Here is a 65,058-nt window from a genome sequence, read left to right on the forward strand (position 1 = left end):
CGTCAACCACTGTCGAAAGACGCATATGCCCAGAGAACATCATCTGAAACACCGATTACTCCTGAAATTTAACCAAAAAGCAAGGACGAAAAAGTCTTATCCACCCCTTGATGAACAATAGTAACAGTGGAGTTCACCTTTCGTATATTAGTAAGGGAAAATCGTCCAAACAGTGTCTGAACTTTTCCAGACTATTAATTTTCATACCTATACTTTAAAAAACCTCGAAATGGTACCTGAAGTTTTGGCCCCCGACCCAATTTTCGTACCTAGCAACAGTAAAATCGTTAACAGAGTTAACTTTTGAAGGATATTTTTGTCCTTTCACTATTCATCTTCTTCCTGGTTCGTGTTCTTCCTCTCCAACGTCAAATCCTCCTCATCTTTCTTCCTATACTACGTTATTAACATCTGCAATTTTCATTTTTCATATAGAAAAAAGGGTTTTACCCTCTTAAACCCCATTTGACATTTATCTCCCACTCCCAGTGACCTACTCGCCGACCCCAAATCCAAAATGTTCCTCCTCCAGTGGCGTTGCGCCTCCGCCCTCTCCGCACCCCTCCAGCTCCGCCACTACACCCAATCTGCCGCAGCCGCTCTCGTCGACGACGATTCCAACCCGGAGTCCTTCCCCAGACCTGACCCGAAATACGACCAGACCATCCTTGCCGTCCCGCGCTTAGTCTCCGGCAAAAGCATCTCCGCGAAAGAGCAGAAGGCCGGCCGCGTCCCCGGCATCATCTTTGAGTAAGAGGACGGCCAGCATGGCGGCAACAAGCAGTTGATCTCCGTCCGCACCAACCAAATCCGCAAGCTCCTCAATCATCTCGGCTGCTTTTTCTTCCTCTCCCGCCTCTTCCACCTCGAGGTCCGCTCCGACTTCGATGCAAATGACGTCGCTGAGAAAGTCCACCTCTTCATCCAAAGATACCCACCATTCCAATTTCTTCCTGAGCTTCTTAGGCTCACTGTTGGTGCTCGGAGAAGAAACCCATTTGATATTAGGCCTCTCTTTCTTAATCTCACTCCCAGTCCACTCCATTACAGTCCTTTACCAATCTGATCTTATCTCTTTTTGTGCAGTAGTAGTGGTAAAGAAATTGGGTAGCTTTAGCCTTTACTATAATCTTCTTGCATAAACCCAAAATGCAGGAAATTGTGCAGATTTTCTGGGAATAGAGCAAAAGAGAAGGAAATTGGGTTTAAAATTGTTTGATTTTTGTTTCCAATTTATCGTTGTCTTGTGTCATATCATAAAGATATAGAGCCAAATTGATTTTCGTTGTTTCCAATTGTTGTTTCCAATTGGGAGGAGTTGTTGATGAACGTTGAATGAAGACGAGAGATATGGCAGAGAGAACAGAGAACAAAGAAAAGATGAGAGAGAGAAAGAGAGTCATTGTATTTTCACGGAATGAGGAGTTCAGTAAGGAGCTTAGTAAGAAGAAGAAGAGGGGTTTCGATTCGGGTTGTGGTGGTAGAAAGATGAGGAGGATTTGAGGTCGGAGAGGAAGAACACGAACCAGGAAGAAGATGAATAGTGAAAGGACAAAAATACCCTTCAAAAGTTAACTCTGTTAACGATTTTACTGTTGTTAGGTACGGAAATTGGGTCGGGGCCAAAACTTCAGGTACCATTTCGAGGTTTTTTAAAGTATAGGTATGAAAATTAATAGTCTGGAAAAGTTCAGACACTGTTTGGACGATTTTCCCTATTAGTAATGGGAAAATCGTCCGTACAGTATAGTGCCTGACTTTTTTCTCATTATAAACTTCAGTACCTGACGTTCAGAAAAAATCAAAACGGTATCTAAGATTTTGACTCCGACCGAAGATTGGTAAATGGAGCCGTTAGCTTCGTTATGGAAATTGACAGCTGAAGGATATTTTCGTCTTTTCATGTCTTAATCCATTATTCTTTTATCTAAACATTTTTTTCCTCTCTCCCTACTGTTCCTCTCTCTCGTCCCCATTCAAACCCAGAACTCTCTCTCGCTCTCGTCCCCTCTGGTCTATTCAAGTTTGGAGTCCTTGGACTAACCAGTCCGCTATCAGTTTCCTCTATTTCTCTTCCCTCAATCAATGAATCTGTATCAGCTATCTCTCCTATCTGTTTATTTCACACAAAAATCAAAATCCAAAGCATATTCTGATTCAAGAACACAGTGGCCCAACAAATCACAGTACCCAAATCTAGCCATTATACACTGAAACAATCAAAACCCAGAAAGCATAATCTTCAAAAGACAATAATTGCAAGCAAACTAAAACAGATTGGTCGGCGAGAAGCTTGGAAACTTGCCGGAAATCCCAAAATTATTCTCCCCTTCGATTCTCTCTCATGTCTTATCATCTGGACAAACCAACACTATGGATAGGTCGGCGAGGTCGAAAGGAAGCTTCTGACACCAGTGAGACGCTATGACCAGGCCGGAATAGGAAAACCCGCCGGCGAACCCGAGAAGTTTTCGGGCTTCTTCCTGCCTCCGTCGCCGGTCGTTCGGAGCAGGGACGACCGAGCTCCGGTTGGCGATGCCGAGAGGAGTCGAACGACGCCTGTCTGACGTCGGGTGCTGGCCGGAAAGTGGAGATACCATCGGTCTGAGCCCGTCGTTACAAAACGGTCGAGACGGAGGTCGGTCTGGGCTGTAATCTGGTGCTCCTCAAGCTGGTTCAACTTATATATACTCAAATCTAACGGCTGAGATCAAATGGTGATTAAAATGGACGCTCCAGATTAAACCGTCTCTAATTTCTATTTTTAATTATATTTTTGGGATATTACCAACTTCCAAAAATTATTAAAAATAGCTCGGGTGTACGAAAAAATCCTCCGAAAGTTCTACAATCTCGAAACGACATCTAGTTTAATCCTACGGGCTCGAATAATAAAATTTGACAAACCAAAAATTTAAATAATTTTTCAAAAATAATAGAATTTTTTTTATTATATGAAAAAAATTAAGAAAACAAAAACTAAAGGGTAAATTGGTCATTTAATGATCAAAATATGCCAGCCGTCAGTTTTTGTAACGGAGCTAACGGCACCAGATACCAATCTTCGGCCGGGGTCAAAACCTCAGGTACCGTTCTGATATTTTCTGAACATGAGGTATTGAAGTTTAGAATGGGGAAAAGGTCAGGTACTGTACTGACGATTTTCCCATTAGTAATTGCATCATACTGGAATTCATAATAAAGAGATAAACTCTGCAAGGATAGTTTCTATGCATGTCAGCAACCAATGGAATTCAAATTCATGTAGACTCAAAACATCTTGAAACAAATTTCGATTATCCAACACCCAATTCACTGAAGTTGTCTTCAAATACCCATTAATTTGAGAGAATGCTGGAGTTTGGCATCTCTTCCGAGACGAGAACAAATCACAGACACCTTAACTTCAAACACCTATTTGCAAGAACTAAAATCTGACTGGGAGAAACGGCGCCGTCTAGCAGCTCAGTCTTGGAGACGGGGATGTACTTCTGCCTGGGAAGTGGGAACTGGAATTTTTGAAATTGCCTGATCTTCATCTTAGGGGAATTTGTGGATGTGATGAGCAACGGAGACGACCACGAGTTCTCGAGCAGGTTTCCCTTTCTTGCAAGTCGCAGCCGCATAAGCCACCATCATCGAGCACGTAGATCGGTGACGTCGTCTGTTCAATTCTGACGAGGAGGGAGTGCAGGAGAGAGAGAGAGAGAGAGAGAGAGAGAGAGAGAGAGAGAGAGAGAGAGAGAGAGAGAGTGATTGGAGGGAGGAGAGAGATGAGAGACTCTCATGGCATCATGTAATTTCTTAATTAGGTTAAGGGCAAAGTTGTCATTTCTCTTTAATTTGAGTTAGTGGGAATAAAAATCTGTTGCTGAAGTAAGTGAGATAATCAACTAAAATATTGGTGCTTTTGAGTCAAGAACCCTTGGATTTACCCTCGCGTTGAACAGTTAACCAAGGGTATTTAAGTAATTGTAACCAGATGTAGCCTTGCTTAGCCAGAAGACCCTTTAAGAGCAAGTGCACCCGTAGTCAAGAAAAGGCAAAGTCGAGAAGTCAAGAATTCGACCAGTCAAGCTACTATTCACTGTCACTGGACACGGGTTTGCACCCGTTGTTTTTCTTGCCCGGTCAACACTGTTCACTTTTTCACTGTTCACAGTACTGTTCACGTAATTCACTGTTCACCGTGGGTTTCACTATTTAAATGTACTGTTCATAGAGTTTTTTTAATTTTACTTTTTTTTAAATATATTTAATGATAATAAAGAATATTTACGGATAATTAATGTCATAATTATGCAATTTACTTTTTTCAAAAATATTTACTGATAGTTGGCTTGTATTATGTTTTGGAAAGTTGGTGTCATTTTAGTTGCTTCAAAATGTCGCTTCACGCGCATCCATAGCTCGTTTTTTTTCTGATTTGTGCCCACAGCCGGACATTGGCTTACAACTTTCCAAGACTTGCACAATTGAACATCTTCCTCATCCGTCCATCTCCTTTTATCTTGGGTATCTTCACTTTGATCTCCCTCTTGTCCGGCCACTGGACGTGTGTTTCCCCTTTGTTCGGTCATAGTGGATAATTAAAAATATGGATGATGAGAGCTATATGAAGAGGAGGAATGTGTAACTATGAACTCTAGTATTTTGGGTGTGAGATGTTAGAAAAAATTGTAGGTATTTATAGAGAAATTTTTTGTATGATTTTTAGAATTTTTTACATATTTTTTTCTTACCGTTTTCTTACCGTTATGTCATATTAGATCATATTAATTCCTAGCCGTCAGATCCATTTTTGCTGTTGAATTGGTCGGCCCAGATCTCTTGACCGTTGGGTTCAAATTCCCAAAGCAGCCAACGGCTACTTGCCACGTGCCATGCTGCACAATTAATTGCGCTACGCGACAAAAAACGCAGCCCTCTTGTTGCTCCGTGCTCTTCACTTGCTCTCTCTGGCGCGTCTGTCTCTGTCTGGCCCATGTGACGTCAGCCACGTTCGAATGCGGGCCGAGGTGGCAGCAGCCCAAGCCCGGGCAAGCCAAAAGCCAAAGGGAAAGCCTTTTTCTTGCCCTTGGTCAAACAAAGCCAATTCATGCCCAGCCAAAACAGGCCCGGTGGAGGGAAAAAATGGTGCTTGCCCAATCAAAAGGGTAGAATGCTGAGGTGGTGCCCGGGCAAAAGAGCACCGGTGCACTTGCTCTAACTACCACTACTTTCTTGTTTCTGCGTCTCTCTCTTCTGAAATAAGCAATAAACAAAAAACAAAAAACAAAAAACAAAAGAGGAAATAATAGCTGTCCGTTCTAGTAAAGCTCTCTCGCACCCAAAACGAAGCCGACACATTGCTAACTCGTCATCTCATACTTCCATCTGAGACTAAAAGACCCACCTCGCCTTCTTTCTCTCTCTCAGAGGTTGCAACAGAAGCAAAGCAAAGTAGCAATGGCAATGGCCATATGGGTTCTTTTGGTTTCTCTTCTTGTTGTCTCTGTTTCTGCTGCTACTCAAAGTAAGTCTCTTTCAAATCAAAGTTTGTTTCTTTATGCATATTGTTTATAGGACAATGTGACCCTGCAAACTTCAGATTTGGAACTTGTATCTAAATGGGCAGTGAAGATTGGATCTGCTTAAAACAATTTGGGATTCTGTTTCCTTGTTTTGAATTTGTGTCTTTGATGCATTTTCCAAATGTGGCTACACTTTCCACATTTGCATTTGCACTCTTTTAGTGCATGAGTTATTGATTGAAGCTTTGTCTTGGCTTTAGATCTTTGTGGTTAAGATCAGAAATCAGCTTCAGTTACTTGATCTGTTTGGTTAAGATTTTTTAATCTCATTTGTCGTCATTCTAGTCATTCTTGGTTTGGGGACTGAGAATTTGGATCTTGGATTGGGCACCTGGATTTACAATGAGAATAAAAGATTGAAACTTGAAGATTTAGTAGAAGTGGTACTCAAACAGAAAATAATAGTGAAGGCCAAAACTTGTGCTCTGGGACAATGTAATAAATGAAGCACTCTTTATAGATGGTGTTTCTTCTGTACTATTTTGGTGAAGTTCTTTTGTTTTTTTTTTTGCTTCATTGGACTTATTTTGACTTATGAAGTGCAAATGGTGTTTTTCTTTTTGCTTCATTGTCTTTTGTGTTCGTAATGTGGATCAAATATAGGACTTGTATTAATGAGATTGATCGTGGATGAACATTGCAGTGAAAGTTACTAATAACCCTGCGGATGAGTTAGTGGCTGTTCTTAACGCTAACAGAACTGCACACAAATCATCTTCCCTCTATGACAACCCTGGATTGGCCTGCATTGCCTTGCAGTACATAAAAGCGTACGAAGGTGACTGCGGTGCTGTAGGAGGTCCAGATGCCAAGAAGCCAGCTGATTCCGAGTTTGTTGAAGCTTTTGCTCCAAACTGTGGTATCCAAGTCTCAACCCTCTCTCCAATTACCGGTCGTTTACTTGGCTGTGAGACTAAATATGTCCACGCTGCCGAAGCGTTTTCAAACATCTTGATTGAAAGCAGTAAGAGCTTGGACATTCTCTACAATAAGAACCACACTGAAGTCGGAGCTGCCGTGAGTGGCAGCGATGGCGGTTCTCCATATTTCTGGTGTGTGTTGTTCAGCGGCGGCAAAACTAACAGCAGCTTTGTTGCCGAGGGAGGTGTGGTTAAGATAACAAGACCTGGATGCTTTAGTGGTGCGGATGACGAGTGCAGTGGTGCTTATGATTGGTCTAGAAGCAGTCGTGTGTGGGCATTTTTCACCACAGCTCTGATTGCAATGGGGTTTGCCTTTGGATTATGATGATGTTGTATGAGAATCTGGATTGGTTTCCACTTAATTCGGGGCCTTTTTTTTCCGTTCTGTTGTATTAACAGGCACGGCCTTTGTAGTTTGTTCTGTGTTTCTCGCTTTCATTGTATGTAAGAGTGTAACTGCGAGATTAATGCCATTCATTTTCTTCAGCTATTCCTTTCTATTTAGGACCTACCAAGCTTCCCTCTTTTTTCAGTGTGCGGGTTTGTTCATAGAGAGAAAATTCCTATTGTCTTTTTTAGAGGTGAATGGATTGGTTTACATTTATAATGACCGAAGCAGCTGATTCTCCGTTCGGAAACAAAAACCCCAACACTTTGAATTCAACGAGAAACTGCCTACTCTTATTTATAGAAAGATATATGAACTTTGCCCTGTAAAAACCAGTGCCCAAGTTACATAGCAGAAAAACGTAATACTGCAAAAGGAGTTGAGTTAAGCCTCCCGGTTCCAAACAGAAGCTTTACACTTCAAAACTAACGCCAGAACCAGGAGGGTTATTATAATACCACTCGAAGAACCGCCAACTCTGTAAATCCAGTAAGGATCGAACCTGGTAAAGCTTCGGTCCAAGTAAAGCGACAAAGTGATGGCCAAGATCAACACCACGAGCAGCAGGGGCAGCCAAGCAGCAAAATTGATGGGCTCTTGCAAGTCCAGTTCTGAATCATCTACTGTTGTGCGGTCAATATAGAGAGGAGAAAGCACAGCTAGAAGTGCCAACCCGATGGCGACCAACCTCTCATATGAAGAAAATCGGCTCGTCCTCCTTGTAGCTCCAGGCTCCATTCAAGAGTGTCAGAATGCAGCACTTGAGAACCAAAATAACTAAGAACAGTGGACTGTCTTGAGACTATGACTAATGATAAGCTTATACTCTACGCTCTATCTTGTGCAAAGATGGTCCAAATTTAATGGTTGTCATAGAGAGCTTGAGCAAAAGGACACTGATTTTAGCTTTATCCTCCACAAGGAATCCACCTAGAAACTAACAGATAATGTTCCCTTCGAGACTAGGAGTCAGAGGCTTAATCAAGAAGTTTTGGGTGTCACTGGTCAGAGTGAGTGGGATAGAATATTCCCCATTAACGAAAATTAAAATTGATACTGCCTGTTCCTGCATAATTCTCTGGAATCAGATGCTATATAGCTCCTATGAATTTCAAGAGTCCAAATGGTTGAAAATACAAATAAAGTTGGATTAATCTAGAGGGAAAAGGACCCTAAAAGAAAGGTTAGGTTCTTAGGCACATTGAACACCATCGGTGCTTAGGCATCAAAAAAGTCCAATAAACGAAAACATCGGCTTGATTGCCTATACTATCAGCTTCATTAGACTAGTAATAGTAATGTGTAAATAAATTATAAACTTGGCATATCCAGTCATGCTTTAATGCTTGCATTTTCAAAATAGACAGCAGCAACTGAAAGCATCACTACTCTATAATATTGCAAGGCAAAAAATTCTTCAGTTCAGCCAAAATACAAAGAAAGAAAGGAATTGCCGTACGTTTAGTGTCATGTACTCGAATATTACAAGAAAGTATGGCAACCTAACTGACTCAGTCTCAGCTCTTTGTGTTGCTACCCTGAAGCCTTGTGATCCATTTCTTCTGCGGCGTAGTGAGGTGAGTAATTCCAGTAGCAGAAGAAGCACCGAGTTCTTGGGAAGCTGCCGGTGATGCTGGAAGCTCGGCCGGTAGCGCGGCGGCTGTGCTTGTAAAGGCATTTAGAACCAAGAATGCCAGAATGGGAGAGAGATCCAATGTGCCTCCGAGTGGCGGGATTAGCCCCCGAAATATGTTCAAGTAAGGGTCACATATTGTACTGCACCACATTCACATCATAATCATTTACTACTTTACTATATATCAATATGTAACGCAATGTTCTCTCGAGATAATCTGACATGTTATGTTGCTGAACTAGTAAGTAGGTTGAATCAATAGTTAAGAATACCTGAGAGGGCCTACAATGGCAGGAGGGGAGTTTGGGAACCAGGTCAACACAAGCCTGCAGACCAATAGAGTGTTGTATAAGTTCAAGAAGTTGGAGACCCCATTTGCAACGACAAGTCCGGCCACCGAGTCCCCAGGTAAAACCGCCGCGAAATTGTGAGTAGATAAACTCTTCAACTTCCTGTACCTCGTAGTCTGAACCTGAAAGTAATTAAACTTCAACTGTTAAGAAAAACCCCATTTCGGGTGAGAATTCAATCAATTCAGAGCGAACGCCGGCCTACCTGGTGGCAGAAACTCTGGAATTCGCCATGGAAGGAGATTAGTTTGTTGAGAAAAGGGTTCTGCGAAGCCAGTGAGTGGAGCAATTCGAGGCAGTTGTGGGTTGCGGAAGCGATGGAAGATTGAATATCGGGAAGAACAAAACTGGGCTTCTTGGAAGAAGATGAGGAGGGGGATGATGATCTGAGAAATGGTGCGAAATTGGTTGGGGAGAGTAGCATTGAGAAGTATGGAGTAAAATGTGGAGTGGGCGGCAATGATTTTGGGGACTCAGTGGCGGAGGCCAACTCGCTCTGAGCCATTTTCTGGAGTTGAGCTAAGAAGAAGAAGAAGAAGAAGAAGAAGCAGAACAAGTGTGGATCAGGAGACGGGTACTAGATTTGGATAATTTGTGTAAAATGTATCCCCGGCATTGTGCTACATACGACGACGTTCGCTCTCCACTCGTTTTTCCCTGGTTGTTACTCAATACAGTCGTACCAATTTTATGTAATTTATCATTTATGGAATTAAAACCTCAAATAGTACTAAATCATTCCTTTTTTTTTTTTTTTTAATGAAGTGATAGACATCTCATTAATCTCAAGTCAAAATAGGTCATTACATATCCTCCCACTGTAATTTATGAATAGAGTAGGTCCACTCATTAAACACTCCACGCTCACTTAAAAAAACGAGCCTATAAACTAAGCTAACACGAGTACACGACGACATAATAAATAGGCACACCAAAACACAAAAGTGCATAGCTTCTTAAAAACAGTATGGAATTATTAGAAAGTAAAATTAACTAACTAAGTGGCAGCCCCAAGGTCCAAAGGAAAGTCAGCCTTATGCCCAACATACTTTGCTTCTGTGCAAATTCGTCAAGAGTACTCTCAAACTACAACCGTTGTCGCCATAGAAGAGAAACTCCATCCCCCCATCTCGGCGTCGCCACCGGAGTCTTGTGCTGCTGCTCAACGTCAAAATAAGAACCTGGAGCATCCCCTCCTACGCCACTCAACGCCAAAACAATAACTCGACGGACCTAACTTCCTTGCTGCAGAAGCATCGAACAAGAGAACCAGTGACCGCTGTGAAAACCACGAAACCAAGCCATCTCGAGAACCAGGCCATAGGAAACCACCCGTTTGACGCCAGCAAACACGACAGCAGCACGACCAAGATCGGCACTGATGCTAGCCACCGCCGGACGAGTAGTGAATGGAAAACTAGAAGCCGACTAGGGTTTAACAAGAAGAGAGAGGCAGCTAAAAAAGTATAATGGGTCAGGGGACAGTGAAATCAATCCATATTTTAGTACTTCAATTTTTTTTTGGACTTTGTCAAGGGGAACCCAAAGGCTTCCTAGGCCCAAGATAAACCCCTTCGGCGCATGTGAAATGCTCCAACTGTGCATTGCAGCATAGTGCCTCGCCACTTTGACAGCTTTGGGGTTCGAACCTAGGTTGGAGAGCACACCCAACTAGGCAAGAACCACTAGGCCACTTGCAGTGGTTTAGTACTTCAAAATTTGAAACTATTAGTTTCATGCCTCAATTTCATATATTTTTTTTTTCATTTTCATTTTTCATTTTGATATATAACTCTAAATAAGATAAAGCAACATAGTAAAAAAAAAGGTTTTTCAAACTAAGCAATTCGAGAAGTTCGGGAATACCAAATATCATTGACTATGTGGATCATGGGTGAAGGACTGAAGGGGATGAGGGAGGGAGGAGAAAAGTCTTGTGAAGAAAAATTTATGAAACATATCATAATTCGCTTGATTGTTAGTAGCTTGGTTGTGTTCAAGAAAAATACAGGAAGAACAAGAGCACATTTGGGAACTTAAGCAAGACAATTACGCCACTCCATTTTGCAATTGTCAGAGCAATAAGTGAGGAGAGCGGAGAAATTGAACATTGAGATTAATATAGGATAAAGATTAAAATTCATGGTCTTTGGTCAAATTTGTCCTAATTAAACCCGTTAGTGAAGTTGGTAATATGATCCGACGTGTCAAACCATAATTTATTCAAGCCTCCCCTTTCATACCGCCAAATAATCTTTCAGAATTCAACGACCACCTCTACCTTCCTCACCCCCTCTTCTTCAATCTTCATCGATCCTCTCTTCTCTCTATCACAATCACAATCAGATCTCTCTAGTCTCTCTCTCAAAGATTTCTTTATTTTCCGATGATGAATACTATTCTGACCAGAGCCTCTCTCTCGCCGGACCCGAAGCTCCTGTTCAGCTACACCACCAACTCCAATGTCGACCGCTTCGCCTTCAACTTCAAGCCTCACCTCCCGATACGCCGTCGTCTCCCTCATCGCCGTCATCTCCGGCAGCAGTCGAACCCTAATTTCACTCTCTCCAGCTGCCTGCAGGCCGCCGCGGCCCCAAATCATATCGCCACGGCGGCGGCGCCGATTCAGGAGGAGGCGTCGGTGCTGCTCGACGTCTCCGGGATGATGTGCGGCGGCTGTGTTTCGCGAGTCAAGTCGGTGCTGTCTGCGGACGACCGAGTCCACTCGGTGGCGGTCAACATGTTGACCGAGACGGCAGCGATTAAGCTGAGGCCGGAGGTTGAAGGTGGAGCGGAGGCCGTGGCGGAGAGCTTGGCCGGAAGGTTGACGGAGTGCGGATTCGCGGCAAGGAGGAGGGCTTCCGGGATGGGAGTGACGGAGAGTGTGAGAAAGTGGAAGGAGATGGTGAAGAAGAAGGAGGAGATGCTGGTGAAGAGTAGCAACCGAGTCATTTTGGCTTGGACTCTGGTGGCCTTGTGCTGTGGATCACACGCTTCCCACATTTTGCATTCTCTGGGAATTCACATTGCTCATGGTAATGATTCCAAACCAGTAATAATGTAGAGTTTCATTTCGTATCTTTGGTGTTTTGCGCACGATTCTCTTTCTGTGTTAAGCAAACAACTAAATTTAAGTCTGCATTTGTTTTTTGTTCATTGGTTTAGGATCGTATATGGATGTGCTCCATAATTCGTATGTGAAGGGTGGTTTGGCTATGGCAGCTTTGTTGGGACCCGGACGAGGTTGCTTTTGCTTCGTTCACTTAATTCAAAGTTCTTTGATCAGAATCTTCTAAGTAGTGATGCTCTCTGTGAAATTACAAGTTTTATGCACTTGCCGAGCCTGACGTTGTGAAATTAATTCATTGTAGACTTGCTTTTTGATGGTTTGAGGGCTTTCAAAAAAGGATCACCCAATATGAATTCTCTTGTGGGATTTGGATCCCTGGCTGCTTTTACAATTAGTGCGGTTGGTCTCTCTCTTCTTAAAACTAGCATTCATTTTTCTTTTTTCAGTCCAATGCAAGATGGTACCAATTGGTTTTTATTTTAGATTTTGTTTAACTTTAAGCTTTTTACTCTTGTAGGTCTCTCTTCTTAACCCTGAACTTCAATGGGATGCAGCCTTCTTTGATGAGCCGGTGACTGATTTTGCTTTCAACCTCTGCATTGTTTTTCCTTTACAAATTTTTCAAACCTTGGTTGATCAGGAGAAAAACTCATGTAAAGCTCCTGTGTTTTAGTATGCAGGTCATGCTTCTTGGTTTTGTGCTCCTAGGACGTTCTCTTGAAGAAAGGGCAAGGATCAGGGCATCTAGTGATATGAACGAACTCTTGGTAAGTTAGAATGTAACTCATGTCTATAATTCAAATACATAAACTCAACATAATATATCATATATGGGATGCATAACCAACACATGTTTGATTGGAATATGCTTGGCAGTCACTGATAAACACTCAATCAAGACTTGTAATTGCATCCTCAGAAAATGATTCCTCCAGTGACACTGTACTTGGCTCCGATGCAATTTGCATTGAGGTCCCAACTGATGATGTTCGTGTGGGAGATTCTGTGTTGGTATTGCCAGGAGAAACTATACCCGTGGATGTAAGCATTTTAATCACTGCTCCAATCAGATTGTCATGGCCCATTAAGATTTGAGCAAAAACTAGAAAGATTCTGCTGAAATGGTGTGAATCATTGGATGTCTTAATAAGTATGCTGCTGTCTTTGTTTTAGACCATAGGCTTGTATTGGTGGCTTAGATATATAACCGTTATACTTTTATTTTTTCATGAATGTTTGCTGAATATAAACTGCTTCCACAGGGAAGAGTTCTGGCTGGAAGAAGTGTTGTGGATGAGTCCATGCTCACAGGAGAATCGCTTCCTGTATTTAAGGAAAAAGAACTTACCGTCTCAGCTGGAACAATAAATTGGGTATGATTGTTAAACTGGAGAGTGATATGTTTTCACATGTAGCACTTATTTTTGGTAGTTTCTCAAGTTTGAGAGCTTTCTCAGTCATGTATAACATTTAATGTTGGACAGAGTTCCCATAGTATCATGGTCAACAGGGAATATAGTGGTGAGATTAAGAGCTCCAGCTATTACTTCTTCCATATAGTTACCTTCAGTATATATATATATATATATATATATATTTTTTTTTTTTTTTTTTTCTTTACTTAAAAAAAAAAAGAAAAGAAAAGAAAAGAAAAGAAGACTTTATTCTGAAAAGAAGAAGACAATTTCATTTGATATATAGTTTCTGCATAGTTAAAACAGAAGGGAATTGTTTATATATTTCAGGATGGTCCTCTGAGGATTGAAGCAACTTCAACTGGCTCCAATTCAATGATTTCCAAGATTGTTCGCATGGTTAGTGAACTACTTTTACTCATGACACAGACAACTGTTTTGAGCAACCTTGCGTTTGTGCAGAAACACTAATTTATTAAGGATATGTATTTTTTTGTGCAAGGAAAATCTCTTTCTTTTGTTTATTTTTCCATGGGAAGGGGGTTGCAATGCAGGGAAGTTTTCTGTTTGAGATCTTAATCAGTCAGCACCTTTTACTCATTAGACAGTGCATGCATTTCATATTTGTCAGGTTGAGGATGCTCAAGGCCATGAAGCACCAATACAAAGGCTTGCTGATTCAATAGCTGGACCTTTTGTATACACTATAATGACTCTCTCAGCTACAACATTTGCTTTTTGGTATGTGGTGATGTTTCTTTCACATAATACATGTTTATAAAAATGTCATTATAGACTGAAATGAACCTGAAGTTTTAGATAGTTGTAATTGGTTATAAATCTAATCAACGTAAAGGGCAATGTGTGCTTTCTTTTTACTTAAGAAAATGCTTTGTGGTTCTTTTCAACTAGGCATGCTTATGCTTTGAATTCATTTCAGGTACTACATTGGAACTCATATTTTTCCTGATGTTTTGCTCAATGATATTGCTGGGCCAGATGGAGATTCATTGCTGTTGAGCTTGAAACTAGCTGTGGATGTCTTGGTGAGTATGGTGAACGAATGAATATAAAGATACCCCCAATCATTATTAATCTGTGACTGATTGACTGTATTTAGGGGAACTGGTTTGTGTTGTTAAACATTATTCACAAGAGTTTTAATTTAGGGATGAATTATTTTTATGTAATGATGTAAATACTAGAAATAGTTCTTCATTATAAGGCATGCATATCAAACTATTACAAAAGGAAAAGTATAATAAAATTAGATCTCGTATTGAAATCTCATATAAGGCATACATGTCAAAACATGAAGTATTCGTGTTCTATTGCAGGTAGTTTCTTGCCCTTGTGCACTGGGTCTTGCAACACCCACAGCAATCCTAGTTGGCACTTCTCTTGGTACACCATCTACCATCTTCATTTATATTCACTTTGGTTATGTATATCTGTGAGAAACTTGTGCTGGGTATTGGATATATAATTGTCATACTTCTGTCAACCTTACTTAATATTGTTAATTTGGTGTTTGCGAGATTCAATCACATATTCAAGCATGCTTAGTAATATTCTTTCTAGTTATAACACTAAGGTATTTCTGGAAAGTTCTAATATTACTTCTGTTGCACTGAAAAATGAGCAGGAGCAAGGCAAGGACTCCTTGTGAGAGGAGCAGATGTATTGGAACGCTTGGCCAGTATAGATCATATTGCTTTAGACAAGGTAGATTTGCATTTACACAATCACGCTCACTCATACACATTGTACTGGCTCTGAAGAGATGAATCATTTTACTCTTGCTCATATGTGAAGTTATCTCTTCAATCTCACTCTAAGCTTCAACCTTCAGACAGGAACCCTCACTGAAGGAAAACCTGCTGTTTCTAGCATTGCTTCTTTCAAGTATAAAGACTCAGAAATTCTTCAAATAGCTGCTGCTGTAGAGAGTACAGCATCACATCCAATTGCTGATGCTATCTTAAACAAAGCCAAATCATTGGAGTTGAGTATCCCAGTCACAAAAAGGCAATTAACAGAACCAGGTTTTGGAACATTAGCAGAAGTAGATGGCCTTTTGGTTGCAGTGGGTTCTTTGGAATGGGTTCATGAGCGTTTCCAGAGAAGAACAGATCGATCTGACATTTCAAACCTAGAGCATGCCGTGCATCAATCATCAGAAGGCATAACACCCTCAAATTATTCAAAAACAATTGTATACGTTGGACGTGAAGGGGAAGGTATCATCGGTGCTATTGCAATATCCGACAGCCTGCGGGAAGATGCTGAGTTTACTGTAACTAGGTAATATCTCTATCACATTTGAAGCATTTAGGTGCAAAGTGCATGAAAATGATTTATCTGTATTATTATTTGTATTTCTGGTGAACTTTACCATGGCAACCATAGCAATGCTCCTGTTATTTTGTTTCCATTCAATCTTTTGTGTGTTCATAGAACCATAACAAAGATTGTTATGGTGGTTTGTGATGACGTTTTTCATGTGTGGCTGTGGTTTCAATACATACAATAGGCAGTTGATGATTTGAAAAGTTGAAATTACCAAGGATTATGTGGTCTATAGATTTCTGATATAAACACGTCTTAGTTTTACACCTTTGTTGGAGCCTAAATCTGCATTCTTTGGACCTCTATACACTATCCTTATCAAGATATTTTTCTGCATGGTGTGCTGACTTGTTTTTGGTTTGACTGGAAGACTCCAGCAGAAGGGTATCAGAACTGTCCTGTTTTCTGGGGACAGGAAAGAGGCAGTTGCAACTATAGCAAAATTAGTTGGAATAGAAAAGGAATTTATCAAGTCATCGTTGACTCCACAGGGAAAATCTGGAGCTATTTCTAGTCTTAAAGCTGCAGGGCATCATGTTGCAATGGTAACCATCTCCAATTTGTTCTGTAAATTTTGCTTTTTCATATGTTTTTAGCTATGCCAAAGCTGTTGTAACATTGAAATCCAAGTGTAGTGGCTGCCTCACTCCACTATATCCATTTTATACTCTACATTTCAGCAATGGGATTAACTGGTGGTTTTGGTAAATAGCCAATAGTTTAAACCATATGACCATGGATGCAATCAAATAGCTTTTTTAGAGCTCCTCTTTGCATCAAGGTGGTTGTTCATTAATTCATGCTCATGACATGATCATATAAATTGTAAGTTTTGCTATACCTCTTCTGTGACAATTGTTTTTTTTTCGCAGGTTGGTGATGGCATAAATGATGCACCTTCTTTGGCTCTTGCCGACGTTGGGATTGCTCTTCAGATTGAGGGACAAGAAAATGCTGCTTCAAATGCTGCATCGATTATACTACTTGGAAACAAATTATCACAAGTATGTCATTTCTACAGTCCTCATAAACAATACTAATCATGAGAGCTTCTCCATGTTTTTATACTCAAGGAACCTCTTTCTGGCAGGTTGTAGATGCACTGGAACTTGCACAGGCAGCAATGGGAAAAGTGTATCAAAATTTATCTTGGGCTGTTGCATACAACGTAATTGCCATCCCCATTGCTGCTGGAGTACTGCTTCCTCAATATGATTTTGCCATGACACCATCACTTTCTGGTGAGTAAAATCATTTCCTCATTCCTTTTTCGTATTTTCTTGGAATGGTTGGAATTGGAATACAACGGGTATTCAGTTTCTGCAAGATGCTAGGAATTCCATGTCTAGAATGATTAACTCTTTGATTAACCCAATATTCGGTTGGACAGGTGGGATGATGGCCTTGAGCTCGATATTTGTAGTAACCAACTCTTTGCTTCTACAGCTTCATAAGTCTGAAAGTGCTAGGAAGAATTAGCTCCGGTAATGCTTACATACCCATCTAATCAAGACTTCGAGTTATATAATTCGGTTAAATTCTTTCTCCGTCAACAATTATTGGAACAAGGAAGTTATTGCTTCCTCATGTAATTAGTCCATAAATATTTCACAAATAATAATACCTTATTACTATACCAAATCACCGAATGTGTTTTCATATATCTTTGCTTTTCTGCATGGAGCTTATGATGGAGGTAGACCAGAACTAATATAATTGATCTGGACGTCCTTGTTACTCGCAGTACAAGCGTCCCACCACCAGCCGACACTCATTTAATTTCTTACTTATAGCAGAGCCCCAGACCAGACTGCTAGGTGTGTGAAAGACTCTTTGAACCAAAAACTACAGCAAAGAAATAAATTACTATGAAGTTTTTTGCTGACTAAGACACTTGGGAAATATACCTTATGATGTGATTTCTATGGTATGATACCCCATGAGAAATAGAAGACAAACAAGCCTCACCATGTTCGCATGCTGGGTCGATACCCCATAAGAAATAGAACACAAATCGTTAGGTTAAACCTTTGATGTATAAGTGCCTAAGTTCTGTGGCTTCTTTGAGGATATTTCTTTGTTGCTTTCTCTATTTGGCTCTTTGCCATGCTGTTTTCGTCATATGAGTTTGGCTTTCATGTTCCCCCAGTCGATTTTTTGTTTAATCATTTTGCTTTCTTTCAATAAAATTTACTTTTGCCTCTCTATTTGAAACGCTAGGGTTTCAAGCCTATTGGCGGTGTCAATTTGAAATCGTTAAGCCTGGTGGTTTAGAAGACGGTGACTTCACGTGTCTTCGTCTATGGCCGAGTGCGGAGTCATGCTTGGTGGTCAACAGGGTTCATTTCTTTGCTTACCAGTGGTGTTCCAGGTCGGATCTGGTTCGGGTTATTCATCTTGGTTTTTCATTGTAGTCTAGAGCTTTGCTAAAATAGGGTGCTTTTGCCGCCCTCAATAGTTAACGAGTTTAGTGGGTCTTAACTCTTTAAGGAGTTAGTGGAGGTTCCTCATTTCCTCCCAAGCTTATTTACTTGTCGAAGTGCCTCTATGAGATTTCGCAACACTAATAACTATTTTCGTGCCACAATTGTTCCTTAGGCGAATTAGGTTGGTAATACGATTTTCTTCCTTCGACTTTCTCGAGGAAAAATGATTCTATGATATGATTGATATCCATCTTCTCTGATATAAAGAGTGAGATATGGTTCAGCAGCAAGAGGCCAAGTCTGGTATTGAGAACAAAGGAGAATGATATGTATGGCCCCCTTGCAAACATTATTGTACACATTTAATGGGCATGTGAGAGAGAACTATTGCAGACGAGGGGATTTCAATTTCATGCTATAACGCTTTGCATGTGATTGGGGGCCCAATATCCTCCTCCCTTCTCCTTCTTTTTCTGGGTTATAGACCTGGGAGCAGTATTAATTTCTGTGTTTCTTTTCAGCCATGATTCTATGTACATGCACATCTTCTTCGGCTAATTTCTAGTTTACGGGGTAGAAAATGTTACTTAATACTTCATTTCTCACTAGGATTTTCCTTGAATAACCCCGATTGACTTAGTTTCCATATTAATTACTATACACAATAATGCTTTCCACTCGACTAGAACTTGACATTTTTGTTGGCTATACCTAGATCGTTTGCTTGAGGCACCACATTGATCATTTCCAAGCATTCGCCTAAAATGACATGTTCCAAACAAACTTTCTAGTCTCATTCTTTTAGTGGTCAACTATTAGTAGTGTCATATCAAATTAAAATATTGCCTTAAATTTAATAAATTATGTTCCTCTACATGATTGACGTCTTGCTCAATGACCTCATTAGGTATGAGATTTATCTCAAATTTGCTAGGTTAGAGGAGTACATTTTATACATTATATACGTTGTTTTGTACCTATTTTCCTGCTAGACATTTTTTTTTTCCCCTACATATTTCCTTGTATTGAACTGGACAACTTATCAGACCAAAAAAAAAAAAACTGGACAACTTCAAAGTTTCAAAGAAACAAAACCAAAAGGAGGTAACAATTTAGACCTAGTTGTTAACTTGGGGACAGGACGTAAAATTTGTATGAGAAAGGTTGACAATCCAAGTGGCAACCCCTGAATGGTGATGTAATTATAATTTTCTTGGTAATGGATATGTTGCTATAAGAGGAGCATACCGTAACACGGGAAACATTCGCGGATTAACGGTAAAGCTGAAAGTTGGTTATTTCCCAAATCACTTTCTAATTTACCAAAAAAAAAAAAAAAAAAAACAATTAATAAAATACAGACAAAGGCGTTGATGGACAAAAGCAGTGAGAAGGACGTGTGAGAGGGAGAGAGGCCAGCCTCCGACAGCGACGTTAACGGAGTCCGTCAATGGCTGTCGTCAGCTCCGTCAGTCTTTCGGGCCCCTCCCATACCCCGGAATCAACGTGCTGTGTCAGACGGAGACGACATGCATATATATGACCTTCCCGAGGTGAAAAAAAGTTAAAATTTCTTCTTGCTTTGGTTCGAGTAAAAATTCACCCAGTAGTACGATGGGACCTGTGGGCCCCCACTCGTTTCTGATTCCTCTGCATTCATGTCTCTCTCTCTCTCGCTCATCGCGCTCCTGTTTTACTCTTACCTCAAAGTTTTTACCTTTCTTCTGCGACATAAATGGATGGTTAGATTATATTAAATACACTCTTTGGTTATTAATAAAAATATTAATTATAAATATCAAGGGTTGAGATCATCTTATAAGTGTTGGGTCATTTACACCGTCGGTGTATATAATAATTTCCACTCTTCTGCATTTTCTGTGGGGTATTCAATTTTGGTTTATTAAAGAAAGTTGTGTTTAGGGATTTTATCGAAATTTTGGGTTTTGATTGAAACATCAACAAATATCGATAAATATGTTGGTTGGTAAGTTGACTGGAGTGAGGTATACATGATGCTTCTTATGAGCCAATTGTTCTACACTTATTTTGATGTAGCTTGCTATATGGGTCGTGACTCGTGAGTGAGAACTATCCTTTAATTATTGTTAAGATTAAGGGGAAATGATCATTTACCCAATTTCAGCTTAAAAATTGCCCACTTGCACAACGAAGAGTTTAAAAACCCCATTTACCCAAAACACTCTAAGGGATTATTTCCCCTTTACCCAATTAATTCTTTTTTTTATTCTTTTTATTTATTTTTGGGACTTTTTTGCCCTCTCCTTCTTTCTCACTTATAGAGAGAAGTCATCCTCCACCTTGCTAAGCTCCGGTGACCAGTGGTAGCCGCGGACTCCGGTGACCGGTGACCGGATTCCGGCAACCGATCACTGGAATCTGGCAACTGGTCGCCGAAATCTCGAATCCGGCTACCGGACTGGTGACCGGATTCCGGCGTCTGAATTTATTGCCCCCTAATAATGCCCAGTAATCATATTATTGCCCTCCAATACTCATATTATTGCTTTCCAATAATCATATTATTGCCTCCAATAATCATATTATTGTCGTCCAGTGAATTGTATAAACTCCCAAAACCAAAATTAATACCCTACAGACACAATTTATCAATTTATATGCATATTATTGCCCCCCAGTAATATGAGTATTGTCCCCCAATAATCATATTATTGTCTCCCAATAAACATATTATTGCCCCCAATGCTCATATTATTACCCTCTAATAATCATATTATTGCTCTCAAGTGAATTTCGTAAACTCTCAAAAACCAAAATGAATACAATATAGACACAATTGATCAATGAAACCAATATGTTCAGTTGTGCATATTTTTTCCTCCCCCATTCTCGGAGCTCTTCCCATCGAATCAGAAACAAAAAAAACCATCGAAATCAGGAAAAAAAAAAAAAAACCATCGAAATCAGGAAAAAAGAAAAAAAAAAATTCTCCGGCCACCCACGCTTCCCTTCTGGACACCCACGCTCCTCCAGCCCGATTCCGGAACGATTCCGGCCGGATCGCCTTCGTCTTCTCCACGTCATGCACCCCATGCCTTCTTCTTCTTCTTCCTCATGCTCCTCTTCTCTCTTCACTATCCAATCCGTCACAAAATTAAAAGGAAATGGCTGGGCTCGAAATGGTGCTCCTCGTCGGACATGGCTGGGCTCCGATCTTTGAGAGAAAGAAAGAGAAATGGAATTTATCAAAGGATGAGAGACGAGCAGCGTCAAAGGAAGGGATTGCAGCGGTTTGATTCGCTGATGTCCTGAGTTGTAGATCTGAGTCAAGGAGTGGGCAAATCGGTCGTGGGATTCTTCGAGGCAGTTGCAGTCGCAGAGAGCGTGGATGACGCTGCTGAGGTTGAGCGGGTCGGGGCGGTAGCCACAGAGGCGGAGGTGGTAGAGGAGGTGGAGGGCTTGGTCGACATTGCGGTGGCAGGTGCAGAAGAAGAAGAAGATTGAGAGGTGATCGGTGGTGGGAGAAGGAAACGTAGGTGGGAGGGCCGGCGAGATCCAGTTGAGAGAGTGAGTCTGAGAGAGAGAGATGAATGGAATTTATTAAGTAAAACGAGGGTAATACTGTCAAACACTGTTGATTTGGGTAAATGAGGTTAAAAAACTCTTGCTGGAGTAAGTGGCAATTTTTAGCCTAAAATCGGGTAAGTGGTCACGGCCCCTTACAAATTACAAATATTTCTATAACTCAAAGAAAAGAAAAAATTTGAATTTTTTGGCCCTACATTACTTTACACGTCTTCTTGTACTGCAAATTACTGTGCCTGCATGGCGAGTACGACCGTATGAGTATGACTTTCTTCTGTTTATACGTACGGTGAAGTTGATGATTTGGTTTTTGACAATGAAGTTTATATGAATGTGGTCCTAAATCTGCGAGAAGTCCCCAAAAATGGAGGTTGAAGGGCACTTGTTTAGTGTAGGATTAGTCAATTGCTAATACTATTTTCGATGTATTGGATTAGAGGGAGAACATTACAAAAGCCATCATAGTTTTAACTCTTTCCTAACCACCAAAATTAGTTTTAGGAATCTAGGGTATAGGGCATTCAATTATTTCTAATCATACATATATACCAGCTGAAGGAAAATTTGAAGATGCATTGGATTATTTTGCTTTGATCGTTCAGGAATAACGCTTTTAAGCACTATACCATCTAATAGGGAACCTCATCTTATAATAAAATCAAGTAATGTCAACTTTAATAAAATGGTGAGCAGATTCAACTCATCTCCTATGCCGTTCATTTTTCACATAATCGGACGCATATTTCATTCTATTCTAATAAGATAAGAAAAACGAGTGTTTTTTCATGAGGAATTTGATTCAACACCCAAATTCACACACACCTTTTAGATTAAACCTATCTATAAGATTGTTTTAATATACACCCAAACCTATTAATTAGGTTTATCTAACAAAAAAAAAAACCTATTAAATAGGATAAATATTAAAACCCATTGTTGTTAAGAATTACTAAAGCAGCCACCATCCCAAAACTTTCTGCAGATGCAAGTCTAGAAACTGCTGCGCAAAGACATTGCCCATAATTAATCAACTCTTGATTCCAGCAATTGAAATCAATACCTGGGTTGGAGGTTATGTAATCTCCACATTCAAAAGCCTAATTTAAATCAATGCCTAGGTTGGAGGTCATGTAATCTCCACATTCAAAAGCTGGAATTATAGGTGCCTAAGTCATTATCTGAATGATTTAGGTACAAATTGTGAACTCCCTGAATTATAGGTACCTACATCATTTGCTTATGTAAAAACCTACATGATGTTTAACATCTGAATGATAGACAAAATTATGCAATTTTACCTAAGTTATTCCCTGATTGATAGGTACAAATTGTGAACTCCTAAATGATAGATACCTAAATCATTTGCTTATGTTAAAACTCACATGATATTTAACACCTGTACGTACGGTAGGAATGATTACACATTTAGGCCTATGGTTCATCTATAAATACCAAAATTAGCAAGTGAAAGCTAATGACAAGGGTGTTGGATTATTCTATTTCATTTCCGGTAAATGAGGTGAAATGAATATTTTACTAAAAAGTCAAAGCTATATTTGAGGAATATTTTATTTATTCAATCAGAAGGGTAAAATAGTCAAACAAAAAAAACATGAAAAACCATAATTATAGACTTAAAACCTATAAGAAAGGTTTAAATATGTGAATGGGTGTAGATTAAAAGAAAATATATGAATAAGTTTTTCCTAATAAGAGCTTCATTTTTTGAATATTTTTCTAATTTTCTTTTTTTTTCATTGCATTTCGAACCACATTAAATTGAAGTTCTTTTTCTTTTACACAGTCACATCTTTTCCAGCTTCAATTAGGTTACAAAAACCATCAAATCACTTAAGAGAAATTCTTAAGTAGGACAAATGTACCAGTCACGTAGTACGCCCGGCCAATCATATATCTTTATTTTTTAATTGTATTATGAAACTATCCATATTTAATTCAAATAAAATATTCAAAATATCCCCTACATAGACACTAATCGGCTAAACATATTGCCACGTGGTACGCATGCTCTACCTAAAAATCTCTTATCACGTAATCATGGATTTAGAGTCATTGCCAAACAGGATAACAAACCATTACGTACAAAATAATTGGAGGCCCATATTATATTACAAAATCAACATTTCAAAAGATATAAATAAACAGAGGACATGAAAACTGAAGCCTTGTCCCACATAAATTGGCTCTGGCAAAGATAAATGAAAAGGAAAGCGACCGCTTATATCACAATGGACATTTAGATTTTAGACAGAGCGGAAAGGGAAATCCTAATACTGAAAAAATATATAACAAGATAGAAAGTCCATAGAGCTGAGCTGAGCTGAGTTGAGCAGTAGTAATGTTTTGCAGGTTTTCATTGCAGAGCTCTGGCATGTGGCCTTTTAACTTTATCCACCCAAATAATTTCTCATGTCTAGCACTCTAAAGCCTAGCTAGCTCTTACCACTCTGTGTGTGTGTGTGAGACAGTGTGCCTCTCTCTCTCTAGTTGTTAACAGTTGTATTAGAGAGCCCAATGTGGCAGAGCGATGTGATTGAACAAGCACAGGCTTTAACTTAGAGAGGAGCTCGAATAAATATCAGTTACACCCAGTTAAGGCTTTCAATAAACAAAGACAAAGGAAAGAGCTTTTTCAAAAACCGAACATGGGGTTCTCACACTCTTGAGACCGTTTCAGTGTAAGAAGAGAGAAACAGGGCATCTTTGTCTTTTGGGGGTGTACTTCTTTCTCTGTGTTTCAGACTAGTGGAAGAAGAAGAAGAAGAAGAAAGAGTTTTTAATTTGTGAAATGGGGTTTTAATAGGAGGGAAGTTATGGCGTTTCGTTTTGACTTGTTGCTGCTTCTGGGTTTGCTCGTTTGTGTGAGCTTTGGTAATGTGGATTCAGATGAAGGTGAGTTTCAGAATCTCTGGTGGTTTTTGCTCTGCTTTTGGTATCCAGAAAACTTGAGGGTGTATAAATCTTCAACCTTTAGCCAAACTAACTTGAGTGACTATAAGAACCTGGCTTCTATCTCTATAGAACAGAAAATCTGTTTTTGGTACCCAGAAATCTTGAGGCAGTGTAAAGTTTCAACCTTTAGCTTAACTAACTTGAGTGACTTGGTAGAGGTCTTCTATTTCATTAGAACATGGAATTTCTGTGGTTTAATGGGTTTTTAGTTTTGTTTAATGGGTTTTTATAGCTTTTGATTTGTGAGCCTGAAATGAAATTTTGATTATAATATGAAGGAGCAACACTGCTGGAGATAAAGAAGTCGTTTAGGGATGTGGACAATGTTCTATACGACTGGAGAGACTCACCTTCTTTAGACTATTGTGTTTGGAGAGGCGTCACATGTGACAATGTCACCTTCAATGTCATAGCACTGTAAGCCGCTTTTCGTTTCTTATTTGGGGTTGACTTAAATTATTATGATTATTATAATTTTTCGAGGCAATTTGGTTCTTTTTGTTTCATTTTGGATTTGCTGTTTTGTGCTTGTTGTGTGCAGCAATCTATCAGGTCTAAATCTTGATGGAGAAATCTCACCTGCAATAGGAAATCTCAAGGGCCTCCAGTCCATGTAAACACATTCTTTACCACAATTTCATGGTTTTTCATTTCTGGGTTTATTAAGGTTCTAGCTTTAACAGATGTGGTGGGTATTTAAGTAAAAGATTGATATTTGTTGTGTCTTATTTGATCAGTGATTTGAGAGGGAACCGACTTTCAGGCCAGATCCCAGATGAGATTGGTGACTGTTCGTCGCTGAGATACCTGTAATTTCTCTAACTGGATTAAGATTTGCTTAAGCTTATAATGATTTGTAGATACAGAAATGTAAGTAATCAATGATTGTGTGATTAGGGACCTGTCCTTCAATGAGATATATGGAGACATCCCATTTTCAATATCCAAGTTGAAGCAACTGGAAAGCATGTAAGTTCTGGAAGATGCTTAATTTTATAGATAAAAGAACTCGTGTATATTTTATAATAGTCTGACTTTCTAATTGGACTTCCAGAATGTTGAAAAATAATCAGTTGATTGGACCACTCCCTTCAACACTGTCCCAGATTCCGAACCTGAAGATGTTGTAAGTTCTTTTTCTCATCTCCATTCAGAATTTTAAACTTCATAAACATAATAAATTAATTAAGTTTATTTACCTTTGATCAAGTTTCTGTTGATATGGTTGCTTGTTCTAGAGACCTAGCCCAGAATAATCTCAGTGGGGAAATACCAAGGCTTATTTACTGGAATGAAGTTCTGCAATATCTGTGAGTAAACTGATAGTTCGCGATTCCAAATCTTACTCTTCATGTTAATGTTATTTCATCTTTGACTTTAATTTCATTTCATATTCATTGTAGTGGTTTGCGAGGGAACAATTTAGTTGGGAAACTTTCTCCAGATATGTGCCAGTTAACTGGGTTATGGTATTTGTAAGTGGACTTTTGACCTCTTCAATCATGTCTCGAACAATTTTACATTCTCCAACTGGTGTAACAATCTTCTCTACTATGCTCCAGTGATGTGCGAAACAACAGTTTGAGTGGTAGTATTCCTCAAAATATAGGGAACTGCACTGCCTTCCAAGTCTTGTACGTATTTCATCCAACCTGTGAGGTGAAATATCTAGTAATGCCTTACTAGGATAATTGACATATGCCTTGCATATTTTTAATGGCAGGGACCTGTCCTATAACCAGCTAACTGGAGAGATTCCTTTCAACATTGGGTTCCTGCAAGTAGCCACCTTGTATGTACTTTCAATTCCTTTGACGTTGTCGTCATCTTGTTTTGTCATCATAAAAATTAAGTTATTGATTTGTTAAATATTCTCTTCTCTTTTTGTTGCAAGATCATTGCAGGGTAATCAACTTTCTGGGCCTATCCCTTCCGTTATTGGCCTGATGCAGGCACTCGCTGTATTGTAAGTCGTTTAACTGTATCTGTCTGAAGTTCATACTCTTTCGATGTGTCATCTCTTCTGTGTCATATATTCCTTGGCTCCAATCCAGAGATTTGAGTGGCAACATGCTAAGTGGACCGATTCCTCCTATTCTGGGGAATTTGACTTATACAGAGAAATTGTAAGTATTACTGTATAGGAAACATAAACTTTGTTACAAATAGTTATAAACTATATGAGTGCATGGCTTTGTAAAACTACGATCATAGACATACGTCTAATTTGCAACAGATCCTCGGAAAGCGACTATAATTTGTATTATGTATGGAGAGTATAAGTTATTTAAAGGTATATGTAATTTATACATGTATCAGAGACCTACATCAAGCATCCAACATCATCATTTTACTTCTGAATAGGCTTGCCTGGCCAGACCAGATTATTTGTTTTTTAGTGCTTAGGCTTCGGCCCTCGTTAAAACTGAAAAGAAATGATGATAGGAAACTTGACAAAATTTCTAAACAATTGCATGTGCTTTTGTATGCAATATACAGACTGAATATCTTGATTGTATAGGTACTTGCATGCCAACAAGCTTACAGGATCAATTCCCCCAGAGCTCGGACAAATGGCACAGCTTCATTATTTGTATGAGACTTTCCCACTCTCTTTTACTTTTTCAAAATCAATTTTTCCCTCGTATGTTTTGACGACTACATATGCATCTAAATTGGAAGTTGGAACATCTTTGTTTTGATTTATTCATGTGATGTGGATATAGTGCCCTTGTTGTACACCAGTAAAAATTTTCTGATTTTCAGTACCTCTCTAAGTTTTGCTTTTGTGTTGGCAGGGTGTTGAATGATAACCATATTACTGGACAAATTCCACCTGAACTTGGGAAGCTTACCAACTTGTTTGATCTGTAGGTTTTCTTGCCACGATTTTTTTAATTCAGAATGGTGTTGCATGTTTGAAGTTTTAAGTTGCCTAATTAATATTCTTGCAGAAATGTTGCTAACAACAATCTTCAAGGGCCTATCCCTGATAATATTAGCTCATGTACAAATCTCAACACCCTGTAAGCATATAACCTCAACTATTACATTGTTTTATAAACCTAGTTCAAGGTGGTTATGCCTAATTGATGTTTGTATCAGCAATGTGCATGGGAACAGATTGAATGGAACCATCCCGCCTGCTCTCCAGAGGCTGGAGAGTATGACTTATCTGTAAGTTTCACCAATCTCTTTGAGAAAATTGGTTTAAGGTTGAAATATTATACGTTGTTTTCTACCATCTTTTATGTTTGTCATGGTCATGTTATTGGACAGATAGTGGGCAGCAAGGTTTCTGTCATTAACAAAAATAATTCTTTTTCTCTCAGAAATCTGTCCTCCAACAATCTTCGTGGCTCAATACCAATTGAGCTATCTCGGATTGGCAATTTGGATACTTTGTAAGTATAAATCATTCTAGTTTATTCCTCTTCTGTTGCTTTCTCTAAGTATATGTTTTCATGTTTTTGCACAGGGATCTTTCTAATAACAAGTTCAGTGGATCCATACCTTCTTCGCTTGGTGATTTGGAACATCTTCTTAAGCTGTGAGTTCAACTGCTTCATTTTTTTTGGTTACAAAGAGGCCCAAAGGACCTAGGCAGAAAGAAAACTAAATAAGATGAGATCCAACTGCTTCATTTTTTACTTCCATGGTTTTTGTTGTTTTTCTGTTCTCCTGACACCTGCTTTACTGTGTTAGGAATTTGAGTAGAAATCATATGACAGGATTTATTCCAGCAGAGTTTGGTAATCTAAGGAGTGTTGTGGACATGTAAGTGCTTGTTATAGTTCTTTTTAATGAATTAAATGGATACTATTTTCTTCTGTCTTTTGTGCATGTGTGTGTGTTATTTCTTTTCCTAATCGTAGACATGTTTTGCAGAGATCTTTCAAATAATTGGCTCACAGGAATGATTCCTCAGGAGCTCAGTCAGCTGCAGAATTTGTTCTCACTGTAAGTGCCCATGTCTGTTGTCCTAAGTTTAGGATGTTTAAGTACTGAAACTTGATGTTTTTGGTTTTGATATTGTTATCATTTGTGAAATTTTTTACAGGAGGCTAGAGCATAACAATATATCAGGGGAAGTGGTGTCTTTGATCAATTGCCTCAGTCTTGCAGTGCTGTGAGTTAATTTTTATAGTATATTCTGATTTCATATTTTATGTAGCGCAGTCTGATGTAAGATTGCCCATATATTATTCAATTTCACTAATATGAAATTGAATCCTTGCAGAAATGTGTCTTATAACAACCTGGCGGGAGATATTCCCACATCCAATAACTTCTCAAGGTTTTCACCCGACAGGTTAGAGAATCTGATGTTGTATTTCCTAAGCTTCTAAAAGATTTAGCTGCACATTGATGGTTCAGCCTACTTCATTGATGTCCACAAGATGTTATCACAACTCTTTTTCATGTTTTTTTTTTTTTGGCTAATGAAACCTTTTGTGTGCAGCTTTGTTGGAAATCCTGATCTTTGTGGCTATTGGCTCAATTCTCCGTGTCATGAGTCCCGTCCAACAGAGAGAGGTAAATATAATTATCAATGAAGCCAGTTATTTGCCATCATCTTTTGCTTATCTCGAGTATCAAATGCAACCAATATGGTGGCCATAATTTAACAAGGCAGACTACATATATTTTGTCATGGAGAGTTTTCATTTGTCATCCCGTCCATTTCTTCTCTGCAGTTGCATTATCTAAAGCGGCTATCCTGGGAATTGCTCTTGGTGCCCTTGTGATTCTTCTCATGATCCTTATTGCCGCCTGCCGCCCTTACCATCCAACTCCTTTTCTTGACGGTACACTTGACAAACCAGGTACTCTTTTTTTATAATTGTCCTGCAACTTCTTGATGCTTAAATTAAACGCCGAGTAATTTCTGACAATATCATTGAACTTTCAAGTTCAGTTTAAGAACATATTTTAGTAAGTTGACTCGACTTATAATGAAACGCACCCAATTGATGAGACATTTTGAGAGGAAAACTAAGTTGGCTGAATGATAACAAGGGCGATGAGACTAATTACTATGTCTATTAGCATTTCCTGGCAATCAAGTAATAGTAAAGAAGCCACATGGTGTGTCTGACTAAATTATTTTTCCTAGCTTACATTATTGTTTATAGCTGTTTTTGTTCATTGCCTTCTTAAGTTTAGCTTTAGTGGAAAATGACTGGCTAATCATTTTCATATTGTGTAATAGCAGTCAATTACTCAACACCAAAGCTAGTGATTCTTAACATGAATATGGCACTTCATGTGTATGAGGATATCATGAGGATGACTGAAAACTTGAGTGAGAAGTATATAATTGGTTATGGCGCATCAAGCACGGTATACAAATGTGTTCTTAAGAATTGTAAGCCAGTGGCGATCAAGAGACTCTACTCTCATTATCCACAGTGCTTGAAGGAATTTGAGACAGAACTTGGAACAGTTGGCAGCATCAAGCATCGAAATCTAGTCAGCCTCCAAGGATACTCCTTGTCATCTTCTGGAAACCTTCTCTTTTATGATTACATGGAAAATGGCAGTCTCTGGGATCTCCTTCATGGTAAGTCAATATGTTCCTAATATTGCGATTATTTTAATTATTAGTCACGCAAGTCTTTCTATGTGTCATCTAACTAGTTGGGTTATTAGAGTTGGGACATCTACGATCTTATGTTTAAGGAGTATCCTTCAGGAACATAATTCATATAATAGCAGAATGCTGTTAGCAGTACAAGGTGATTTACTTGTATTTATTTTGCTAGGCCCAACTACCAAGAAGAAGAAGCTTGACTGGGAAGCTCGTATCCAGATAGCACTCGGAGCAGCCCAAGGGCTTGCCTATCTCCATCATGATTGTAGTCCACGTATCATACACAGGGATGTAAAGTCGTCTAACATTCTGTTGGACAAGGATTTCGAGGCTCATTTAACTGATTTTGGTATTGCCAAGAGCTTATGCACGTCAAAGACCCATACATCTACTTGCGTAATGGGCACCATTGGCTACATAGACCCTGAGTATGCTCGAACTTCCCGCCTCACTGAGAAGTCGGACGTTTATAGTTATGGGATTGTCCTGCTGGAGTTGCTAACAGGAAGGAAGGCTGTAGACAATGAATGCAATCTCCATCAATTGGTAAGTCTCCATTCGTTCCTTTTCAATGTTTACAATGCTAAACAAATGTTGAATCACCCAGTTCCTCACATAGTGCTTCACATTTGTCTCTCAGATCTTATCAAAGACAGCGAACAATGCTGTGATGGAAACTGTTGATCCAGAGATCACGGCCACATGCATGGACCTTGGAGCAGTGAAGAAGGTTTTTCAGCTTGCACTCCTATGCACAAAGAGGCAGCCAACAGACCGGCCAACTATGCATGAAATAACACGAGTTTTGGGTAGCCTTGTGCCATCACCTACACTGCCGAAACAAGCAACCCTCAATCCTCCATCCACTACACTCTCATCTGTCAAAGCGCCGTGCTACATGGATGAGTATGCAAACCTCAAAACCCCACACATGCTCAATTGCCCATCTATGAGTACCTCAGACGCTCAGCTCTTTCTCAAGTTTGGAGAGGTAATTTCTCAGAACAGTGAGTGAAGAATCATTGGGAAGAATAGTAATGCTATTGGTTATTTAACTTTTCAATATGGTAAGTAGTGGTAGAGCTGAAGGTTCAGTTTATTGCAAATGTGTACAAAAGATCTGGGTTCATCAGTTATTAATGTAGGCGGAAAGAAGTAAAAAGATGGACAAGTTTTACTAATAGATTTATAAAATGCTTCAACTAGTTGTCTCTGGCATTAGAGTTTTTAATAATCCGGAGCACTATATGACACCCCCATGGTTTATCACCCGCAGTGGTTCGGGTTAAACCATGCAGTAACTTTCTTTTGTATTATTGGGTACACAGTCCTGGTGGGGTTACAGTCTACAGAGTACAGAGTCAGGGTTCAGGCTGGAGAGTGCATTATTTGCATGACCAGCAATAATGCACTGCGAAGAAGCAATAATGCACTGTGGAGCCTTTCATGGCTGGACCATTTCTGTGTCAGTCTGAAGGGGAGAGATTGCTTTCCTCTATCATCATTCATCATCATTGATGCAAATGGGTTTTGCTAGGCTGCATTTAAACCATTATGTTTTTGAATTTTAGTTCTCTGTGCCTTGTATGCGGTACTTGTTCTACTCCCTTTTGAGGCCCATTATGCCATTTGGGCTTGCATCATATAACCTCCAAGGCCTTTTCGTTTTTCTTCTTCATGGCGGAACGAGGCCCATAGTCGTTTTGGCTTCTTCTATCGTCACTCATCGTCGGTGGATAGACAGAATGACCTCCAAACCAGAACCACATTTAATAATCAGAAGAAGACTCTTTCTGATATAGAATGCAACTATTTATTTCCCAAGAGAAAATTTGAGTGTCACCCGTTGCACCTAACAAGGCAACAATTCTCATCGTCATTTTCATTGAAAAAGAAAGAGCCATTTCGACAGTCCCATAAAACGCTAGTAACAATTCTCTCAATAGAGGTGAAACCCTCTATATTTATGCCACAACCAGTAGAAAAAAATATATATATATACTGTAATGAACAATCGGCAGAAAAAAAAAAAATTAAATACTATACTTAGAAAAAATTTAATTTAATTGTGGACATATAATTATAGCAGAAAAAAATTGGTAACTCCGAAAACACTGTCATCTCCAATGTAGGGTACAATCGGCAGCAACGACTTTATACAAACAAAAATGCTTTATCAATTTTTTTTTTTTCTTGTTTTTGCCAATGGGAATTTTCTCAAGTAATTATTTATTTTCTCAAACTTTCCTCATTAGATGGAACACCATAATGACGTGCGAAAGAGGTAATAAATATGAAACAAAAAAAAATTACTAAATCCAGCAGACAAGGCGAATCTGTACGTTACAAGATTCAAATCCTTCTTCGAACTAATACAAAAAAAGTAAAGTAAAGTAAAAACGGAAATTTCGTAACGTTCTCCGTTCTAGTAAGTAAGTTAGGTCAGCGCGGCCAAAACTCGCACGTGCCGTGTGGTAGTGGTTTAGCTGCCCAAACAAAATAAACCGCCATTCATATTGAAAACTGCGTCAGACAGACCCCTCTCTCTCTCTCTGCGCCTGGTGACGTGTCCAGTAAACTTTCAAAGTGCTTCGCCATTTTGGACTCTCCACACCTGTTTAGGGCGGGAACCCAAAATTTTTCACCCAAAACCTCATTTCCCTTCTCTCTCGCGTTTTGTCTTTCTCTCCTTTCTTTTTGTTTGTTTGGCCCTCGATTTTTGGCTTCTTCAACCTCCAGACCTCTAGGGTTTTCTGGTTCGGCCCTCTCCGGGAGTCCGCAATGAGTCTCCGGAAGGGCGCCAAGGTCTGGCTCGAGGACCGCGATTCGGCGTGGGTGCCGGCCGAGGTCGCCGACTTCAAAGGCAAGCAAGTCCAGCTCGTCGCCGCCTCCGGGAAGAAGGTCCGGATTTCTTTGAAGATTTTTTTGCGTGATTTGTGGAATTGCGGTGTTGATTTGTGAGGTTTTGACTGTGTGTGTCTAGGTTTTGGCTTCGCCGGAGAAGCTGTTTCCGAGGGACGCCGACGAGGACGAGCATGGGGGAGTGGATGACATGACCAAATTGACGTATTTGAACGAGCCGGGAGTGCTTTACAATCTTCGGAGGAGATATGCTCTCAATGATATATATGTGAGTGAAATTTCTTCATCAATGTAGTGCTACTGGTAGTTAATCAAAGGGCTTTTTGAATTTCTTTCTTGATTGTGGTTAATTCGGTACTAATGTATGATTTCTGGGCTTACTACTTGGTGGAGTGATGGAATCCATGTCCCAATTTCCATGTTAGTCGAGTATTGTAACTAAATGGTACTGTTAAAGTGACAGTGTTTAGTTGCTTCTCAAATGCATTATTAATTGCTTCGCGATGGTTTACACTTGGCGAGCTACTGGTTCTCGTTTAACCCTAGATAAGACTAAGATAATGCTTTGGATCTCATGCATTCTATAAAATGTTAAAGCTATTCCAAATAAGGGCTTGAGTTCACCCTTTGAGAGTTGACAGGGTTTAATTTGACTGCTTAAATGTACAGACAATCCCGTGTAATGAGTGTGTATAAGACTTGATAATTAACATCCCTTATTTGACTTCTTTGTTTTGGGTTGGGGGTGGGTTAGGATGAAGACGTAGTATTATTATTCAATGCGGAAAGGGTCATATACATAATGTTCATTCATTATTTCAAATGAGATACTATACCATAACGGTTCTTTTTATGTTTCTATTTTAGGAAATGCATTCATATAACCTTTTTTCTCTTTTTCGGGATTGCAGTGACACTCAACATGAATTGTTTTCTTTTGTCGTTAGACATATACAGGGAGCATTTTGATTGCAGTTAATCCATTCACTAAGCTTCCCCATCTATACAATGTACATATGATGGAGCAATATAGGGGAGCTCCTTTTGGCGAGCTTAGTCCCCATGTTTTTGCTGTGGCTGATGCGTCTTATAGGTGTGCTAACTTTTTCTTCTTATATGAAAATTGACTGCTGACCTATGTTACGTTGCCATTACATTTAATGACTTAAGCTAGCTTCTTTATAATCCAGAGCAATGACGACTGAGGGTCGAAGCCAATCAATACTCGTCAGTGGTGAAAGTGGAGCTGGGAAAACAGAGACGACAAAACTGATTATGCAGTATCTTACTTATGTAGGAGGCCGAGCTGCTAGTGATGAGAGAACTGTTGAGCAACAAGTTCTTGAAGTAAGATTTCACATTGATTCAAACAGGTTTACTTTACCAACTATTTGCAATCTGGACAAGACTATGCATAGTTTTTTATTCTGTCGTAGATAATGGTTTTTCATATTTGCCACTGAATTTTGGCAAAGAAGGTAGGGTTGAGGTATATGGATTCTCTTTTTCAGTTTGGACTTGGGGGGTCTTCTGGTTGGCCTGAAGCCTAGGAAAAGGAGATGATATTTACCTGTACTGAGAAGTTCGATTACCATGGTGTTCTAATATATATATATATATTTTTTCCCATCTTGTTGTTGTTATTGTGTCACTGATTTTATTTTTTGCATGGTTCAGTCAAATCCCCTGCTGGAGGCTTTTGGGAATGCGAGGACTGTTAGAAATGACAATTCAAGGTGCGGTATATGCTAGTTCTTATCCCACACTCTCGCTAATTTGATTATGCAGAAGCTTGAAATTGCTTGTTACTGTTCAGTGTTATGTTTTAGCTAGAATGCTAGTATGAAAGGAGAGGATATAGATTGTCCTTACCCAAACCTTTCTGCCCTCTTCTTATAATGATATTATGTCATCATAAGAACTTCTTGTTTATTGCATTTGAATGAACTACGATAAGGTTGTTATAGTCTGTAGAGTTATTCTTGCAGCTTTATATCATGCATTTTTTCTGTTGGATTTATTCAATGTTACTAATATTTAAACTAAAATAAGTTTTACTTGCATTTTCATGCTTCTACGAGCAGTCGTTTTGGCAAGTTTGTTGAGATTCAGTTCGATGCAAACGGGAGAATATCTGGAGCTGCAATTAGAACTTACCTGTTGGAAAGATCCCGTGTTGTGCAGATAACAGACCCTGAAAGGAATTACCACTGTTTTTACCAATTGTGCGCATCTGGAAAGGTACTCTCTATCATGTGTGGATGGATTTTTCTCATGATTACCATTGTACATAACAGTATCTAAGCATCTACGTTCATGTATCTGTTTACCATTGTGTCTATATACGCATGCATGCATTTATTAGCACTTTTAAGGACTATGGTGCTAATGTTCCTTGCCCCTCAGGTTGTTTCAAGTTGTTCATGTGTTTGCTTATGTCTGTGTCCATGTATATGACGATAGGTCTTGAATTTATCTTCAAGCTTATATTGTTCATTGGTTGTCTTATATGTCTAGGATGCAGAAAAGTACAAGTTAGGCCATCCAAGCCACTTTCACTACCTGAATCAAAGCAAGACGTATGAACTGGATGGAGTGAGCAATGCGGAAGAATATATGAAGACAAGAACAGCAATGGATATTGTTGGCATCAGCCACGAAGAGCAGGTTTATAAACACTGTCCAAGAGGATGGCTTTTAAAAATGAACAGTTTGATTTCCCCCTTTTGATAGTTTGTTCATGGATGTTACTGTAAATCATTTGTTTTATTTTTATCCAATCAATAGGAAGCAATATTTCGCACCTTGGCTGCAATTCTACATTTGGGAAATGTTGAATTTTCTCCTGGAAAAGAGCACGACTCTTCAGTTCTAAAGGATCAGAAATCCAGCTTTCATATGCAGATGGCTGCTAATCTTTTTATGTAAGTGATTTATGTAGCTTGACTTGAACTTTTATCTTTTCTGAATCGGCATTAGCAGATTGATGGGTAATCTGACTAAATATGATTGTGGGTCTTTTCTTTTAGGATGTTATATTGTTCTTTATAGGTAACCCTTGGAATTTAATATTTAATGAGTAGAGTAACTTAATTGTTAAACTTTTTTTTTTTTTTTTTTGCTATAGGAGCGTTCCAAAATATCCAGAACTATATAATAGGGTGCATTTGTTCTTTCATTTTTTAACCTGGCTTCTTTATAAATCAGGTGTGATGAAAACCTCTTGTTAGCAACATTATCTACTCGTACAATCCAAACTCGTGAAGGAATTATTATTAAAGCTCTCGACTGCAATGGTGCTGTTTCTAGTAGAGATGCATTGGCAAAGACTGTTTATGCACGATTGTTTGACTGGTATGCTTTAACTCCCCCCCTTCAGAGCTGTTCTATTTTTATCTGACTCTTTCTAAAGATTTCTTTTTCATTTTCCTTGGAATTTGATATTTTCACAGGCTTGTCGAGAAGATTAACAGGTCTGTTGGGCAAGACTTGAATTCCCAAATGCAGATAGGAGTATTGGACATTTATGGTTTTGAATGCTTTAAAGACAACAGGTGAGATTGTTAAATCGTCTGTGTTGAAATTTAGTTTATGCCATTACTATGCAATTTTGCTTTACTGTTGGAGTAGTCATTAAGTGCCAACACAATTTTGTGTGGTTTATTATCATGGTACTCTGAACATACTTGACATGTCCAGAAGGTTTATGAGCCTTCACTTCATAAACTTTCATCTAAGGTTGTCTATTAATTGGTGATAGTCACCGACTCATAGTCTTTGCACCTTAATGTTATTCCTTCATCATTTATCATCATTATTATAAGAATTGATTGTCATTATGATTGTTCTTTATTCCTTTGATTAATTAAGGTATCTCTCTTCCACAGTTTTGAGCAATTTTGCATTAATTTTGCAAATGAGAAGCTGCAGCAACATTTTAATGAGGTGTGTGTTTCTGTTTTATGAAATTAATATACTTTTATCTTCTGCTGTTAAGTAAGTTTGTGTTACTAATAATCCCAACTTCTCTCACACTTGCTCCAGCATGTATTCAAGATGGAGCAGGAGGAGTATAGCAAAGAGGAAATCGATTGGAGCTACATTGAATTCATAGACAACCAAGATGTTCTAGATTTGATTGAGAAGGTTGCCCTTCTGTCTCTCAAGTTTGGTCAATACCTAATTTCTAGCAATTTATACATGGACCTTAATGTTATCCTACATTGATTTGCAGAAACCTCTTGGGATAATTGCTCTGTTGGATGAAGCTTGGTAATTACACTAAAATTTGGTGCATGTTATACTCTCTTTAGCGGTTCCATGATTTTTGTCCTTATCCTGATTTTCTTTTCTTTGCAGCATGTTCCCGAAATCAACACACCACACATTTTCAACCAGGTTGTTTCAGAGTTTCCGGGACCACCCAAGGTGGGAGAAGGCAAAATTTTCGGAGACGGATTTTACCTTGTCCCATTATGCTGGAAAGGTATATTATTTTCATGACCTATTTGTGCATCTGTTGATCCACATATTTTTACTAACTAATCTACTAATTCACTACTTCTGTAGGTCACTTATCACACAGATTTCTTTTTGGATAAAAACCGTGATTATGTGGTGGTAGATCATTGCAATCTTTTGTCTTCCTCGAAATGCCCCTTTGTTGCTGATCTTTTCTGCTCACTACCTGAAGAATCTTCAAGATCATCGTACAAGTTTTCTTCTGTAGCCACTAGATTTAAGGTATATTTAATTTTGGGTGTTTCCTTATTTAACATTCATTGGATGCATGACGTAATAAAAGAAATTAAATGGGAGAAGGCTATTACCATAAGAATATTCTCTTTTATTCTCCATATGCGGCTATAAATTTATTTCAAGAGCTTGCATCGGATCGATATCTGATTCATAATTAGACAGTTTAGTGGAGAAACAAATAGTGTTTTGCTGATTTAGTTTTGAAGCGATCTTTTCTCCAACTGACCTACATCCAACAAAATCGATGATATATTAGAGAATAGATGTGTGTGTGTTTGTTGAAGGGTTCATGCTGCTAATATGTTTGTTGAAGTGTTCATGCTGCTAATATTTCCTCCATGTTATTTTGGCATTTCCAGCAACAACTTCAAGCATTGATGGAAACCCTCAATACAACAGAGCCTCATTATGTACGCTGTGTTAAGCCAAACTCATTGAATCGACCGCAGAAATTTGAGAATCTGAGCATCTTACATCAATTACGTTGTGGGGTTAGTACAATCAAAAACTTTTGTTGGGACTGTTGACATACTTATAGATACCAAAGTTGCCTACATAATATTTTTTAAGGTTTTACATTGAAGATCTTTTTGATGGTTTGAAGGATCTTACACTTTAGCATTTAGGGTTTAGGGAACCAAGAAAAAGGAAAACAAAAGTAGAATCAGCTATTCTTACATTAATAAAGGAAAATGGTGGTCTCTCTCTCTCTCTCTCTGAAGCAAGCGTACCCAAAATTTCATTTCAAGTGTAGTATTTGGCTGCTACATCTACATTATGATGTATCAGATATGACATAGATAAACCATGCAAATTGTTATGATGATTCTTGGTTCAGGGATATGGCAGGGGTTATTATTATTTTCTAAAGAAAAATGAGCTTGAGCACAGTGTTTGGTTTTTAAAAGGGATTTGGCTGTTAATTTAAGATGTTAAGAGCTGGTACAAAAACAGGATGAAACATGGTTAAGAAAGAAAATATTTAACAAATTTGGTATGTTATTTTATTGTGTTTAATCAAACTGTATCTTAGTGCTTGGACCTGTATGATATGGGTCTTATTATAGCTGTTTGGTGTTACGAATCTGTATCTGGGGAACATGGAACAAATCTATACCAACCAATTAACTATCATGCACTTGTTGTAGTTTCCCCACTCACCAACTTGGTGCATTTTGTTTTTAATTGATGGCACATTGATAAAGCTGTTTCATCCAATGATTCTCTTATTTGACTTTAGGGTGTTTTAGAGGCTGTTCGGATAAGTCTGGCAGGTTATCCCACACGTAGAACTTACTCAGAGTTTGTAGATCGTTTTGGATTATTAGCTCCTGAATTAATGGACATAAGGTAGATTCATTCATCTTTCTTAATGTTTTCTAATGTTCACTTTATTTGTTTTGGTTGTTCCATTTAGACATCCACATAGTCAAAGCTGGATGATTCTATTTATATGTTTTTGTTTGTTTTAATTTTTAATTTTCTTTTATTCTTCTAGTACTTCATTTTTTTATCTTCCAAAAGTTTTTTGCACAATTTTTTCCGCCTTCCCTTATTCTGCATACTAATATCGTAAACTTCTTTGATTTATTATGTCTATGTAGCTATGATGAAAAATCTACAACTGAGAAAATTCTGAAGAATTTGAAGCTTGAGAATTTTCAGGTACTTGTCCTATAATCATGTATCTAGGCTGTTCTCAATTTATTATTGCTCATGCATGTATTCATTTATGTTTGAAAGCATTGTGAGTGGGCATGTATCTGTATGGTGAACACTGTTAATATTTGAAAATTATCATGTGTAGTAAATAATTGACAAGGATCTCTGTTCTTTCTTTTGAAGTTGGGTAGGACCAAAGTGTTTCTTAGGGCTGGTCAAATTGGTGTTTTGGACTCCAGACGCGCTGAGGTCTTGGACAATGCTGCAAAGCGTATTCAATGTCAGTTGCGAACATTCGTTGCTCGCAGGAATTTTGTTTCAACTCGAGCTGCTGCATTAGCACTTCAAGCTTTTTGTAGAGGTTCTTTCGATTGCTTCTGCCAGATTTCATCAGAAATGCAAAATCTTATTCTTCCCGTCACTTTATTGAGATTTTTTATATATTGATTTTCTAATATTTTTCTGTTTTTAATGTTTGAAGGATTCCTTGCTAGAGCACTTTATGCTTTAAAACGAGAGACAGCTGCTGCTATTTTCATACAGAAACATGTCCGAAGGTGGCTATTGAGGCATGCGTATGTTGAATTATATTCAGCTGCTGTTACCATACAGTCCAATATTCGTGGTTTTTCAACCCGCCAAAGATTTGTGCATGGAAAAAAACATAAAGCTGCAACTATGATACAGGTAAACAAATTTCCTGTGTTATAATTTGCCTTGTGCAGAGTAGTAATATTATTTAAGGTTGTGAAAGTGGCGTTATAAGTGCAGCCTCTGCAATGTTTGGTGTGATTTTAATCTTTGGTGCACTTGTCTTGGGTTGGGGGAAAATTGTTAGTAATAGCAGCATGCTGTTACTTATAGAGTTGTGTTCTATTGATACATTCATATATGTCTTCTGTGTAATGTCATCTGGCTGGCTTCTGCTTCATATGCCATCATAGCTTGGTTTTATTTTGACATAATATAAATTTGTTAGGCTCGGTGGAGGATGCGCAAGGTTCGCTCAGCTTTCCAACATCATCAAGCTTCTATTGTAGCAATACAATGTCTTTGGAGGCGGAAGTTGGCTAAGAGAGAGCTTCGAAAGCTTAAACAAGTGAGTGAAATTACATTGCTTCTCTTACATACAAATATGCATAAAAGGTATCTAATGCAGCAGCCACAATTTGGTTAGAAAAGAAATATCCTCTTTGGAAGCCGAAGACTGAGCCCCTTTTTTGGTCCAAAGGGAAGTCTCTGTGGTAGTTTAAGGGTCTTGCAAGTCATTTTTCAGTTATATGAAGAGTATTTATGAGTCTAGTAATTTCAAGAGTGTATTTAAGTATTAAGGTGAGTACTCAAGAGTCTTGAGTGTGTCTTTATGTCTATTTAAGTCTATTTATGTCTTTTATTTAAGGGTCTTATTATTATTAAGTCTTTAATTGAGTCTTCTGGTGTTCTAGGAGTCAAAGGGTAATGTATTTTAAGCTTGTAAATATGGCTACCTATTGTAAACCCAAATCAGATTGGAATGAAATAAACTCAAGTTGTTGAAAGGGTTGGTGCCTAGTTCTCTCCCTAACCTCCCTCGACTATTTTTCCCTTGTACAGCTAGAAACCCTCCGTTTCTTCTAAAACCTTTCTGCTCTCTTAATCTCTCGACATTCCCCAACCCACCATAATCATACTTTCACCAACTGTTGCTCTGTTCTGCATCAGTATCGCAACACCATTAATTTTTCATTTACTATTTGCAGCTGGCAAATGAAAGTGGTGCCTTACGTTTAGCTAAGACTAAACTTGAGAAGCAATTGGAAGATCTCACCTGGCGATTGCATCTTGAGAAAAGAATGCGGGTATATTTTTCTTCTGTGCAAATTGTTCATTCCAATACTTCATGTAGTACTGGCAATGAAAGTACTTTTTACCTTAAAAAATGTTGGAAGGTGCCGTTTTTCGTATAAACAATTAGTATCATCTTGACTCTGTCTCGCCCAAATTTAACTATATGACAAACTACTGTGCTCATATGGATACTTGAAGTTCCTTTCATTGCAAGCTTTATGGAATGCAGGTTTCTAATGAAGAAGCTAAGTCAGCAGAAATTTTAAGGCTTCAGACAGTGGTGGAATCTTTGAACCTTGAGTTAGAGGCATCAAACCTGGCAACAATTAATGAGTGCAACAAGAATGCAGTGCTACAGAATCAATTGGAACTGTCAGGGAAAGAAAAATTTGCTTTGGAAAGAGAACTCAAGGATATGGCTGAATTAAGAAAGGAAAATGCAGTTTTAAAAGTGAGGGATGCGATGCTTATTGAATTTTATTTTTTGAAAATTTTCTAGTTTAATGTGATGTCTACGCTGGTTGCTGTAATTTTTTTTTCATTTTAAACCTAGCTTTTCTTGACTTAAGTAGGTATTTGACATTGACGGAATTTAATTTCACGTTTGCTTAGCATGACTATAGGTCCCCTGAGTCCCCGACTTATCGACCGCATATGATAGCTATTGAATAGACTGATTTTTCTATAAGAAATTTTTCTATTTCTTATAGACTTTTAGAGTTTGATAATTGAAATTATGAAACATGAACTATTTTGTGGATGCTTAAACCTCCTTGCTTAACTTCTTCCTGTTAAAAATTTGATTTCAGAGCATTTTGACCATTTTATGGGTTTGCAGTGTGTATTCCTTGAAAAATTGCTGAACAATTTTGTTTGCAGAGTTCTTTGGATGCTTTGGATAAGAAGAATTCTGATATGGAGAATGAGCTTCGCAAGGCTCAGAAAAACAGTAATGACACCATTCAAAAGCTGCAGGAATTTGAACACAAGTGTTATGATCTCCAACAGAATGTAAACAGGTGTTTTTTTGGAAATTCATGACTTACTCCAATTCTTCTCATTATGTATATAGATTAGATATTGATTTTAAATATGTATTTTTCTGTAAATATGTTTTTTTCTTTTCAGTTTCTGCATCTGTTATGCTCTTATATCTTGATTTGTGCTTACTAATTTTTTTAATTTACAGTCTTAAGGAGAAACTCTTGGTTTTAGAGGATGAGAATCACATCATGCGACAAAAAGCCCTTGCTGTGTCTCCAAAGAGCAATCGACGTGGTTATGAAAAGGCATCAGTTCCCGAGGTAATATATGCAGATTAAATGTTTTGACCTACAGAACTTTCTTTTTTCTAAGTACCTGCGTTGCAAACATCCCATTATTTTCAATTTCTCCTTGTAAACACTACAATGATTGGAATTGCCAGCATCCCAATGTTTTAGTTTTGAGAACAGTGGCAAAATAATGAACTTATCATTTGCTTACCTATATTTTCTGTTTTGTCACTAGTGTGCAACTTTTGTCCATAAGATTTTCTCTTGGTAGTAAAGTGCTTTTTCATTTGTATATTAGAGCCATGAGTTTTTCTAAGATTATTGTTTTTAAATGGTAACAGAAGAACTCTGGTGCACTTGTTCCCCACACTGATCGAAAGCCTGAATTTGTAAGACATGATATCTCTCTCCCAATCTCTCTCTCTAATTGTTGTAACAAACATCTTTCTTCTAAATGTATGATATATCTGATGCAGGAGTCACCCACACCTTCAAAACTTATAACACCCTTTTCACATGGCTTGTCCGAATCACGGCGAACAAAGTTAGCAGTGGAGAGGCACCAGGTTGTAACTCTTATTGTTTCTTGGGCCTGATCTTCATCTTTTGGAATTCACGGTCATCTTGTTAATGATTGTAATTGGCGTTATCTTCAGTACTGTAATTGTGTTTAGCACCTTGCTTTGATGTGTACAGGAGAACTATGAATTCCTATCAAGGTGTATTAAAGAGGATATTGGGTTTAAAGACAGTAAACCATCGGCGGCTTGTATCATATACAAATGCCTTCTTCAGTGGCATGCTTTTGAGTCTGAGCGGACAGTTATTTTTGATCATATAATTGAGGGGATAAATGATGTTCTGAGGGTAACTATCTTCTATCTAGTTAATTTGTGCTTATGATTTGGATGTTTTCGCATACCTGAAATACATAACGTTCGAGAACTTCAATTTTTGTTATATTTATTGTTTCAGGTTGGGGATGAGAACATTACCTTGCCATATTGGCTATCCAATGCCTCAGCACTTCTATGTCTATTGCAGAGGAATTTAAGACCAAATGGTTTCCCAGCAACTCAGCGTTCAGCTGGGTCTTCCAGTTTAGCTCTTAGGATTGCGCATGTAAATTGCAATTAAATGTGGGCTCACTGAATTTTTCGTTGTTCATTTAATCTCGTTGGTAAATTTCATATTGCATTTTCACAGGGACTGACGTCACCATTTAAACAAGGAGATGGTATGTCACATTTAGAAGCAAGATATCCAGCTATACTGTTCAAACAACAGCTTACTGCTTGCGTAGAAAAGATATTTGGCTTGATGCGTGACAGTTTGAAGAAGGAGTTGGCTCCACTATTGGGATCATGCATTCAGGTGACTTGGGCTAATCTGTTTCTAATTCAAATTATAGGGGCATAATCACTGTATTCATTTTGTTTTTCTATTGTTAGCACCAGTCCAGAATCTATATCCATGTTTAGTGTGCTCATTCAGTGGTACAGTGGTTTTGCCTTTTTTGATTTTTGATCCTTGGCTATTCATATTATTTGTTAGGCACCCAAAGCTGCACGAGTTCATGCGGGGAAGTCTAGATCACCTGGTAATGCTCCTCAACAATTGCCTGGGAGTCAGTGGGACAACATAATCAAGTTTCTGGATAACCTTATGATTCGATTACGTGGAAATCATGTATGTGGGCTAGATTTTTCTCATTCATTTATATAGCACTTTTGTTGCTTTGAATCTATATATCTCATGCTTTACCGCTTTTTCTCATTCATGTTAACCCAAGCTATATATAGAGTTGAGTAAGACTTGTTAATCATCAGATGATTTTATTGATATATGTCATCTATGATGGAGTCAACTCTTTATTGTTTACGCGCCAAGTTTAGGATCCTATCATATGTCATCTAATTGTTGTTGAAGAAGCTTAAAAAATATTTGCTGCACCCTTGATGAGTGAAACACCAGGTTTTACTCCTGGGCGTGAGTGTTTAAAAGTTGCAATTGAATGCTGTTTCGTTTTGACCTTTTATTTTGATTCTGACCTAAGCATTATACTTTATTCAGGTACCTTCATTTTTCATTCGTAAGCTAATTACACAGGTCTTTTCGTTCATCAATATGTCACTTTTCAACAGGCAAGAGTTTACTGCTATTTCTGTTTTTATATTGCTTATTTAGTTAATTTCCAATGATTTATTGATTCCTCCTTTTTTTCCTTGGTAGTCTGCTTCTGCGACGTGAGTGTTGCACATTTTCGAATGGAGAATATGTAAAATCAGGTCTAGCTGAACTGGAGAAGTGGATTGTCAACACAGGGGATGAGGCAAGTAAAATTCCATGTTGCAAGAATTTTCTGTTGAAGTAGTTTATACTATGCTCTGAATCTTCGATTGGTGTAGTTTGCAGGAACCTCCTGGCACGAGCTAAATTATATTAGGCAAGCTGTTGGTTTTCTGGTATATGAGCTAAAACTTTTCCCTAGACATATTAAAATCCATGATCTATCAGAATTCAGGAACCTTTTCTGCTTGTTGCAATTGGTATAGGTGATTCATCAGAAGAGGAGAAAATCTCTGGATGAGATTAGGCAGGACCTTTGTCCGGTATGATTCTTTTGCTTGTGAATGTCTCAATTTTATGCTGTCCTATCATTCTCAGTGTGGACAACCTTCAAACTCACAAACTGAACGTATCATGGTGGTGATCATTGTACAGGCATTGACAATTAGGCAAATCTATCGAATTAGTACCATGTACTGGGATGACAAATATGGCACACAGAGTGTGTCCAATGAGGCATGTTTGCATACTTGGTTCCTTGTTTCATAAATCTGTGATTATGGACCCGTTTTTATTTCTCTTTTAACATTATCTTGCTGCTGGCAGGTGGTTGCCCAAATGAGGGAGCTTTTGAACAAGGACAACCAGAATCTAACCTCCAATTCATTCCTATTGGATGATGATCTAAGGTAATCTGCTTTGCATTGGGATATTGGGTCTAATTATGTTCACAACAAAATCATGCTTCCTGTACGATTCAAAATCGAATGGCAGAACTTTTTACCTTAAATATTTTTCTCCTCGACCATTTTTAAACCATGGGCATGAAGCTGATTTTACATACACTTGCTTCACATTTGGGTTTTAGCCATCTTAAGTTAGAACCGGATCCTTTCGACTTTCTGAATTTCTCATCTTACTTTGCATGCATTGCAGATTTGCAGATGCTTTTCTTCTTGTCTCTCATATTTGGTTTTCTAAACTTTTGATTTTCTAATTGCAGCATTCCATTCTCTACGGAAGATATTGACAAGGCAATCCCTCTTATTGATCCTTCAGATATCGAAATTCCATCTTCCTTGTCTGGTTATTCTTGTGTTCAGTTTCTTGCCCAGCACCAAAATGAAATAGTCCGTTCATCCCAAGTAGTTGCTGCATAAGCTTGTTCTGAATTTGAAGAGTAAAACAGTGCTTCCTTTTAAGGTATAAGGTGTAGGGAACAGTGGCTTCTCCACCGAGACAAGACATGGAGCAGTAGTCATTTAAGTATTAGTGGCTTCTCTCCACCCAGACAAGACTTGGAGCAGTAGTCATCTAAATATTAGAGGGTGACTCCATTCATTGCTCTAATTTGTTAATTAGTGTTCCGGGGGTTCATCAGGCCTGATGAATTCATTTCCCTTCAATCATTTGTAGGTTTAGGACTGGTTTATTGAAATTAGGTTGAATTATATCTTATTAGGTTCTTTACTCTTTTTCTTTCTTTGTCTTTGGGGGGAGGGTTGTGGATAGTTGAACTTCGCCTAAGGTGGCACTTTGTACCCTTGGAATCTGGTTCATGTTGTATTATAGCGTCAATGTAAATTCTTTTGTACATTTAGCGGTGGCCATTGAGGAATTTGATTCATTGTTGTGATACTCGAACTGGAATTTTAACCAGTCTTTTATAGTATTGCTTTGGAAAACCATCACAAGATTGTAACCAAAAAGAAAAGAAAACCAGCATAAGATTTGTGTAATAGAAGATGAGGTTTCTGGCACTGGCATCAAAGTATCAAACCACCGATATTGGCACTTCATATTTGTAACAATATACATGGATTGCATTTACTTCCTGGTGGGTTTTACTAGGTTAAGTATATGTACAAACTAACAATGAAAGTTCTAGGGTTACATTTTCAAACAAGATTAGATCAGAAACTACTCAACTCTAAAGCAAACGATGCTTTGTGATATGGGCAAGAACGGTGTGGCGTTTCAAGTCAGGGCTGCAAATTTGGTTTTGAAGGAAAGAAGCGAGAGGTGGTATTTACAGCTGCAGAAGTGGCACATTCTTGCAAATCAGCCAAGGATAATGATCGCCAAGCAACGTGATTTCCGAGTTTATTGAAGGATGGAGGAGTAAGGGAACTTGAGTTGGAATCACCACTTGTACTGGGACTGGTTTCCGAGCTGCACATTTCCACAGCCAAAGCCAACGTGCTTTGACTTGCGGTGATTGTTCTCTTTGAGGACTTTGATATCCCACCCCTACAACTCAGTGGGGAATTCCGATTCTTGTCCCAGATGAGATTCGAAGCGAGCAGGTTCCTGCGTTTCCTGGTATAGGCATTATCTGGCTTCGCAATCTCTTTAATGGAGGAAGAAGTTGAAACATCTGCCAGACTCGTGAAGGACTTGGATTTGTAGTTATAGAACTTCGAGATGCCTCTCCTGCAAAACCACCATACCACCATTTAGTCATATATATGAATATCAATAAATAGGGCCAATATACACTCATCCAACCAAGATATTAGTAATTGATTTGCAATATATTGCTCACTATGTGCTTTGGCATACAAAATCAACAATCTAGCTATCAACTACGAACAGATTCCTAGCGAAAAAGTCCTTATCTTCAACCATAATCTCAACAAAATCGAAAAATGTGTAGATTCTTGTGGAACACTACAGCCTATTTGCCTTCAAAGTTCAAATTAATGTTCACAAATATTTAATTTAGAACAACAATACATAACAACACGAATTTTCTACCCCATGATTCAAGGAAAAAAAAAAAAAAAACCCGAAAAATGATATAAAACAAAACAAAAATCGCAGAAAAAAGAAAATGGAAGTTCGGTTCTAACCTGATAGGCAAAACCTCCTCCAAAGCCTCCATCATATCCAAAGGACCATTATACGAGCTCTGAGCCTCGTCATTTTCCTCGTCGCCTTCGTCCGACAACACGTCGCTGTTCTTCCCGATCGAAGACAACGAGGAAGACGCAACGGCCGGAGCTCTATCCTCTCCCGGCGACGACTCGAATATCAAGCCAAACGACATGGCCCCACCGTGCATGAAGCCAGACGAGGGCGCGACGTCACCGATCCTATCCAATGCGATCGACATGAATGAATGCAAATCCAAATCCAAATCCAGGCAAATAAGGTTTGGTTGTGAATATTTATAAACTACCGAGAGAAATGAGAAGCAGATCCAGATTCCAGAGAGAGCAACCTACATTGTACTTATCTATCTATCTATCTAATCCACCATTTTTTTATATATATTTTATATAGGTACTGTAATTACTTATTCTTTTTTTTTTTTTTGACGATTTGTAATTACTTATTCTATTTATAGCTAAGATGATTAAGATTAAGTGGATAGGCCATTGATTATAGAGTTGATTAGAGGATAATGCCCCTGGAAATAATAATATTTTATTTTTATTTTGGTAGCTGTTAAAGCCAGAACACACGGCCTTATCCTCATTAGGAGAAAGCGTCCCATTACCAACTGGATGTACGTCCCACTACTTATCACCAGCTGTTATCATCTGCTTCGCAACTCATTCTACTCATAACGGCTTTCTTTTTTCTGTTTTATTTTTAGCTGTTTCTATAAAAATCAGCACAACGACAAATAACGATCTGGATAGAATGTAAATAACGATATGGATAGAATATAAATAACGGTCTGACTACTTCTACAGATAAGCAGAAAAATGTAAGATACTTTGTTAGAGCACCCACTACCTATGTACGAAGTCATGGGTTCGAGTCACCATGGGGCCAGGAGTGAAACCCTTTGATCATCTTTTTAAAAAAAAAAAAAAAAAAAAAAAAAAAGCATAAGCAAAAACAATGCAAGAAACTTCAGACTTTTTAAATAATTACCTCGTATTTATTTACAAGGTTATGATAATAATTAGTTATTTTTTTAAGAAATAATTAGCTCTGAATTCACATAATCAAGTGTGTAGGAGTGCAGGTATCCTGGCGCTGGGATACCACTGCATGGGTGTGTGAGTTACTAACAATTAACCCGATAAAAAAAAATAAAAAAAAGTACGTAGGAGTCATCATTCGCTGAGTCATCAACTCGATATTATAATTTGTTTGTAATTCTTAATTAGAAGAATATATGATTCATTTTGTGCAAAGGACTTTTGTAGCCAAAAAAGAAGAGCGTGCCAAGACTTTTTCTAATTGGTTGAGAAATTGAGTCCACCAAAGTGAAGAGGTAGGTGATCACAACCAAATCCCATGTTTTTTTATAAATTCAGGGGCGTTATTCCGAAATACCTGCTCGAACTGCCAACAGTTTTTGGTGAGGAACTGTGTTTGCCATGTGGAACTATAATTAAGCACCCACGTTGAGAAATGAGGTCGGTCAAGATTGAGTTCTGGTCGGGTGGATGACGTGGCAATAAGAAAAGGTCGTTGGTCCTCGTGAATGGTGAGGCTTATCCAAAATGAGTAGGACCCAACTGTTAACGCATGTGCAAGTCAACGTGAGCTGCTCTTATCTTGACCAGTGTGTGGAGTCCAGCTGTCTGTCATGGTGTGGTGATCTTCATGCATGCTGATGTGGTTTTATCTAGTTAAAAGTAATTTTCATATTTCAGTTGTAATAATTGTTAGAGTAATTCTCTGACTATAAATAGTTGTTATGATGTAAGAATTAGGGTGTGTTGCATTAATTACAAAAACTCAGAAAATTTGCTTCAATATTCTCTCTCATTTTCTCTCGTCTCCTCCATTGTTACTAGCTTAAAACCTTCAAGGTTAGCCATGGCAGCTATGTTATCATGGTATCAGAGCTCAGGCTCTTGATTCTGTGCTAATCTTACCTAGTCTGATTGTGCTTTTCAGCTCGCTTCCGCATCGCTTCAAGCTCATCGTGATTCTACAAGCAGAAACCCTAGTTCTTCGTTTTGCTTTGGTTTCCTCGACAAATTAAGCTCATAAAGGTTATGTTTCTGCTCGCTTACTTGTGTACAAGCTTTATATGATCACTGATTCACTATTTGAAGCTTGGATCTACATATTGTTGCTCAAGACCTAGATCTGTTTCCGATTTACTTGATCTATTTGAATCTGATGCTTATTTTGTCTTGGTTATGAAGAAGCTGTGTGATTACAACTATCTGAGAATTATTGAGTCTGCTCTTGAATATGAGATTGTAGATCTAGTTTTTGATGGCTACTACACCTTTGAGACTGTGGATTCTATGGTAATTGTTGTTAGCTGAGGTCTTAGCTACTGTGATTGATGAGAAATGATCGTGAATCTCATAAGTTTGTGAAGTTTGCTGCTGAGACTGATAATTGTTATGCATAATTGAAGATTGTTGCTGTGATAACATAACTTTTGATAACATAAATGTTGTGTTGAAATCATAAAGCTGAACAACAAATATCTTGATAACTTGTAGATTCAAGTCAATTTGTGAAAAATGGCTATCACACAGTCTGATATCAACTCACTTCTAAGCATGATTACTGTGAAGTTGAGTGAGAACAATTTTGTTAAATGGAGCTTTCAATTCCAGTCTGTTTTAGAAGGAAATGATCTATTCTGCTACTTTGATGGTAGTTATCCATGTCCTCCTCGGTTTGTCTTGACTGAGGAAGGATCTGTAACCAGTGAAGTCACTCAAGCCTACAAACAGTGGAAGAGAGTGGATAAGGCACTTCTTGGTCTTCTTATGGCCACTCTTGATGATGAGATTATGGAAATCATTGTTGGCAGCAAATCCTCTCATGAAGCTTGGCTTGCTTTGCAAGAGAGATTTTCCACTGTTTCAAGAGCTAATATCATTCAGTTGAAGACTGACCTCCAGACTATTAAGAAAGGTGCTGACTCTATTGATAAGTATCTCCTGCGCATCAAACATGCTAGAGATCAGTTGAGCTCTGTTGGTGTTCATATAGTGGATGAAGATATTGTTGTTGTTACTCTCAATGGTCTACCTGAAGAGTATTCTATGATCAAAACTGTCATTCGTGCTAGAGATAGTGCCATTTCTCTCAAGGATTTCAGGGCTCAACTCTTGGCTGCTGAGAGAGATATAGAGGCACAGTTTGTACCACATAACTCTATGACAGCAATGGCAGCTAGAGGGACCAACTTTAGGTCCAACAACAACAGTACTGCAGACTTCTACAACAATGACAAGGGCAAAGGAGTGTGGAATGGAAAACAATCAAGCTGGAGCACTAACAAGCAGTTCTCTCAAGGAGATAGTCATAACACTAAGAGCTACAATGCCACTGAGTGCCAGATTTGTAACAAGAAAGGGCACACTGCCTCAAATTGTTATCAAAATACTGAGTGTAGCTATTGTCACAAGAAAGGTCATATTGCCAATAAATGTTTCCAGAATCCTTCCTCACCTGACTTCAAAGGTAACAATCTGGAGTACAGGAATAACATTGGCATTTCTCCTGAGTGTCAAATCTGCAGTAAGAAGGGGCACACTGCTGTCAATTGCTTCTACAGAAATAATATTCCTGCTGATCATCCATCACACTCTGTGATCATCTGCCAAATTTGTGGTCTGAAAGGTCATGCTGCACTCGATTGTCATCATAGAAGCAATTATGCATATCAGGGTGCAGAACCACCTTCTACTCTCACTGCAATGTGTGCTCAATCTTCTGGAGCAAGTTCATCTGGATCTCAGAACAATGAAGTGTGGATTGGTGATACTGGTGCCACTCATCACATGACATCTGATATCAGAAATCTCACCATTGCTCATCCTTTTGAGTCAAGCAAGTCAATTACCATTGGCAATGGTGAAGGTTTGCATATCAAACACATTGGTTCTGCTAATATTACTCCTGCTCATCATACATTCAAGCTTAACAATGTGTTACATGTTCCTCACTTAGCAGTCAATTTACTCTCTTTTAACAAACTCTGCAAGGATAATCATTGCTTCATTGTCATGGATGATGTTGACATATGTGTGCAGGACAAAGCATCAAAGGCTCTACTGTACAAAGGAAAGAGTAATGGAGAAGGGCTTTTTCTGTTCAAAACACCAAGCCTCCCTCAACCTTATTCTCATTCTCACACTGCTTTTATTGGTTCAGCTGTCAAGTCAACACTTTGGCATCACAGACTTGGTCATCCTTCTTCTGACATTGTGTCAAGAATGTTATCTCAGTCCAATATAAAATACAATAATGATGCTTCTACTCATGTGTGTACTGATTGTCTGAGTGGTAAGATGCATAGGTTACCCTTCTCAGAGTCGGTATCTCAGTCTGTTTCACTTTTCCAAAAAATTCATAGTGATCTTTGGGGTCCTGCCCCTTGTTTGTCTCTTGAAGGCTTCAAGTACTATGTAACCTTCATAGATGACCATACTAAATTTGTATGGATATATCCACTCATCAATAAATCAGATACTTTCTCCACATTTGTCAAATTCTACAACTTTGTGCTGACTCAGTTTCATTTACCTATTCAATCTTTACAAACTGATGGAGGTGGTGAATTTAATAGCAAAGCATTTAAGGCTTTTCTTGATAGCAAAGGCATTATGCATCTCATTACCTGTCCATATACTCCACAGCAGAATGGAGTTGCTGAAACAAAAAATAGACATATTGTTGAAACCTGCATCACTTTGATGTCTGCTGCTAAGTTGCCTAAACCTTTGTGGTTCCATGCTGTGGCACATTCAGCTTATCTTATTAACAGAATGCCATGTAAGTCTCTTCAGCATCAGTCTCCTTATTTCAAGCTCTTTGGTGTACTTCCTGACTTACAATTTCTCAAGGTGTTTGGTTCTGCATGTTACCCTTATCTTCGACCTTATTCTCAGGATAAGCTTGATCCTCGGACTACTATGTGTGTCTTCTTAGGATATGCTCTAGGGTATAAGGGTGTTTTCTGCTATAGCATTGAGCTGAACAAATTGTGGATGTGTCGCCATGTTGTTCATGATGAAACTGTCTTCCCTTTTCAGTCCTCTTCTTCCTCCCCGTGTTCTTCTTCCCCTTCATATTCTTCACCTTCTGTTCCTTCTTCTGCCCACACTTCCCTTTCTTCTGCTTCCTCCTCATCCACAGGTCCTACCACCATGTTGCCTGTTCTCACTTCAGATCAATTACAAGTTCTTCTTCCTTTTGAAGATGTGCCTCAGCATTCTGCTGCTATCTCTGCATCTGCTGATGGGGGGGGTAGTGATGCTGCAACTGGTAGCATTAATGGTAGTGCTAATACAGGTGATGAAGACTCCAGTGTGTCATCCAGGTCTACTGATTCAGTTGTCAGTAGTGATCAGCTTAATCAACAGCTTAATAATGCTAATCTTGAAAGTGAGAGTGCTACTGCCCTTCAAGAAACCAATGCTCTTCCTCAAGAACTGTTGTTTGTAGAAGATCAAGCTCAGGTTTATAATAACCACTCTATGTTGACAAGGGCTAAGAATGGAATTGTGAAACAGAAGACCTTTCAAGATTACTGTGCTTATTCTTGTGTTGTTCAACAAGGTCTTTTTGATGAACTGGCTTATTTTAGTGGATTCTCTGCTATTATGGATATCCAGGATCCTGTTGAACCAAAGTCATTTAGAGCTGCTACTGGTATACCTGCATGGGATGTGGCTATGAATGAGGAAATTGATGCATTGTTAAAGCAAGGTACTTGGGAACTTGTTCCTCCACCTAAAGAGAAGAATATTGTTGGAAGTAAATGGATCTATAAGATCAAAAAGAATCCAGATGGATCAATTTCAAGATATAAAGCAAGACTTGTTGCTCAGGGTTTTAGTCAAGAAAAAGGATTGGATTATGATGAGACCTTTAGTCCTGTGGTTAGGCATAGTACTGTTAGACTTGTGGTTGCTCTAGCTGCAATAAACAAATGGGAGTTGAGACAGTTGGATGTTAAAAATGCATTTTTGCATGGTGATCTCAGGGAGGAAGTGTACATGGCTCAACCTCAGGGCTTTGTTGACTCTAGACATCCTAATCATGTGTGCTTATTGAAGAAATCACTTTATGGTCTAAAGCAAGCTCCTAGAGCCTGGAATGAAAAGTTTTCCAATTTTCTTCCAGCTCTAGGGTTCAAATATTCACATTCTGATCCTAGCTTGTTTGTTAAGTATACTGACAAGGGTGTAATTGCCTTGCTCTTATATGTTGATGATATTATCATAACTGGATCAGATAAGGAAGGTATTGAAGCTGTGATTACTGAATTAAGTGAAGTTTTTGATATGAAAGATCTAGGTCCACTGTCCTATTTTCTGGGAATCAATGTCCAATACAAGAACACTGGAATTCTTTTGTCTCAAGAAAAATATGCTAAGGAGTTGATTGCAAAAGCTGGTTTGGAATCATGCAGAGAATGTAATACTCCTTGTCTCCCACATATTCAGTTGTTGAAAACTGAAGGAACTCCATTGTCCAATCCTACACTGTACAGAAGCATTGTTGGAGCACTCCAATACTTGACTTTTACAAGACCTGATATTGCTTATGCAGTCAATACTGTGTGTCAATTTATGTCAACACCAACTGATGTTCATTTTGCCTCTGTCAAAAGAATTCTCAGGTATCTGCAAGGTACTCTCTCTAAAGGTCTATTATACAAGTATGGCAGTGGTGTTCCATATGTTAATGCATATTGTGATGCTGACTGGGCTGGTGAAGTCAATCACAGAAGATCAACTACTGGTTTCATTGTATATCTTGCTCACTGTCCTATATCTTGGCAATCAAAGAAACAAGGTTCTGTGTCAAGAAGTTCTACAGAAGCTGAATATAGGGCACTGGCAAATACAGCTGCAGAAATCTCTTGGTTAAGACATGTCCTGTGTGATCTACGTATTAGAATTCCTGCACCACCTTTGTTGAAATGTGATAACCTATCTGCTCTTGCTCTTTGTTCTAACCCTGTATTTCACTCAAGGATCAAGCATTTGGACAATGATTTTCATTTTGTTAGAGAAAGAGTTCAGAAGCAGGATCTGTTACTACAATATGTTCCAACTGAGTATCAAACTGCTGATATCTTCACCAAGGGATTACACAGTCCAGTGTTTAAGGAGCATTGTATCAATCTCAGTCTGGTATCCCCTACTGAGATTGAGGGGAGGTGTTAACGCATGTGCAAGTCAACGTGAGCTGCTCTTATCTTGACCAGTGTGTGGAGTCCAGCTGTCTGTCATGGTGTGGTGATCTTCATGCATGCTGATGTGGTTTTATCTAGTTAAAAGTAATTTTCATATTTCAGTTGTAATAATTGTTAGAGTAATTCTCTGACTATAAATAGTTGTACGTTATGATGTAAGAATTAGGGTGTGTTGCATTAATTACAAAAACTCAGAAAATTTGCTTCAATATTCTCTCTCATTTTCTCTCGTCTCCTCCATTGTTACTAGCTTAAAACCTTCAAGGTTAGCCATGGCAGCTATGTTATCACCAACAAGGTAAACCAACCTTTACGGTATTTCGGATAAGATCTTTGTCTCCCCAACTGGGTTACACCGAGCCTGCTCTAGTTTTAACTTTAATCAAGTTCTGATCATTAGGTTTGATTGAAAAAAAATCTTGCGATGCGTCGGAATATCTGATACAATAGCTCGCAACTGATTGATTTATTCTGAAACATAATAAAAAATTTTGATTTAAACAATCTTTCTTTTAGCCTACCTAACTCTTATATTGAACCTATGATAATTAATTAATTACAATGTCAAAATTATAATTTACTAAAAACAGATCTATTACTCTTAAAATAGACTTAATGTTTATCATCTAATTTGAAATTAAAATAGTAAGTGGTCGGCTAACACGTGTCACTGTGTCATTGTGGCAAGGATATAATCAATTATTCAATTTTATCTTGATGATTCAGCTTGGTGTGGCTTCTAGGCGATGCTTAAGCAATGATGGCAACGTGTGGTTAATTAATGTAAGTTAAGAAGAAAACTGGGGTACTACGTACACATTATGTTGGGTGTGTATGTATTAATATCACGATTTTGTAAAGAAGATATTGATTCCATTAATTAATTAGTGTAATGAGAGGTTAAGAGTTATGTCAAACGTTACAAAATCATTTCTGCGGTTTAGGACGGTGCACACATTGGGGATCTCGTGGTCTAAACAATGTTTAATAACATTATGAGCTCACAACATTAGTTGGAATTCCACCTGGGCGGTCCTGGAAATTAACACTAAACTTAAACTAATGTTAGCAAACTATAAGGGTCGTATTAGTTGACATTTTAAACCACAAGAATTATCATTTCCAATTAGATGATTGTTGTCATATTCATCATTGTGGTTCGGACCAAGACTGACTAACTTCGTAAACCACATAAACAAACAATTTATAATGGAAAACCATGAGGTTGTTAATTAGTAACTGTTAGCCCTTACTCAAAAGTTTGACGAGTTTCATATATATTGATTACATAAATGTTCACTTGGTCGCCAATGACTAAATGAACACTACTCTACATATAATCAGAATACTATAAAGCATGTAAGCGCGCAACGGCAAATTTTAGATAGGTATACATAAATTTGCGTCAATTTACAGCGATTGTGGTGAACTCTTATTCGAATGTGTTGACAACATTCACTGTCTCAGAAATAAGAAGCAAAAAGATGCTAGCCATAGTCTGTACTATATATACATTTAATTCGTTCATCACGCAATAGACTTGGTTGCGAGCTTTGCCAAGACCCCAACCGCTAGTGAATTGACGTAGGTGCATGGCTCAGTCATCGCAGACTCCCACCGCTTGTCGTTGAACTTATCGTCCTTGTCAGGCCCTCCCAAGATGGCACCGGTCAGCTCGTTAGGGTTTGGTGTATCCTTGTTGTACCAGTACACGAAGCTCATGGGGCAGCTGACCTGGCTGGTATCAGCCCCCACAGGAATCGACGCGCCCCGGTGGTGCGCCTGTGTCGGGGGGTTGCTGCCAAAGCCAACCATATAGGATCTGCCGTTAGGGTTGTTGCCTAGCAATAGGTCGATTTGTTTCTTAGCGAAGGCCATAAGGTGGGTGCTATCGAACTGTTTATCGGAACATATGACCTTTTGGTTGTGTTCGGCTAGAATGTCGCTGTACACACTGAACAACATGGCGGTCCCGGTGACATATTGAGAGTTGGCCCCGTCTCTGAGGTGGACCATACCGGCCGGAGTGGTGTGGACTTGCATGTATGGACTCTCGGGGAGGTTCGAGCAAATGTAGCTGTCTGCTTGGTTCTTGTAGTTTTCTAGTTCCTTTTCGCCCTCAAAGAACAGCTGCAACAATATTTGGAAATTTTTACAATTTTTTAATTTTTAATAATAGACTTGAAGATTACACGATATTAGTGCCTCAGTAAAAAGTGGAGAAAATTAATTAATTACCTTGGAGACAAGGACTTGAGCTCCAGCATACTTAAGATCCCAGCTAAACTCAGCCACGGTAGCGGGAATGGCCTCTTCGTGTATGTAAGTTAAGTACTCTGGTCTTTTGGTGGCCATATACAACCATGTCGCTGCCCACAATAGCTCGTCCTACAACCACATATTCCAAATCAGGTAAGAAAATTAGATTAGGATCGATTTTGTCATATAAGATTTTGATTTTGTAGGTAGATTTTCGATCGTTACATTGTAGCCGGAGAAGGAGCAGTAGAAAGGACACTCTCCGTCGTAAGTTCCTTTATGAGTTTTGGCCATTTGGAAGAGCTACAAGAAAGGGGAAAAATTAGAAGTAGGTCGAAAACTCGGAAACCTAGCTTGAAATAAATTAATTGATTAAACTGAAACATATAGATGCATATATACCAGCTTGGCTTTGTTGAGGAGACGACGAGCATAGACCTTATCAATGGATCTGAACGCGATGGAAGCAGCAGCCATTGCAGCTGAGGTTTCACCTGCAATTTCTGATCCGGGAGTGTTCTCATCGATCCTATACACAGTTCTTGGTGTCCTCATCTCTTCTGGTCGAACCCAACATTGATGGTCTAGATTGGGGTCTCCTACTTGAACGTACAACTTGTGTTTGGAAATAGCTTTGAAAAAGTAATCGGTTCCCCATTTAATGCCGTCCATGACATTTTGCAATTCTCCCGTAGCCTTTAGCTCCGAATTGTATTGGATGGCGGCCCACGACAGGGTTGTGACTGTAAAAGCCATCGGAAGTCCGTACTTGACATTGTCGCCGGCATCATAATATCCCCCAGAAAGGTCCACCTGTGACCAAAATTGACAAATTAAAAACACAGCCACCAAAACTAATACTCAATACAAATTCATGTGATTCAACTGACCCTAATGATTAAGGGTCATGCATACATGCATGCATGAGTATACAAAAATTTTGGTGGGAAATGCACATATGAAGTCTTTTTTATCATGAAAAGAACGTCACACGTGATCGGCATAGATAGAGAGATGTACGTACATTTACTAGTTTTCCATCGTCGAGGGCGGAGTCTCCTCTCCATTTTGGTCTGTGATTAGGAGGGAGCTTCCCTGACCTTTGTGCCTCAAGGAAGATGATGGACTTGGTTAGCGCATCCTTGTAATTCAAATCAGCATTTACACAGAGGAGTCCTCCTTGAAAGAGTGCGAGCCACACAACAATGATCGCCGAGGGTTTACCTACATGCATGATGTTCCTATAGACTAAACATATTTTTTTTTCCAGCATAATCTATAGATAATTAGATATAGATTAAACTTGGCGATGATGGAAATGCAGAAAACCTCGCTTCTTTAATAGTCGAGCAACTAGGGAGAGGGAGAGGAAAAAAAGATTGGATTTCTGTTTGGACGGCCGTTAATTTTATTTCTTGGGATACTAATTAGCAGAATGATGGTGGCGGAGGGATCGGAGTTTAATCAACGGAAGCCATTTTTGGGAGGAGGAAGGAGCTTAAACGTGGGGTGGGAATTGAAGAAAGCATTTGGACTACAAGTTTACTAATAACCGTTTCATGCCTATATCCACCTCTTTTCTGTACTTGAATTTTACGGTAGATATTTACCGGACTAATATTGAGACACCCAGAATAGTAAAATGATCGAGCAAAAAAGTAACCATTCTTAGAAAACCAAAAAGTGATGGGGGTCGTCTTGGGTACCTTGGTGTTTGTCATACCCTTATTTTTTTATTTTTTTTTACTTTTAGTAAATTAATATAGTGGAAACCTACTGAACTGGTCAACAGGTTACCCAATTAAATATCGACATGTGTCATTTTTAAAAATAAAATTTACCATATTAACAACACACTTTTCTTGATATGTAACATTGTTAAAAATCATGTAACAAGTATTGTCAAAATAATAAATTACACATAGTTGAACTACAATTACGACTTATGACAACAGTTGTTGTGGTTATTGTAATTGAGTGGTCAAAGATGTAAATATCATATTTGGACAATTTTTATCAAATTTAAAACCTTGATTATCAAGTGGAGAAGCTCCTTACAATACTGAGTTGTTACATATCTTTTGGTCTAATTTTAATTTTACCATGTTCACAACACAAATGTTGTCGGAATTGTAAAATGGTTGGTAATTTTGTAAATGGTATAGTTTTTGAAGTAATTGCTACAATCAAAACAAACGTTACCGCTTTTACACCAATAGTTGCGAGTTATGGTAAAATATGTAGTCATTGAGTAATTATTCCATTAATGATAAAAATATAAAGATTTACCACTTTGACAACAAATTTGTTGTTGCACTTGTTAAATTGTCCATAAATTTGTACATTAGTTTAGGTTGAGTAATTACTATAAATAGGACAAAAGTTACCGCTTTTACATCAATTGTTGTGATTGTGGTAAAATGTGTAGTCATTGTAGTAATCATTTCATTAATGATAAAAACATAAAGATTTACCACTCTGACAACAAATTTGTTGTCATACTTGTTAAATTGTCTATAAATTAGTACATTAGTTTAGGTGGAGTAATTACTACAAATAGAACAAAAGTTACCGCTTTTACATCAAGTGTTGTGGGTTGTGATAAAATGTGTAGTCATTGTAGTAATAATTTCACTAATGATAAAAACATAAAGATTCATATATGTTCTATTTTATATAATATTTACCACTTTGAGAACTCATGTAACAACTTTGAGGACACATGTGGTAATTAGAAAAAAATCCGCATTAAAGTAAATAAGGTCTTCGTTAGAGAAAAGTAGGTTCTCATTTGAGTAATTAAGTCCTAAAAGTGGTAATTGTAATAGGTTCTCATTAGAGTAAAGTAGATTCTCATTTGAGTACATAAGTCCTAAAGTAGGTTCTCATTTGACTACATTTAAAACAAATATTATTTATTTTTACACTAATTGTTGTCGTTGTCGTAAAATGCATGTAAAAAGAATTATATTTGGTTAAGGAAACTACTAATCATATAATTAATTGGTAATAAAGATTACTTAACTAATACTAATTTTGCGAACTTAGGTTAGAAGGTTTTTGTTTTTAATAAGGAAAAAACGAAATTTTCAATTGTGTAATTGTTCATTAATAACAAGCATTAATCAAGCATTAATTCACTAATAATAAAATTAATTATTAATATAGACTATTTAACTAAAAGTAATTCGGTGAACCTAGGATAGAAGGTTCTTTTAATTTTTTTTGAAAAAGGAAAAATCATAATTGTCAATTGATAATCAAACATTAATTGGCTTTATTGTTTTCACTATCTTTATTGTTTTCAATTCAATTAGTATTTTTTTTTTTTTGAGAATGAATTCAATTAGTAGTTTGTGTTACCAAAAAAATTAGAAAGGCTAAGGGCTAAACAAGTTATCAATTTGTTAAATATTTTGAACCATTAGATATATTACTAATCCAATGGTCCAAAATATTTAACAAAATGAGGGTATGGCAAACACCAAGGTACCCAAGAATTCTCCAAAGTGATGTAGTAATTTTTTTTTTTTCCATGTACGTAGAACAGCAACGGAAGCAATTCTAATATAGTGACGCGCCAAATCAAAAACTACTCAGTAAATGTAAAAGCCATTGACCACACCCAAGAGAAGCTACAAACACCACTTTGATTTGTCTTTGATTCTCAGTAGTGGTGATTTCAGTTGGGTTTGGTTTAAGTAGAGGATAGCTTTTGAAACCAGAATAGCTTTTGTTAGGTTGATCTCTCTGTTCAAATCTTTCTATAGAAAGACCAATCCAACCTCAGTATTAACAAAACGTCAAAACCATGACTCAAAAGCTATCGACCACACCCAAAAGCTATGGAGACGACTTTTGGACCAAAACGTTCAAATTAATGACAAAGCTTCTTCTTTGATTTGTCTTCGATTCTCTGCAATGATAGTTTTTAGATAAGAAATCATGCAACACATATTCATAGAACTATTGACGATCAATTCCCAACCCTAACATTGGTAAAAGCTGAAACCATACTGACTAAACTCAAGAGCTATTGAGCCCAAATCACAAATTATTGACTAGATGTAAACGGTATTGCCCACGCCCAAAATGTTCAGATGACGAATGAGCTTCTTCTCTCGATTCTCCTCCATGATAGTTTCCTAGTTAGGTAGCAGTTGGGTTTCGTCATCGATAGGTTTTCCTCTAAATGAAATAACTCTCCGGCAAATGTTTAGGTATCTGTCAACGAAAAATCGTTGGTAAGGATTCTTTTTGGTTACATTAGAGGGGAATCCAACTATTCCAACCTCTAACCAAGCCTAATCCTAATCCTAATCCAATCCCCAACTCCCCCTCACCAGTTCGGCAAAGATACTGTCGGCGATCATTCTTTTTTTGTTTGTTTGAGAAAACTGTCGGCGATCATTCGTCGAAGGTTGTTGTCTAAATGAGATTTATTGACAAGACCCGCCTCGGATTTCAACTTGAAATCCGAAGTGGCCCGGCGGGACCCACCTTAGAAGAAATTCTACCAAAAATTTGGCGGAACTTCTTCTAAAAGTGGACTACCCAAAACCTGTAGAAAGACATTTACACTTCTAAAATAATCCACTCTTATTCTTCTGGAGCCACCCTGCTCCCTAAATCACAACATTTCCCATTTCACAAAACAATTCTGAACTTAAGAATATTAATCTCATGGGTTATCAGAGCAATCTAATGCACATGGCGTACAAGAAGATAAAATACAAGATAAATGATCGATACTTTTTATAATGTGGAACCTATGACAGCTATGCCTCAACCTCATGTACGCTCGACCTCAAGCAAATCTGGCCTGCAAACTGAGCATTTGAAATAGAAGGGCCCAGGGGAAAAACATTTAAAAACCGTTAGAGTGAGTGGACAAAAAATAAGTAATCTCGAAGGAAAATAATTATAAGATTTAGTGCTTTCCCAAATTATCCTCTTAAAAACCAAGCATGCAGTAAAAATCTTGAAAATGCTCTTAATCATCATCCTTACTGAAATCTCAATCACGTAAAATAGAACATCTCGAAATCTCTTTAAAAAATCTCAAATCCCTCAAATATATAATGATATTTCAAACATCTCGTTAAATTACTCATATCTCAAATCATATCTCAAAATAGACGATGACTAAAGGGGACTGCCGATTAGTCATCTCATGCCACCTGGAGGGGACTGCCGACCAGTGACGCATCGGAGGGGACTGCCGACCGGACGAGGAGGTGATGGTTAGAGGGGACTGCCGACTAACCATAGGTAGTTAGAGGGGACTGCCGACTAACTACCTCACGTCATCTGGAGGGGACTGCCGACCAGATGACGTATCGGAGGGGACTGCAGACCGGAATATTCTGGAGGGGACTGCCGACCAGGTAATGCATGCATGCGCTGACTTATTTTCCTCCTCAATGAACTGGAATCAATCTCTTTAAAATAATTGCTTTCGGAAAGAAACCCGATATTAATTCAATAAATCATCAATAATTCACTGAAAGCATAACTTAAGAATATCTCGATAACTCAAGGCTCAATATCTCAATAAATCCTCGAAAGCATAAATCAAATACTCGGTAAATCAATAAATGCTTTCGGAAAGAAATCTCAATATAACTTCAAATCTGATAAGTGCGGAGCTCAAAACTCAAGAAATCTCGATAATTCAATCATGCTCAAATATTTGCTAAATCATTCGTACTCGTATATCATCAAATAAATCGATATTCAAAAACAATAATTCTCATAATATTTTCTTAATCAATCACTTCCCTAAAATCACTTCTCAACTCAATAATCCATTAATAAATAGCTCGAAAATCTACTGAAAGCCCTCGGGAAGGAAATTCACTAATAATTTCGTAATCCATAGAGCATAAGTAAATCTCAACAAACCAAAACTCAAAAAATCATAACACTCAATAATTCAAATCATAAATTAAATCTCAATCGGAAAATAATAATATACTGCATGCACAATTAATTTAAAATAAATGTCCACTCACAGTACTGTTTAGGCGACCATGTAAACGGTTTTCCTTGTCGAGCAGTAACTCGGTACGTCGCAATTGTGTATAATTCGTGAATAACTATCCAGAAATTAAACACGATTCCCACGTCATATCCTCATACTTCAACATTTTCATTTCTTCTCTGATTCAACCCAAATTTTACCTCTAATACCAATTCATTAATTTAAAGGTTCCGAGACAGAACCGAGAGATATCCGACGGTCGGATTCTCGTAAATCAAAAACTCACATATATAAATTCTACATCGACTATAGAATTTAACCAGCCAAAAACAGAAGATAAATCACTGTTCTACGCGCCGCCACGCGTCACCTACCAAAATCCGGCTGCACCACCTTCTCATCATTCTAAACATTTTTCTCAACTACCATCAAACCAGAAAACACCTAGAACTGCTTAAAACATCAAATGCACAGTGGGTACCCAATTTGAATAGTGCTCAAGAAATTCAAACCTTCGATTCGTCAATTTCACTTCGATTTGTGGAAAAAAGCTTGGAGGGATATCATCCACGTCTCGAGGCGCATCGATCAAGCCCAAAAATTCCTCCGGAGATGGCCGGAATCTGGAAATTTTTTCAGAAAACCCGAGCTACTACAGTGAACTTGTTGGCTTCGATTCGTCGTCTATGGTGAATGATAGGGTGCAAGGCATATATGGATAGAAACCTTGTTTCAAGACGAAGAGATTGACACCAATTTCATGGCCATAGGTGGCCGGAAGAGGCGGCGGTGACGTCGGAAAGTTACGTTGGCGAGAGAGGAAGAAAGCTGGAAATTTTCGGGGCCTTCCCGAAATGGAAAGTCCAGATTTCTATTTATAGACATGAATTCTACAAAATTATAAAACTGCCACAAACTTAAAACCCTTATAACTTCTTCGTTAAAACTCCGATTTTAGCGTGCAATGTGTCCCTGAACTCAGTTTAACGTCCTCTACAACTTTCATGAAGAAAACTTTCTCAAATTTTGACCCGAATAAAAATTCAACTATTCGAGCCCCTAATAGTACCAAAACTTAGGTAAAACGTGAGCGATTATTGTTTATCATCCAATAACTAGTGAATGAGTGAACGTCTAAGGTTCGGGACGTTACATATATCTCTGACGAAAATTTGTTAACATAACTTGATTTCTGCCTATGAATATTTCGTCAATAAAAGTCATTCATTAAATAAAATATCTTTAAAAGGTTTATGCCAAGTAAGAACTCATCGGAATAAGTTGTTCTCTAACAAAAATTTGTCAACAAAGATTTAGGTTTTTCACCAAGATGTCGAAGAAGGTTGTTTTACTAAAGGTTTTTCCTGCCGTATGGTGGTCGATAAAGAATACTCTCTAAAATGAAATATCCAAATTTTAAAATCTACACTCCATATTTCCTTTTTTAGTATCTTAAGTTTTGTCTTTTTTTTTTTTTTGAGAGAATTGTCAACTCATTGCATTGATCAGCGAAATTACACATAATGACCCATCCCTGTGGGACTGTCAAAAGAGTCACTATCTAAGTAATTCAACCTTTTTAAAGATCATGAAGCCCTGCCAAAATCTATCCTAGAACATCCTAGAGAATCAAGAGGCCAAGATGTCCCGAATATTTTTGGCGACAAAACTCATTCTTGAGCGGTACCCGAAGTCATCCCCATCAGGAGAGGACTCACACATACCTCCTCAGAACCC

At 38.3% G+C, this 65,058-nt stretch overlaps 8 protein-coding genes and 1 long non-coding RNA gene across 15 annotated transcripts in view; 4 read left to right on the top strand and 5 right to left on the bottom strand.

Annotated features, from left to right (window-relative positions):
- LOC133738691 (uncharacterized) overlaps positions 1–74 on the bottom strand; it is a 2,840-nt gene extending 2,766 nt beyond the window's left edge. For all 3 annotated transcript variants that reach the window (XR_009860234.1, XR_009860235.1, XR_009860236.1), the window contains exon 1: positions 1–74. This exon is cut by the window's left edge and continues 96 nt beyond it. This is a non-coding gene — a long non-coding RNA (uncharacterized LOC133738691).
- A 5,195-nt stretch (positions 75–5,269) lies between these two features.
- Positions 5,270–6,986, top strand: LOC133739121 (uncharacterized). The gene is made up of 2 exons (XM_062166844.1): positions 5,270–5,515; positions 6,217–6,986. The coding sequence occupies exons 1-2, from the start codon at positions 5,449–5,451 to the stop codon at positions 6,819–6,821; spliced, it is 672 nt and encodes a 223-aa protein (XP_062022828.1). The 5' UTR covers positions 5,270–5,448; the 3' UTR covers positions 6,822–6,986.
- Positions 6,987–7,155: 169 nt separating this feature from the next.
- LOC133739122 (uncharacterized) lies at positions 7,156–8,099 on the bottom strand. Its single transcript, XM_062166845.1, has one exon. The coding sequence runs from the start codon at positions 7,620–7,622 to the stop codon at positions 7,269–7,271; it is 354 nt and encodes a 117-aa protein (XP_062022829.1). The 5' UTR covers positions 7,623–8,099; the 3' UTR covers positions 7,156–7,268.
- Positions 8,100–8,246: 147 nt separating this feature from the next.
- LOC133739119 (ylmG homolog protein 2, chloroplastic) lies at positions 8,247–9,483 on the bottom strand. Its single transcript, XM_062166843.1, has 3 exons — positions 9,076–9,483; positions 8,793–8,992; positions 8,247–8,660 (listed from the first exon to the last, which is right to left on the bottom strand). Exons 1-3 carry the CDS (start codon positions 9,373–9,375, stop codon positions 8,402–8,404), a joined length of 759 nt encoding a protein of 252 aa, XP_062022827.1. The 5' UTR covers positions 9,376–9,483; the 3' UTR covers positions 8,247–8,401.
- A 1,712-nt stretch (positions 9,484–11,195) lies between these two features.
- LOC133738382 (copper-transporting ATPase PAA2, chloroplastic) lies at positions 11,196–18,543 on the top strand. 3 transcript variants are annotated; one of them, XR_009860102.1, is made up of 19 exons: positions 11,196–11,905; positions 12,036–12,113; positions 12,242–12,339; positions 12,458–12,511; positions 12,621–12,707; positions 12,817–12,981; positions 13,203–13,313; positions 13,686–13,754; positions 13,987–14,096; positions 14,296–14,401; positions 14,693–14,759; positions 15,001–15,080; positions 15,208–15,659; positions 16,075–16,249; positions 16,577–16,708; positions 16,795–16,945; positions 17,095–17,188; positions 17,449–17,521; positions 17,925–18,543. XR_009860102.1 is itself a non-coding variant. In XM_062165912.1 (18 exons), the coding sequence occupies exons 1-17, from the start codon at positions 11,257–11,259 to the stop codon at positions 17,181–17,183; spliced, it is 2,673 nt and encodes an 890-aa protein (XP_062021896.1). In that variant the 5' UTR covers positions 11,196–11,256; the 3' UTR covers positions 17,184–17,188; positions 17,925–18,543. The 3 variants fall into 3 exon arrangements, 2 of the variants coding, with proteins under 2 accessions (XP_062021896.1, XP_062021895.1); XM_062165912.1 differs by lacking the exon at positions 17,449–17,521; XM_062165911.1 differs by lacking the exons at positions 17,449–17,521; positions 17,925–18,543 and having other exon boundaries at positions 17,095–17,348.
- Positions 18,544–24,026: 5,483 nt separating this feature from the next.
- On the top strand, positions 24,027–31,497 carry LOC133736763 (LRR receptor-like serine/threonine-protein kinase ERECTA). Of its 2 annotated transcripts, none has more exons than XM_062164358.1 (27): positions 24,027–24,610; positions 24,949–25,087; positions 25,212–25,283; positions 25,408–25,479; positions 25,568–25,639; positions 25,725–25,796; positions 25,909–25,980; positions 26,074–26,145; positions 26,233–26,304; positions 26,394–26,462; positions 26,565–26,636; positions 26,725–26,796; positions 27,192–27,263; positions 27,469–27,540; positions 27,625–27,696; positions 27,776–27,847; positions 28,003–28,074; positions 28,149–28,220; positions 28,376–28,447; positions 28,559–28,630; positions 28,731–28,799; positions 28,911–28,982; positions 29,133–29,206; positions 29,368–29,496; positions 29,883–30,233; positions 30,436–30,809; positions 30,904–31,497. In XM_062164358.1, the coding sequence occupies exons 1-27, from the start codon at positions 24,532–24,534 to the stop codon at positions 31,276–31,278; spliced, it is 2,955 nt and encodes a 984-aa protein (XP_062020342.1). In that variant the 5' UTR covers positions 24,027–24,531; the 3' UTR covers positions 31,279–31,497. The 2 variants fall into 2 exon arrangements, with proteins under 2 accessions (XP_062020342.1, XP_062020343.1); XM_062164359.1 differs by having other exon boundaries at positions 29,886–30,233.
- A 1,375-nt stretch (positions 31,498–32,872) lies between these two features.
- On the top strand, positions 32,873–46,573 carry LOC133736762 (myosin-15). Of its 2 annotated transcripts, XM_062164356.1 has the most exons (38): positions 32,873–33,164; positions 33,247–33,393; positions 34,073–34,218; positions 34,316–34,472; positions 34,803–34,861; positions 35,210–35,366; positions 35,643–35,792; positions 35,913–36,049; positions 36,333–36,479; positions 36,578–36,679; positions 37,013–37,070; positions 37,170–37,271; positions 37,360–37,397; positions 37,485–37,611; positions 37,695–37,868; positions 38,243–38,374; positions 39,124–39,233; positions 39,488–39,548; positions 39,729–39,906; positions 40,027–40,232; positions 40,525–40,644; positions 41,285–41,383; positions 41,602–41,823; positions 42,252–42,391; positions 42,562–42,676; positions 42,988–43,035; positions 43,123–43,212; positions 43,343–43,513; positions 43,622–43,768; positions 43,853–44,020; positions 44,201–44,335; positions 44,720–44,790; positions 44,879–44,978; positions 45,055–45,111; positions 45,202–45,258; positions 45,371–45,451; positions 45,542–45,624; positions 45,939–46,573. In XM_062164356.1, exons 1-38 carry the CDS (start codon positions 33,045–33,047, stop codon positions 46,093–46,095), a joined length of 4,569 nt encoding a protein of 1,522 aa, XP_062020340.1. In that variant the 5' UTR covers positions 32,873–33,044; the 3' UTR covers positions 46,096–46,573. The 2 variants fall into 2 exon arrangements, 1 of the variants encoding a protein (XP_062020340.1); XR_009859710.1 differs by lacking the exons at positions 45,542–45,624; positions 45,939–46,573 and having other exon boundaries at positions 45,062–45,111.
- Positions 46,574–46,704: 131 nt separating this feature from the next.
- LOC133736764 (protein OXIDATIVE STRESS 3 LIKE 2) lies at positions 46,705–48,250 on the bottom strand. Its single transcript, XM_062164360.1, has 2 exons — positions 47,788–48,250; positions 46,705–47,368 (listed from the first exon to the last, which is right to left on the bottom strand). The coding sequence occupies exons 1-2, from the start codon at positions 48,048–48,050 to the stop codon at positions 46,918–46,920; spliced, it is 714 nt and encodes a 237-aa protein (XP_062020344.1). The 5' UTR covers positions 48,051–48,250; the 3' UTR covers positions 46,705–46,917.
- An 8,078-nt stretch (positions 48,251–56,328) lies between these two features.
- LOC133735443 (endoglucanase 16-like) lies at positions 56,329–58,813 on the bottom strand. The gene is made up of 5 exons (XM_062162844.1): positions 58,363–58,813; positions 57,741–58,151; positions 57,564–57,641; positions 57,318–57,467; positions 56,329–57,209 (listed from the first exon to the last, which is right to left on the bottom strand). Exons 1-5 carry the CDS (start codon positions 58,609–58,611, stop codon positions 56,607–56,609), a joined length of 1,491 nt encoding a protein of 496 aa, XP_062018828.1. The 5' UTR covers positions 58,612–58,813; the 3' UTR covers positions 56,329–56,606.
- Positions 58,814–65,058: the final 6,245 nt, after the last annotated feature.

The sequence above is a fragment of the Rosa rugosa genome, chromosome 3 (assembly GCF_958449725.1).
Source record: "Rosa rugosa chromosome 3, drRosRugo1.1, whole genome shotgun sequence".
Lineage (NCBI taxonomy): Eukaryota > Viridiplantae > Streptophyta > Magnoliopsida > Rosales > Rosaceae > Rosa > Rosa rugosa.

Excerpts from the sequence above, each read along its gene's own strand:
- LOC133739121 (XM_062166844.1), top strand. The coding sequence starts at position 5,449 with ATGGCAATGGCCATATGGGTTCTTTTGGTTTCTCTTCTTGTTGTCTCT. Across the intron at positions 5,516-6,216 it reads TGTTTCTGCTGCTACTCAAA|TGAAAGTTACTAATAACCCT; the intron begins GTAAGTCTCTTT and ends TGAACATTGCAG.
- LOC133736763 (XM_062164358.1), top strand. The coding sequence starts at position 24,532 with ATGGCGTTTCGTTTTGACTTGTTGCTGCTTCTGGGTTTGCTCGTTTGT. Across the intron at positions 25,797-25,908 it reads ATTCCGAACCTGAAGATGTT|AGACCTAGCCCAGAATAATC; the intron begins GTAAGTTCTTTT and ends TGCTTGTTCTAG. Across the intron at positions 25,981-26,073 it reads AATGAAGTTCTGCAATATCT|TGGTTTGCGAGGGAACAATT; the intron begins GTGAGTAAACTG and ends TATTCATTGTAG.
- LOC133735443 (XM_062162844.1), bottom strand. The coding sequence starts at position 58,611 with ATGCTGGAAAAAAAAATATGTTTAGTCTATAGGAACATCATGCATGTA. Across the intron at positions 57,642-57,740 it reads TCCTCAACAAAGCCAAGCTG|CTCTTCCAAATGGCCAAAAC; the intron begins GTATATATGCAT and ends CCTTTCTTGTAG. Across the intron at positions 57,210-57,317 it reads CTCAAGTCCTTGTCTCCAAG|CTGTTCTTTGAGGGCGAAAA; the intron begins GTAATTAATTAA and ends ATATTGTTGCAG.
- LOC133739119 (XM_062166843.1), bottom strand. The coding sequence starts at position 9,375 with ATGGCTCAGAGCGAGTTGGCCTCCGCCACTGAGTCCCCAAAATCATTG. Across the intron at positions 8,993-9,075 it reads TCCAGAGTTTCTGCCACCAG|GTTCAGACTACGAGGTACAG; the intron begins GTAGGCCGGCGT and ends AATTACTTTCAG. Across the intron at positions 8,661-8,792 it reads GCCATTGTAGGCCCTCTCAG|TACAATATGTGACCCTTACT; the intron begins GTATTCTTAACT and ends AATGTGGTGCAG.
- LOC133739122 (XM_062166845.1), bottom strand. The coding sequence starts at position 7,622 with ATGGAGCCTGGAGCTACAAGGAGGACGAGCCGATTTTCTTCATATGAG.
- LOC133738382 (XM_062165912.1), top strand. The coding sequence starts at position 11,257 with ATGATGAATACTATTCTGACCAGAGCCTCTCTCTCGCCGGACCCGAAG. Across the intron at positions 14,760-15,000 it reads CCTAGTTGGCACTTCTCTTG|GAGCAAGGCAAGGACTCCTT; the intron begins GTACACCATCTA and ends AAAAATGAGCAG. Across the intron at positions 15,081-15,207 it reads ATCATATTGCTTTAGACAAG|ACAGGAACCCTCACTGAAGG; the intron begins GTAGATTTGCAT and ends TTCAACCTTCAG.
- LOC133736762 (XM_062164356.1), top strand. The coding sequence starts at position 33,045 with ATGAGTCTCCGGAAGGGCGCCAAGGTCTGGCTCGAGGACCGCGATTCG. Across the intron at positions 37,612-37,694 it reads TGTCCCATTATGCTGGAAAG|GTCACTTATCACACAGATTT; the intron begins GTATATTATTTT and ends CTACTTCTGTAG. Across the intron at positions 44,021-44,200 it reads TATTGGGATCATGCATTCAG|GCACCCAAAGCTGCACGAGT; the intron begins GTGACTTGGGCT and ends ATTATTTGTTAG.
- LOC133736764 (XM_062164360.1), bottom strand. The coding sequence starts at position 48,050 with ATGTCGATCGCATTGGATAGGATCGGTGACGTCGCGCCCTCGTCTGGC. Across the intron at positions 47,369-47,787 it reads GAGGAGGTTTTGCCTATCAG|GAGAGGCATCTCGAAGTTCT; the intron begins GTTAGAACCGAA and ends GTGGTTTTGCAG.